This window comes from Balaenoptera musculus, chromosome 4, assembly GCF_009873245.2.
Source record: "Balaenoptera musculus isolate JJ_BM4_2016_0621 chromosome 4, mBalMus1.pri.v3, whole genome shotgun sequence".
NCBI classification, from domain to species: domain Eukaryota; kingdom Metazoa; phylum Chordata; class Mammalia; order Artiodactyla; family Balaenopteridae; genus Balaenoptera; species Balaenoptera musculus.
In genome coordinates, this window is record NC_045788.1 from 72708675 (window position 1) to 72780763 (window position 72089).

The 72089-nt window shown below is 38.2% G+C and overlaps 2 protein-coding genes across 5 annotated transcripts; one reads left to right on the forward strand and one right to left on the reverse strand.

Moving 5' to 3' along the window:
* Nucleotides 1–15617: 15617 nt before the first annotated feature.
* FBXO45 (F-box protein 45) lies at nt 15618–29385 on the reverse strand. The gene is made up of 3 exons (XM_036850616.1): nt 29029–29385; nt 23351–23707; nt 15618–18857 (listed from the first exon to the last, which is right to left on the reverse strand). Exons 1-3 carry the CDS (start codon nt 29341–29343, stop codon nt 18672–18674), a joined length of 858 nt encoding a protein of 285 aa, XP_036706511.1. The 5' UTR covers nt 29344–29385; the 3' UTR covers nt 15618–18671.
* A 307-nt stretch (nt 29386–29692) lies between these two features.
* Nucleotides 29693–41149, forward strand: WDR53 (WD repeat domain 53). Of its 4 annotated transcripts, XM_036850613.1 has the most exons (4): nt 29743–29825; nt 30953–31124; nt 34743–35238; nt 40363–40986. In XM_036850613.1, the coding sequence occupies exons 3-4, from the start codon at nt 34759–34761 to the stop codon at nt 40957–40959; spliced, it is 1077 nt and encodes a 358-aa protein (XP_036706508.1). In that variant the 5' UTR covers nt 29743–29825; nt 30953–31124; nt 34743–34758; the 3' UTR covers nt 40960–40986. The 4 variants fall into 4 exon arrangements, with proteins under 4 accessions (XP_036706507.1, XP_036706508.1, XP_036706509.1 ...); XM_036850612.1 differs by lacking the exon at nt 30953–31124 and having other exon boundaries at nt 29693–29825; nt 40363–41149; XM_036850614.1 differs by lacking the exons at nt 29743–29825; nt 30953–31124 and adding an exon at nt 31265–31302.
* The last annotated feature ends 30940 nt before the right edge of the window (nt 41150–72089 follow it).

The window sequence follows — 72089 nt, forward strand, 5'->3', positions numbered from 1 at the left end:
TTCAAGAGTGAGGGCAAAATGAAGACATTTTCTAGACATCTAAAGATTAAGAGAGTCTCAGTAAAAGATACGTGTCAAAAGCCCAGATACTGGTTTCTAAATACGATTCCCCACTAAAAGTAACCAGGCTCCTGATAGAACAATTGATTCCAGGTCTGGGGCAGGAAAAGTGCAAGATGAACCTAGGACATCTTGTTATGCTAGAAATTTATTTCATGTCATGTGTTTAAAATGACATATGTACAAGGTTACTTGTTGCAGTGTATCTGTAATAAGGAAAGACTGGAAATAAACTGAATGTTCATCAATAGGGATTGAGTAAATAAATGATGGGTCATCCATACAACGGATACTATGCGTTCATGTGAAAGAAGTTTGCATGGGGATTTAGAGTGAAAGCTCTGGAATCAGACTGCCTAGACAAGAGCCAGGCTCTACCACATCCTACGTCTGTGACCCTGAGCAAGTTACTTAAACTCTCCATTGCCTCAGTTTACCTAAAAGAGAATAATAACATTACTTATCTCATAAGGTGGTTCTTAGGTTGCTGAAAATGAGGTCATCATAGATAAATCAATAGAATTCCTATATACCCATGATAACCAATGAAAAAGTGTAATGGGAAACAAATTCCATTCTCAATTTAAAAAGACTGAAACCTAATATAAGGTATATAATATAAAGAAAGAATATTTTTTCCTACTTGAAAGATTTCTATCCATTTGAAATTCAGGCGCTCTACTGGTATGACAAACCCTCTCAGTCTCTCTGCCCCTTTACTCATTTTGCTCCTTGGAGGACAGAGTGATATTAAATAGTAAATTTAGGAAGAATAATGTGGGCATGCTAGGCTCAGTTCTGTTTTTCTTCTTCTTGGGGTGCAAACTCCTGACAGGGTCCTATATATAGTTTTATCTTTGAGATTGTTTGTATAAATCTTTTGAATGCTTACTGATATTTAGTACCAAGAACTTGACTATCTGACCCAAAGCCATATCCTCTAACCCAGTCTCTATCAGCAAAAGGTAATATTTTTGTCTCCTAAGTACTACTCCTTTATTTCTCAATTTGTTCCAAATCCAAGTGGAGAACCCTATCTAATTATCGTACCCTCAAAGATAACATTGAAAGACATAAAAGATAATGAGATATACCATGATCATGGATGAGAATACACTTTATCATAAAGAGATAAGCTCTTTAAAAAAAATCAGTTCTTCCCAAATCTATTAATTCAATATGTATATTGATTTATGTTTTCTATTTTTAATACTTATCACAACAGAATTTTCAGGTAACTTGACAAGTTAGATCTAACATTCTATGGAAGAACAAATGGCCAAGAAAAACCAAAACAATTTTTAAAAATCACAAGGTTGGGGCTTCCCTGGTGGCGCAGTGGTTGAGAATCTGCCTGCTAATGCAGGGGACACGGGTTCGTGCCCTGGTCTGGGAAGATCCCACATGCCACGGAGCAACTGGGCCCGTGAGCCACAGCTACTGAGCCTGCGCGTCTGGAGCCTGTGCTCCGCAACAAGAGAGGCCGCGATAGTGAGAGGCCCGCGCACCGCGATGAAGAGTGGCCCCCGCTTGCCGCAACTAGAGAAAGCCCTAGCACAGAAACGAAGACCCAACATAGCAATCAAGCAATCAATCAATCAATAAATTAAAACTTAAAAAAAAAAAAAAAAAAAAAACCTCTACCAGGTGATTTTAAAAAAAAGAAAAAAAAATCACAAGGTTGAGGAACTTACTTTTTCAAAAATGAAGACTGATTATAAAGTAAGAATAACTAAGAGTGTATGGTGTTAGCCTATGTGTAGAGGCTAGACCAGAGGAATAGAACAGGGAGCCCTCAAACTGACCATGTATGTATGAAAACTTGATTAGTGACAGGGGGCATTGTAAATCAATGGAATAAAGCATAAGCTGTTTAATAAATAGGACACGGATAATATGTTAATCATATTTTTTTTTAATTAATTAATTATTTATTTATTTATTTATTTTTGGCTGTGTTGGGTCTTCGTTTCTGTGCGTGGGCTTTCTCTAGTTGTGGCAAGCGGGGGCCACTCTTCATCGCGGTGCGCGGGCCTCTCACTATTGCGGCTTCTCTTGTTGCGGAGCACAGGCTCCAGACACGCAGGCTCAGTAGTTGTGGCTCACGGGCCCAGTCGCTCCGCGGCATGTGGGATCCTCCCAGACCAGGGCTCGAACCCGTGTCCCCTGCATTAGCAGGCAGATTCTCAACCACTGCGCCACCAGGGAAGCCCAATCATATTTTTTAATAATGAAATTTCTACTTTCTCCAAAACAAAAAGTTCTAAATAGATTAAAGACCTATATTAAAAAATTTAAAACACCCTTTCTCCCTTTGTATTACAGATGTGGACAAGAAGTTCCAAAATACCTTTTATGCCTTTCATAGCCCATGATGCACATTGTCACAATGTTGTCGACTAATACATTCCCTGCGTCAGAAGGCCTATGTTTAATAAGCCTCCAGGGCCAGAGGTGTAATGTAGAGAGATAAACCAGTTGTCTACTGGACGACTGTTGTGAGCCTCGTTCAGGGAGCCTATCAATGAGCTGGCTCTTCGGGGAGGGCTGCAGAACCTCCGGTCTATAAATTCTCTAAATTATTGGGCTGTTTCTGACACATTTCTCATGCCAGGAAGGCTAAAATCTTAATCACAAAGCCAGCTTGTTCAGATGATCCTGATTCCTCCATACACCTCTATAAACATGTGAGGTCACGGGAAATGTGTAGTCCTTCTCCTGTACACAATACATAGTGTGTCCAGCTGTGCCTGGCCTGAGCACACTTCCTCATGAAATGGTCAGAAACTGAGGCACCACATACATTCCCTTATACCTGCAGGTTGAAACACGCATGTACCACGTGTTATCTGTGGGGTTTGCCCTTGCCCCTTGCTCGATAAACAGAAATATTGCTAGTGAGAGTAAATTGGTCCAAATGTTTTGATAATCAATTAGGCAATACCTAACAGAGGTGAAGATGTGTATAACCTATAGAATGCCATTTCTAGTAATATATTCTAGAGAGACTAGAGTGTATGTACAGAATGTATTCCAGCTTTGTTTGTAATAATAAAAAATTGGAAATAACCTAAACATCCATCAACAGAAGAATGAATAGATTGTAGTATATTTGTAAAATGGAATGCTATATAGTAATCTAAAATGAATTAACAGCTCTATGTTCAGGTATGGATAAATCATAAGGACATAACGTTAAAGAAGGACATAAACGGTATTATGATATATATGTACATACATAAATAGTTTTTAAATATGCAAAACAATGCTAAACCTTTATGGAATCATGCATATGTAGAAAAGTATAAAAATAAACATGGGAAAGAGAAGTCTCAGATTCTGGAAAGGAAAGGAATCAAATCACAGGCAAGGGTATATAAGGGCTTCAACTGTATCTGTAATATTTTATTTGTAGTGAAAAATTATCTGAAGCAAATATTGAAAAATGTTAAGATTTGTTAAAGCTGAACAGTGGGTGTTTGTTGTTATTGTCTTTATTATTCTGCTTATTTCAAAAAAGTCAAAATTACATAGGAATAGTCATGAGATAGAGAAAGCTTCAAGCATGTGTCTGCAGAAAATTGTACCTGTGGGAATCAAGTCAGTGGAGTCGCAGAAGCCCAAGGATACAGCGAAATGAGTTTAAAGTTGGTTAGAAGAGATTCATCAGAAAAGAGAAGGTTCAAGACAGTGGTGTAGCAAGATCCTGAACTCACCTCCTCCCATGGACACAAGAGATCTACAACTATGTATGGAATAATTCCCTTGGAAGGGGACCTGAAAACTGGAGGAACAGAGCTTCCACAACGAAAGGTAAAAGGACAGCATCGACATGGGTAAGAGAAGCAGAGAGACGGGCTCCTCAAGGGAAAACTCACACCCTAGCCACAGTGATCCACACGCAGCGGGACCACAAAGGTATGAATCTTTTCCCTGAGGAACAAGGGATTTGAGCTCCACATCAGGCACCCCAACCCCTAGATCCTGCATGGGAGAGACAAGCCAGTCAAGCACCCCAAACACTTGGCTTTGAAAAACCAATGGGGAATATGCTCAGGAAAACTATAGAAATGAAGGGAATGGAAAACCCACTTTTTTTCTTTAAATTGAAGTATAGTTGATTTACAATGTTGTGTTAATTACTGCTATACAGCAAATTGATTCAGTTATACATATATATACATATATACATTATTTTTTAAAGTATTCTACTATGGTATATCATCGGATATTGAATATGTTTCTCTGTGCTATAGAGTAGGACCTTGTTGTTTATCCATTCTATCTATAAAAGCTCACATCTGTTAACCCCAACCTCCCACTCCATCCCTCCCCCAAACCCCTCCCCCTCAGCAACCACCAGTCTGGAAAACCCACTTTTAAAGGGCTCATGAGCAGACTCTACCCAAAAACCAGGGTAAAACCACCAGATTGAAAATCACATGGACCATAGGTGATGGGGATCCACTTACTAATCTGTAAATTGGTGCAGCCACTATGGAAAACTGTATGGAGAGTCCTCAAAAAATTAAGAATAAAACTACTGTATATAGCACAGGGAGATCAGCTCGGTGCTTTGTGACCACCTAGAGGGGTGGGATAGGGAGGGTGGGAGGGAGGGAGATGCAAGAGGGAAGAGATATGGGAACATATGTATATGTATAACTGATTCACTTTGTTATAAAGCAGAAACTAACACACCATTGTAAAGCAATTATACTCCAATAAAGATGTTTAAAAAAAAAAAAAAAACTACTGTATGACCCAGCTATTCCACTTCTGGGTATTTATCTGAAGAACATGAAAACACAAACTTAAAAAGATATATGCACCAAGTTCATTGCAGCATTATTTACAATAGCCAAGATATGGAAACAACTTAAGTGTTCATCAATGAATGAATGGATAAAGAAGATGTGGTGTATATATACAATGGCATGGTACTCGGCCATAAAAAAGAATGAAATTTGGCCATTTGCGACAACTTGGATGGACCTTGAAAGTATTATGCTAAGTGAACTAGTCAGGTGGAGAAAGACAAATACCATATGATTTCACCAATATGTGGAATCTAAAAAAAAAACCAAAATGGATGAACAAACAGGATGAAACCAGAACAGATTCACAGATACAGGTATACAGATACAGAGAAGAGATCGGTGGTTACCAGAGGAGAAGGGGGTTAAGGGGTAGGTAAAATGAGTGAAGCGGGTCAACTCTATGGTGATGGATGGCAGCTAGACTTGTAATGGTGATCACTTTGTAGTGAATACAAATGCCAAATTATAATGCTGTACACCTGAAACTTATACAATTTTTAGACATTAAAAAATAAAATTGGGTGGAAGAGAGAAATAAACCGTATGATATTTTTGACATTTGGGACATGACATTGCCTGAGATTTTAAAAAACAATAATAAACAATATTTGGAAGTTTTGGTAAAAAACAAATTGCTATAAAGTCTATAAATAGTTAAAAGAAACAAGGTTTTAGTGAGCTGGTCATTTGACAAATTGTAAATTGCTATTAATGAATTAGCGTTCAACAGTTTGTTATTTAGCAAAATGAGAATGTTTAAATACTATTTATCCTTTGAGGGTCTGCTCAAAAGACACCTCCTTCACGAAGGAGCTTGGATTGAAACTCTCCCTCACCTTCTTCTTCTTCTGAAGTCCCATAGCTTTCTCTCTGCACTTCCCTCAGGTGTTAATTTTCTACTGTATGTTACAGCTATTTAGGCAGGTCTTGGTTTCCTTGCTGGGCCATGAGATCCTTGAGGGCGAAGTTTTCCTCATCTCTGCCTGCCTGATAGTATGGTGTTCATGGTAGGTCCTTAGTAAATATCTGAACAGGGGAGGGGAGGAGAGGGACCAGGAGCCCTAACTGAGGAAAGAATCAAGTAACTAAAAATGTCTGCTTCTTCCAACCTGCAAAGTGAAGGGTATTTATTAACAGTCTGTGCTTTGAGTTTAGGCCACAGACTTCTACTGTTTCAACATTTTCCCCTCTTGGGCCATTTCCTTTGAGATGAAGTTCTGCCAATTTCTACCTGCATGCTCTGCGTACCGTGCCAGCCTGCCAGTGTGGTGCCAGGGAGGTGCTGTCAGGGAAAGCAAAGCAAGAGATTATGATGAAAGCTTTTCTCTGCAGCAGCAGCAGAGCCCGCTCCCATGCTGGGGCATGTAAAGCAGCAGGTGAGAGTGCTTGGGTGGAGCCCAGGAGCCCAGGGCCAGGCTGCTATCAGGATGCTACACAGAAAAGCCAAGGGCTAAGAAAGGTATGGCTGCTGACTGTGAGGACCAAACAAGAGGTCTCCGGCTGGGTTTAAAGTTGCCAGATTTAGCAAATAAAAATACAGGACACCCAGTGAAATTTGAATTTCAGATAAACAATGAATAATTCTTTTTTTCTAACATCTTTATTGGAGTAAAATTGCTTTACAATGGTGTGTTAGTTTCTGCTTTATAACAAAGTGAATCAGCTATACATATACATATATCCCCATATCCCCTCCCTCTACGTCTCCCTCCCACCCTCCCTAACCCACCCCTCTAAGTGGTCACAAAGCACCGAGCTGATCTCCCTGTGCTATGTGGCTGCTTCCCACTAGCTATCTATTTTACATTTGGTAGTGTATATATATCCATCCCACTCTCTCACTTTGTCCCAGCTTACCCTTCCCCCTCCCCGTGTCCTCAAGTCCATTCTCTACATCTGCGTCTTTATTCCTGTCCTGCCTCTAGGTTCTTCAGAACCATTTTTTTTTTAGATTCCATATATATGTATTAGCATATGGTATTTGTTTTTCTCTTTTTGACTTACTTCACTCTGTATGACAGACTCTAGATCCACCCACCTCACTACAAATAACTCAATTTTATTTCTTTTTATGGCCGAGTAATATTCCATTGTATATATGTGCCACATCTTCGTTATCCATTCATCTGTTGATGGACACTTAGGCTGCTTCCATGTCCTAGCTATTGTAAATAGTGCTGCAATGAACATTGTGGTACATGTCTCTTTTTGAATTATGTAAACGATGAATAATTCTTTAGCATAAGTACATATTATGCAACACTGGGAACATACTTATACTAAAAAAGTATTCATTTATCTGAAATTCAAATCTCATTGGCCATACTGTATTTTATCTGGCCACCCAGACAAAGGTCAGGGGTTGTGTAGTTACTGCCGATCACAATTAATAGGCAAAACAAAAGGGGACAGTTCACAGAGGTGAGAGAGGAAGAAAAGAGGAGCTAGCACAGACCCTGAATGTGGCTTGAGGGCAGGGAACACGTGTTGTGCCCATTTGTCTTCCCAGTCCTGACGAATAAAGCAACTGTCACAGCGTCTCTGCTGACCTTCCAGGCAAGTCGGCCACCACCACTACTTGTGTCTGCCTCTTCAAGAACACCCACTTTGTTATGGGTTGTTTGTCTATTGACGTGTCTGCCTCCCCCTTGAATGGAAAGTGATCAAGCTTTTGAGCCATAGATCTGGGTCCAAATCCCAACTCTGAAACTTAGCAAGTCACTTATCCTCTGAGAGCCTCAGGTCTCTCCTATAAAAAGTGAATACAAAATACTGAGTATAGTTCCCTGTGCTGTCTTACGTATAACTGAATCACTTTGCTCTGCACCTAAAACTAACACAACATTGTAAATCAACTCACATCCCCAAAAAAGTGAATACCATTAAGATGTTGTGATAAATAAATGAGATAATGTAGGTAAAGGCACACAGCAGGTGCTCAGAAATATTAAGCACGACATCTATAAAGATCAGGAGTGCAGGGACCTGGTCCTAACACAGCACCGTACATGCTATGAAGAAGGTGCTCAATAGATGTGTGAGAGATGAATGAACATCCAAGTGAGGAGAGTGAGCTCTACATTGATTCCCTACACTAGAGGCTCTTAGTATTTTATTTGTGCCGCTAGTCATGATGCTGATGGGAAAAGAGATAAGAAAGCCTCAATCATAATTTTCCACCAGCCACCTCTGATAAGGCCCTGGGTGAGAGATGCACAGAGGACAAGACCTTGTAATACCCTTGTTCTTTACTGTATCTTGTGCTTCCTCATGGGAGGGGCAGCTGCACAGAAGAAACTTCAACTCCTCATGGGGGTCCCTAGGTCAGGGACATGGGTGCAAGTGTGGCAGGCCACAACAGGTCATGAAATCAGGAGACACATACATGCTTGGGCAGGGAGGAGGGTGTGGACAGTGTAGTAGGTCCTCTTGAGCCCCCTCTGGGAGGATGCCTGGCTCCATCTTCCTATAAGAGCTCCTTTTCTACCTCAAAACCTGTAGCTCTTAAGTTTCACCCCATGCGAAGCAGGAACATTTCACTTGGTTGAAGCAGTAGAGGATTTGAACATATGATTCCTTTGCTCTTATGGACTGAATGTTTGTGTCCCCTCAAAATTTATATGTTGAAACTCCACCCCCAAAGTGATGGTATTAGGAGGTGGGGTTGGGCCTTAGGAGGTAATTAGGATAGATGAAGTCATAGGGGTAAAGCTCTCATGAATGGGATTAGTGGCCTTAAAAGAGTCACAAGAGAGCTTGCTTTTTCTGCTCTGCTGTGAGCCATGTGAGGATACAACTAGAAAGGTGTGTAACCTGGAAGAGGATTTCTCACCAGAAATCGACCACCCTGGCACCCTGATCTCGTACTTGTAGCCTCCAGAATGTGAGAAATAAATTTCTGTTGTTGATAAGCCACTCAGTTTATAATATTTCACTATAGCAGCCTGAGCTGATTGAGATCTGTCCTTTCCCTAAAATATTTCCTCAGTTCACCACATCACCAAACTCCCTTCCAGGCTGTGACCCTAAGTTCACTTCAGGACCCCCCAAAACAACCGAAATTAAACTTGGGGTCCTCCAGGAAAGGAATCCAGTGAACTATGTAAGCATGATTCCCACAAGAGAGGGAGCAACTTATTAACAATGCAATTACCCCCATTTTTCACATTCACAGGGGGCAACACATTGGCTGTTCAAAATGAGCAGCCAATGAGTAGCTGGGTGCTAATGATGCAAGATCAGCCAAACAAAAAGCAGACCATGGAGCTGGCTTTCCTTTGAATTTCAAATCTCACCATCCTTTAGGCTCTGTCTTAAAGCAGGGAACAGAAGTATGAGGCAAGAAGTGTAGTTTCTTTTTTCAAGATCCACAGGACCTGAGCTTTTTATTCTTGCCCTCTATTTAACAAACCAGCTCCTGCTAAGGTGCAGCCCCTGCTGCCCAGGCAGTGTCTGCTGCCTCTCAAGACTGAGTCTGGCATGGAGACGCTGGTCCTTTCCCTCGGGTGCTATCATGCTGTAAGCCTCCATCCCTCTATGGGGTTGTCCTGCTCTCCTCTCTGTATCCTTTTCTCCTCACCCCTTTCAGCCTCCTGTTTTTTTCCCCCCTCTCAGAGTCCCTAAACATGCTACTCTTTATATGGCCGAACTTTGAAATAAAAGCATGTTTGTTGGCCAAAAAGCACGTGAAAAGCTCAACATCACTAATTATTAGAGAAATGCAAATCAAAACTACGAGGTATCACCTCACACCAGTCAGAACGGACATCATCAAAAAGTCTACAAATAATAAATGCTGGAGAGGGTGTGGAGATAAGGGAACCCTCCTACATGTTGCTGGGCATGTAAATTGGCATAGCCACTATGGAGAACAATATGGAGGTTCCTTAAAAAACTAAAAATAGAATTACCATATGACCCAGCAATCCCACTCCTGGGCATATACCTGGAGAAAACCTTAATTCAAAAAGATACATGCACCCCAATGTTCATTGCAGCATTATTTACAATAGCCAAGACATGGAAGCAACCTAAATCTCCATCAACAGAGGAATGGATAAAGAAGATGTGGTACATATATACAATGGAATACTACTCAGCCATAAAAAAAGAACGAAATATTGCCATTTGCAGCAACGTGGATGGACTTAGAGACTGTCATACTGAGTGAAGTAAGCCAGACACAGAAAGACAAATATCATATCACATGTGGAATCTAAACAAAAGGGTACAATGAACTTATTTACAAAAGAGAAGTAGAGTCACAGATGTAGAAAACAAACTCATGGTTACCAGGGGATAAGGCGGGGAGGGATAAATTGGGAGATTGGGATTGACATATACACACTACAATATATAAAATAGATAACTAATAAGAACCTGCTGTATAGCACAGGGAACTCTGCTCAATACTCTGTAATGGCCTATATGGGAAAATAATCTAAAAAAAAAAAGAGTGGATATATGTATATGTATAACTGACTCACTTTGCTGTACACCTGAAACTAACACAACATTGTAAATCAACTATACTCCAATAAATTTTTTTTTTAAAAAGTACGTTTGTTGGTGTTTGTGTGGTATCCAGCCTCTCTTCTCTGTGACTGCCTCCCAACTACCCTCCTCTACCCTCCCAGCCATTGGGTACAGACTTGGGACCCTAGCAGCTTCGGTACTAGTGAACCTGCTCCCCACCCTGTGACATGACCACAGCTGACTGGAGTGGGAAGTGGAGTCCCTATCTTTCGAATTTGGTATTAGGACTAGGAGTCCAATCTCATCCTGGGTTGATATCTGAACGAAGAGGTATAAGGCAGCCATTTTCCACAAAGTGAACTATGTAGAAGAGAAAGAGTGAAGAGATGTCTCAGAGACGAGGAAGAAGCGATACTCCCAGGTTCCTGATGCCTTTCCCTTGCCTTGTGCAAGTCCTTTGTGAAGTCCAACTGCATTCTTGCCATGGACCTCTGTGAAATACCTCTTAATCTGTCTCTTTTGCTTAAACTACCTAAAGTTTCTGTTGCTTTGAATACTTTTTTTTAATGTTTCCTATTCCTAATTTTAGGACCAAATGCGTTTAAAGTTTTGTTTTTTACACACACACACACACACACAAAATTGCTTTTTTCTCATGGTTGGTTCTTAATGATATTTACCTGTTATAATGAGAAATGTACTGAATGCTTACTATGTTCCTGGCGCTGTTCTAAAGCAGCTCAATGTGCCTTTCATTTCAAACTCACCATATCCTATAAACGATTTAGCACTCCCCCCGCCACTCCTCTTTTACAGAGAAGAGAACTGAGGCACAGAGAAATCAAATGTCTTCTCCAAAGTTACGCAGCTATTAAGTGGTAGAACTGGGGTTGAATCCAGGAAATCTTGACTCCAGAATCCATGCCCTTAACCACTACACTACGTATTGTACTTTACAAACTCTAGGTTACCAATGCAACCTGACAAAAGACCTTCCAACAAATCTATAACACCCTTGAAAATAGTTCCTGGCCTTATTCTGGATTCAGTGAACAACACAATGCAGCATCGAAGTTGCCCCCAGAGAGAAATAGGAAAATTGTTAGAGTGAAAACTTACCAGGTATATTGGTTTCCTAGGGCTGCCATAGCAAAATACCACACACTGGGTGACTTAAAAACAGAAATTTATCTTCTCACTGTTCTGGAGGCCAGAAGTCCAAGATCAAAGTGTGGGCAGAACTGGGTCCTTCTAAGAGCTGTGAGGGAGGAACCTGTTCCATGCCTCCTCTGTCCTAGCATCTGGTAGTTTTGCTGGCAATCTTTGATATTCCGTGGCTTCTGCTGAATCACCCAATCTTTGCCTTTATCTTCAAGTGGTATTCTCCCTCTGCGCATGTCTGGGTCCAAATATACCCTTTTTATAAGGACACCAATCACACTGGATTAGAGACCCACCCTATTCCGGTATGATCTTAACTAATTACACCTGCAACAACCCTATTTCCAAATAAGGTCACATTATGAGGCAAGTGGGACTCTGACATATGAATTTGGGGGTGGGGGTGGGACACAACTCAACCCATTACACCAGCTTTTACCATTTCTCTCCTACAGCAATTTTCAATGATTATATCTCCCTTTTTTTCGAAGAGGTCAAAAGTTTGATTCTAACATGTGACAAACCACAGGTGCAGCTCCTCAGCTTTGGTTTAGCACTCAAATTTCATAACCACCCTGATTCAGGAAGGATACTAAATCCACTGTTCCTGAAAGAATCCTAATAAGGACACTGACCTCTTTTATTTTTTTTAACATCTTTATTGGAGTATAATTGCTTTACAATGGTGTGTTAGTTTCTGCTTTATAACAAAGTGAATCAGCTATACCTATACATATATCCCCTCCCTCTTGCGTCTCCCTCCCACCCTCCCTATCCCAGCCCTCTAGGTGGTCACAAAGCACCGAGCTGATCTCCCTGTGCTATGCGGTTGCTTCCCACTAGCTATCTATTTTACATTTGGGAGTGTATATATGTCCATGCTACTCACTTCGTACCAGCTTACCCTTCCCCCTCCCCGTGTCCTCAAGTCCATTCTCTTTTAAATGACTGCATATATTTAGCTCACTAAGGATGACAGAAGGACGAACAGAAGAGGTAGGTTGGATGCCTTAGCTACTAGCTCTGGCTCTGCCATTGACTTGTTCTCAGTAAAGGGCTAGAGTATTATATATGAATATATATATATATAACAAATTACATAAACATAAAATTATATATTATATAAATTATATATATACACATATATATGTATATATATATATATATATTTTTTTTTTCCTGGTCATAAAAGAGATTTTACCTCCGCTCTCAGTCTCTTCAAAAGTCAGTCCTGAATGGTGATTTCTAGTCAGGGGAGAATTACCTGGGAACTTTAAAATAAACTAGTGTTACTGATGCCTGTGTGCATCCCCCCATCCCATCTAATTTAACTTGCCTGGAAATCTTACCTTTTAAAAGCTTCCCAGGTATATATTATCTTGATTGTGATGGGTGTATACCTATGTCAAAACTTATCAAAGTGCACACTTGAAATAAGTGTAGCTTACTATATGTTGATTATATCTCAATAAAGTTGTTTAAAAAATTAAAAGCTTCCCAGGTGATTCTAGTGAGCAGCTCAAAATGAGAACCACTGAGCTGGGTCAATCTCCTCATTTAAGCACATAAGGAAACAGCCCTAAAAGAGAAGAAATCTGCTCAGGAATCATGTCATGGCTATCAGGACTGCCAGGCCTTAGAGCTTGTGACTCCTGAACTATTACTCCAGTGTTCTTGCCTTAAAACCAAAATGCTAGAACATTACTGAGCTCCTCAAAACACTTTAAAAGAGGCACCTGAAAAATCTGAAGTTCAGGGATTGTTACACAGATGTAGGCCATGAGAGTTAAAACAAAACCAAAAAACCCCACCAGCCTTTACTTGGTAGAGTCACTACTTAAAAGAGCAGTTGGTTGTCCTTTCAATGTACTCCAGGCGTACCCTCCCCTCACTCTGCCCACTGTGTTGTGGAGTCTAGTGAGGCTGGTAGAGCTCTGGGCAATTTAGTTGTGAACTATATATATCACTCTCTGGACTGTTGAAGAGGGGAGAGAAGTCATTGACCCCTGCCATTTCAACCTTAAGTATCCTTTCTTTCGAAAGTACAGGTAATCAACAAAGGGCACGGCTAAATAAAAAACCTTTTAAACATTGGTTGGAAAACATGAATACATTAGTTACATTAGAATAAAGAGATCTGGCCTACTCCCATTACAATACGCCTCTAATTAATCTAAATGGATATTAGCATTTTAATAAATCATTTCAGGAGACTTCTCAAAGGAGACAGGACCTCAAAACCATTCCCATTACTCAATTTCATCCTCCATTTCATTTATAGAGAAAAGGAGGAAGAAAGACAATACAACTTACTAAGTATCTACCGCAGAATAGACAGACAGAACTTGACTTCCCTAATCTTTCTCTTATATGTTTTCTGTTTTAAAAGAAACAGAAATTAAGGACTGTCAACAGAGTGACCTAAGGAAAACTCTCTAAATGATTCTTACTTCTTGAGTCACTCATTCATCATGAAATCCTACACACAGAAGCGGAACAATGACAATCTTAAATCTTGAGAGGCTACTTCTTTCAACAAACTATATTCTGAAAAGTAAAGAACATGTTGCTCTCAACAGTATTTTAATGAATACATTAAATGAAAAGCAAATGGCTTGGGGGAGGATTCAAAAAAGAAATTAGGACGACAGACTGGTAAAGCTGTCCCTGGTATCTCTTCCCACTAAACAAAAAGATACAGAAATTTTACACCTACTTTATTTTCCTTTAGAAAATTAAAACTCTTTGTATAAATTTTAACATATTTATACATCAAGCAACTTCCAGCAACATGATCAACTGATTCTTTTAAGCTTTTGGATCACAGGAGCCATTTGTTCAGCCATGCCTGCTTCTTATAACTCTTGGCAAACAACTGCATTATCAAACAACTGTTAGCTGGGGGTGGAGGCGATAGCGAAACAAGATCCTAGTGAATTACTATTCCCTGGCCATGGTCCATTCTAAACATGGGAAATGTGGATTCCATTATTAAAAGGCATGGAATTTATAGGTAATTCCATCAACACATTTGGCTACTAAGGTATTACCATTTTTCTTTCTGACCAACATACAAAAAAATTCCTTGTTTTAAATGTAAGCAATCACAGGTGATTAATGTTTGTTTTAACTTTTTATTAAGAAACTAAAGCAAAAAAGAATTTCAAAAAATTAATATACAGAATTCTAATTCTAATTCTAAACAAATAAGAAATCTATACCAAGAACTAAGTATCAGAGTTTACCAATATTTAAGAATAAAGGGGAATGGCTAAAATGCATTCACAGTCACTATTTCTTCCTTACAAGCCTCAGGTTTGCTTCACTCGGACAGGATACAAAAAGAATTTTTCTCATCTATCTTTTGTTACTATCGTCTGTAAATTCAGAGCTTTTTTTCTTCCTACATTGGGTTTGATAACATGAGCATAAAGATGAGTCCATCAGAGATTCTTTCTTAAGATGTTTAGGGGAGCTAAGACATAAACAAATAATAAATATAAATAAATTTATACAAGGTATAAAGTAATACAGCATGAGCTAAGTATAGATAAATATAAAGACAAGGAAATTTCAAGGAAGGAGAGATTACATTCAGCTAGAGAAACTGAGGAATGCTTTATTAGAATAGCATTTGGGTTAGGTATGAACTGTTCCTTTCAGGAAGGCTTTAAAGTGGTGGTCCTGATTTCTAGAATGTAATCTCAATACCCATCTTTTAATTTCAAGTTTCTATCTTATCAAACCGTTCATTTTTTTAGACGATCAAAAATATAAATATTACAGTCTATATAAACAGCAGTTTGGAGACATAAATGAAAAGTTAACTGTAATACCTACTATGTGGGTTAGGGCTCTGTTCTTTTCAAAACTCTCTCTCCCAGGTCAAATCATATCTAAAAGACAGAAGATGCCTAATCACGGAACTGTGACTTGAAGTATTCAACTGAGCAACACCTACTTGCTTTAGGTGCCTTATCAAATCTATATCCAAACTTACAGGAATAAGAATGAAGCAGATGAAATAAATGGTTCAATATTCAAAAGTCAGATGATGAAAAAATAACGGCAACTAAGAAATGACATATATTAACCACAGAATTCTTCGTATGAAAAGTTTTAATGAACTGTGAGCCATTGACCATTACAGACTTTAAACCTTAATATTTCTTCTTTCCTGTGTAAAACCAGATAATTAAACCAGCCTATCTCAAGTATGACAGAAGACCATAGAATGAATAAGAGTAATAGTAATGTTTTCTTACCCATCTGCACGCTTTGCTAAAGTTAAGAACCAAAGAGAGTGCTCCTGGTTTCCCAAGTCAACAGAGCAAATTCAACTACACATCTCTTCCTGATCAGAGTTTCAGCTGAAATACAACAAATATAACTTTGCCTTTCAATAGCACTTTTTATCCATAGCACAAGCACTTTCCCATTATTTTCTTCTTTACCCCCAATATCCTTATGAGGTAGTGAAGGGAGGGAGCAAGGATTTTTTTTTTTTTTTTTTTTTTTGCAGATAAGAAAACTTAAGGTGAATTTAGATCAGTGGTTCTCAACCTTGGCAACATATTGAAATCACCTAAGAAGTTTTAAAAATCCTTACGATCATGTCATAGCCCAGACCGACATCAGAATCTTAGGGTATGGGACCCAAGCATCAATATTTTTCAAAATGCCTGTGACTCCAAACTATAGCCAAGGTTGAGAACCACTGGTTTAGATGATTTATATTCAGTATTCAGAGGCAACTGGCTTCTACCTAAGTGCTCTCTCAGCACCAATGAAAAAGAGATTCCATTTCCTCAAACATTGTAACAGTTTGTCTTATTATTCTGTACAACTACTATTGGTCTCTAGTAACAAATTAATTTACCAGGTTATAAATGAAGGCTCTTCATTCCCCTGATGCTCATGCTAAATATGAACCTCCATTTTATAAAATTTGCAAATTGGATATTAAGGAATTTAAGTCTTTGAGACAAGAATGGCTTGTTATTAAATATTTAGGCAATTATTTGATTCTAGGTTCAATATGCAATAACCATGTGTTTCTGTTTTCCATTCAGCACCTTCAAAACTTTGTTACAAATGAATGTTTACTAATAAGACAAAACAGAAGATATAAACAAAACTCTGAGCAAAAGCTCTTGGAATCGACCATATCACAATCTGAAAAAGAAACAAGTGCTTGAAAGACCTTACAGCTTTCTAACTAGTTCGATCTTTATCCTGAACCAGATCTCTTCTTTAATTAAATTTTAAACTTTGCCAAATTGAGTTGTTCCACACCAAGAAAAATCAATTTCTGTAGCAGCTATGTTCTCTAATACATTTAACATATAATTTCACTCTGTAGTATTAAATATGGTTTCTAGGAGGTTTCTTCCTTGATGTGGGTATCAAAAAGGATCTTTAACAGATTACACCTTTAAGCAACACACCAAATATACAACAAATACTTGTAAACCTTTCAGGTGGCAAAAATGAAATCTTTGTCCATGACTGAAATCCCTTGTTTCACAGGAGTACTGATAATATTAACTCGCAAGGAGCAACCCAAGAACCCCAGCCAGATGCTTGCTGTCCCTAATTTTATCAGATTCAAAACAAAATATGCATACAGCAAAACCTAAAAATTACAAAGATTCCACTTGCCTTAGTCAATTCTTATCACAAAGATGTATCTGAAACCATACAATTTATACTTTCATACAGAAAGATGTTTGTTTCTTTTCTAACAAAAGAAAATCTCAGCTCATGTACGTTGAATTATTAATTTGAAAGAGTATTAGTGAAATCAGATTTCTTAGTCAAAAATTCTGAATAGGAATTAACGTTAAACTCTTCTACAATAAAACCTTCAAAATATCACCAACCTGAAGTTTCCAGCATAAGGTGTTTTATTTCAAGTCCCATGGGGGCAATTATTTATAATGAGATAAAGAACATTCTTAAGCTGGGTTCAGGTTGGCACTGTTTTAGATGGATGAGTAAACATTTTCTTGACAACCCCAATGAAGAGTTTGAGGCTTAGATTGTTGCATGATGTAAACAATATGAAATTAAAAAATTATAATATCTACAGCATTATAAAGTTACAAAATAAAAGGACCATTGATCAATTATTTTCTTAAGGTCTGTGACTAACAGCTTTCATATTTGAGGCCTATAAGAACAAATGGCAATGTTCTCTGTTCTTATGAGACACTTTCTTGGAAGGTCAAAAAATAAAACCAGATTCTATAAGATGCACATTATTATTATTATTGATATATGAATGATTAGAAATAGATTTGCCTTCCCTCAATCTTAGCCTGGAGATTTGAAGGATCTGTTTAATAATTTTGATGGTTAAAAAAATAAATCAGACTGTAATAGGCATGGAAACTGTAAGCCAAATATAATACAAAATGAGCCAATACAACACATCTCCTCTTAAAATTTTCTTCTTTGTAGTTACCAAACTGTCCCTAAATGTTACTCTAATTTTGTACCATGTAGTGGTTTTTAAGAAATTGAGCTAGAACAAAGCAACTCCTTTGTCCTGTTTTGTTTTTTTTTTACAGTTTTTTTTTTTTACACACATATTGTATATACAACTTTTAAAATAGCTGCACAATTTTATATCTCACCGTTAGAGAAGTGCAGTCTAGGCAGACCATGCTTCTCAATATATTAAAAATATTAAATAAAATCCAACCAGTTTCATACTTTTCTAATAGTCAAGCTGGCTGGAAAAAAGGGTCTGGAGAAAAAACAGGCAGTTGTAAAACAGGATCAGTCTTTCTTCACAAACACACTACTTAAAACTCTTGCTAGTTCCTTATCTTATCCCTTTTACACCATCTCTAAGATCTCACCTTAAAAGTTGGAAATATCACATCACTAACTTAGAGACAAAATCTGTTGAAACATGCATATGTCAACTGCCCACTCAACCAACTGCAACCCTGAGGATTTTTCTGGCCCAGTAGAAAAGAGGAAACACTAAGATAATCTCTGCTGTAGAGTTGCTTCTCCAGTTAACAATATCATGTGTTTTTTCAGGATGTTTCTTGGGCATGCATGTATGACACTGTCACTTCATGATTCTACTTTCCACAAGCAGGTATCTCCTCCACTCTGTCTTTCATCCCAAGAAAGCCACTGTCATCCATCCAAAGGTTTTCCAAGGTAAACCAAAGTCACTTCTGTGTTACCATATACAGCAGAAACTGCTGGATATAAGCAGACCTTTGGAAGTCCTCTAAAGGCAACCCCCAGGAATTCATATCCACGTTCAAAAGCTAAAGTCTTATCTTCCATGTCCAAGATGACTCGAATTCTTTCTCCTATCTGCAAACAGACATCAAAAAAAGAAGGTAAGAAGAAAACCCATCAAAGGCACAGCTAGATGTAATCAAGTTGAAAATATTATTAAGACTATGTATCTCCACTACCAAATGTAAAATAGATAGCTAGTGGGAAGCAACCACGTAGCACAGGGAGATCAGCTCTGTGCTTTGTGACCACCTAGAGGGGTGGGATAGGGAGGGCGGGAGGGAGGGAGATGCAAGAGGAAAGAGATATGGGAACATATGTATATGTATAACTGATTCACTTTGTTATAAAGCAGAAACTAACACACCATTGTAAAGCAATTATACTTCAATAAAGATGTTTAAAAAAAACAAAAAACAAAAAAAACTTAAGACTTGTGTGGGATTTATATTTAATACTGAAAATTTAAATATTCTTCCTGAACAGTCCCCAGATTTTATTTATTCTTTTTAAAGACTTTTCTTAAGAAGGTTACCACTAAAATCTATAACTTGGCATATTTTACCAAAAAAGGCTACCTAAATTTTCTCAAATTACTATAGTACATACATACAATGGAATGTTATTCAACCTTAAAAAGAAATGAAATTTTAATATGTGCTATGACATGAATGGACCTTGAAAACATTATGTTAAGAGAAATAAGCCAGACACAAAAATACAAATATTATATGATTCCACTTGTATCAAGCACCTGGAATATTCAAATTCATATAGATAGAAAATTGAATAGAGGTTACCAGAGGCTTGGGGGAGGAAGAAATGTGGCGTTATCGTTCAGTGGGCACAGAGTTTATGCTGGGGATGATGAAAAAGTTTTGGGTATATATAGTGATGATGGTTACACAACATTGTGAATGCATTTAATGCCACTGAATTATACACTTACAAATAGTTAAAAGAATAAAGATTGCTGTGTATATTTTACCACAATAAAAAAAAATTACTATAATAAAACACTTCCACAACCTTTAAAATTTACAAAGCAGTTCTACATACAATGTGGAACTTACATAATCATGAAGAGCCAAATCTGACTATAGGTTCTAAAGATGCAGAATAGGCTTATTAAACAATCACTTTGTGGTCCACTACTCTGAAACACCCATTTGTTATAAAAATAGCAGTACTGATTGTTAAACTAAACTGGAAGCACAATTACCCAGTTCTTTTCCCATTTGGAAAAGTAAACAAAGAAAGAGCATGTTTATCCTTATAATTTGCATGTATTAAAGGCTGTTGCATCTATATACTTGGAGGCAGAAAGTCCTAACATTTGCAATCAAAAATCATAATTTAATACTTCCCAATTATGATATTCCCTGCTGCTATCATTACTTTCCCTCATTGTATTTCCTATCACAAATAACTACCAACATCTACTTTTTCTCTCCCTCTGCCCAACTCACAGATTAACCCCATTTTATGGACCTAAGAACCTCCAAATCACCATCATCACTACTGTTACAAACAAAACACGAACAACAGCAAAAATCAGAAATAAAAGCTAATATTCTGATGAGTATTGTTGAGTGATTTTATATTATCTCATTTAATTCTCATATTAATCCTAGGAGTTATCCCTATTTTACAGAAGATGAAAATAAGAAAATAGAACCACTCCAAGTGAAATTTGCAAGTTTGCTTTACCTTTGACTAAGCATACAACATACATACACATAGCACAGAGAGCAGAAAGAAAGTCTTACAGTTTTAGGTGTCAGAGGACAATATTTGGAGACAGCAGAGCAACTGGAAACTTAGAGGAACTCCGCAAGCAAAAAACCACAAAGAGGATGAGCTCCAAAATCTGAAAATAAACTCTGCCCAAATCCTCATGTGATGACTGTATTACACAAACACAGGGGAAACCCCCAGGGAACCAGGCAGAAAAAGTAGCAGCTAGAGGCCAAAAAAACTGAACAAAGACACAAGCTGCTGTATAGTTTCAGTGCAGGCAAGTTAACTGCCTACTAGAACAAGAAAACCTACAGTTTTCAGAAGAACAAAGCAGCTTCTAAAGAAACAAAACATTCCAGAGTTACTACTATATATTATCTACCATGTCCAGTTTTCAATTAAAAAATGACTGGATACGAAAAGAAACAGGAAAGTGTAACTCATACTCATGGAGAAAAAAGTAGTCAGTAGAAACAGACTCCAAGTGGGCCTTAGATGCTGGATTTGGCAAAGACTTAAAGTAGTTATTATAAAATATACCCAAAGAATTAAAGAAAAATATAGTATTAATAAATGAACAAATAGAGATCTCAGTAGAGAAATGGAAACTATAAAAATGAAAATTTTAGAACTGAGGGGCACAATAACCAAAATTCACTAGCCTGGCTCAATAGCAGAGTTCAAATGACAAGAAGAAAAAAATCTATGAACTTGAAGATAGAACAACTGAAAGTAACGAATCCAAAAAACAGAGAGAAAAAAGAACACAACTTCAGAGGCACAGAGACAAGGATGATATCAAGCAGTCCAACAATTACATTAAATATAAATGGACTAACTACTCAAATCAAGAGACTGGGTTAGATAAAAAGCAAGGTCCAATTACATGTTGTGTGGGGGACCCACTTTAAATACAAAGACAGACTAAAAGTAAAAGGATGAGGGAAAAGAGGTACTTTGCAATAGTAAGCATAAGAAAGTTGGATTGGCTTTATTGATATCAGACAAAATAGATGTAAAGACAAGGAATATTACTAGAGTCAAAGAAGGTCATTTCATAATGATAAAAGAGTTAACCAGGTAGGTAGACATAACAATTTTAAATGTATATGCATCTAATAACAGTTCCAAAACCCATGAAGCAAAAACTGACAAAACTGGAAGAAGAGATAGATAAATCTGCAACTATAGTTGGAGATTTTAATACTCCTTAGTAAACGAAAGAACAGGTAGAAAGAAAATACAGAAAGCAGATAGAAGACTTAAACACTACCAACCAATTTGACCTAGTTGTCCTTAATAGATTATTCCATCCAACAGAATATATATTCAAGCATACAAGACATTTATCAAGGTAAACCATATGCTGGGAATAAAACATGCTGCAATAAATTTAAAGGGACTGAAATCATACAGAGTATGTTCTCTGAAAAACAAAGAATAAAGGACTTCCACTACAAAATCACAAGGCTAGTCATAGGTCTTTATCTTCAATGATGATTAAGTCCAATTCTCCTTAGGGCATTTGCAGAGCCTGAAAGGACAGTAAGGAAAGGATTCTATGAAAGAAAATCCTTCCAGGCTTTTATACGTCAGGAAATGGGATATATTTTAGTTCTTCTACTTTATTATGCCTGACTTGAGGTCATTACTGAGGCTAGAGCTTTCAAACCACATGTTCCTCTGAAATGTACAATCTATAATTCCTTAAAATTTCCAATTTCTTATCAGATTATTATTTTTTAAACTCTGCTGAATCTATGGTAATCATATAGCTTTTACAAATAGGAACTATAATTATGACCCTAGAATCAAGTGAGTATGGCTTAAGGTTAAGAATTTTTAGGGACTTTGCTGGTGGTCCAGTGGTTAAGAATCTGCCTTCCGATGCAGGGGACCCAGGTTCGATCCCTGGTCAGGGAACTAAGATCTCACATGCCGTGGGGCCACAAAGCCCGCACACCACGATGAAAACCCCGCGTGCCGCAACTAAGACCCGACGCAGCCAAATAAATAAATAAATAAATAAATAAATTTTTTTAAAAAAAGAATTTTTAAATGTAGTAGTTTGAGACTTCCCTGGCAGACCAGTGGTAAGACTCCATGCTTCCACTGCAGGGGGCACAGGTTCAATCCCTGATCAGAGACCTAAGATCCCACATGCCGCACGGGGCGGCCAAATAAATAAATAAATAAATATGCAGTAGTTTGCCTGAACTCACCTATGTTTATGGAAATTGCTGACACCTCCAGACGCTTTAAATACAATCCAGATTAATAAGTAGCAGAGGGTAAGTATGTATGCACATGCACACAGGTGCATTTGTGGGGGTGAGGGGGTGAGGTATCCAGAAAAAGTAGATTTGGATGTGCATGATATAAGAAAGATTCCAATCCAAAGCACAAGTTGGCAAACTATGGCCCCTGGGCCAAATCCGGCTTGCAGTCTATAGATAAGGTTTTACTGGAATACAGCTACGCTCATCATTTACATAATCCATGGTTGCTTTCGTGCTATAACAACATAGTTGAACAGTTGTGAGAGACAGTATGGACAACAAAGCCTAAAATATTTACTATCTGGCCCTGTATAGAAAAAGTTTGCCAACCTGATTTAGAGTAAAGACAGATTGCTCAGATTGAATATGTATTAGGAAACAAATATTGAGATACTAAAGATTATTGTCAGAGTAGCCAAAAAAGGCCAGTTACACTATTTATTTAAAAGTTACCAAAAAGACAAATAATGCTGCTATATAAAATTTTGTAAATTTAAAACAAATTAAGCCATGACTTAACAAAGGCTCAGAAGATACTCAGTTCCTCACCTGATATTTTGGTGCATTGTTGCATTGTGGAAAACTGCCATTGACTTCTCCATTATGTAGTAGATTATTGTCCACTAGATTCCAGCCCCAGCTCTGGTCATCACTGCCCAGCAATGCCACATAACCTTGGCACTGCATGGGGGCTCGTTTTGTGGCAATTCCGATCACTGCCACAGTGCCCAGAGGGCCCTCCCACCACACTTCCCATGCATGGCGGCCCTCACTGAAACCAATCTTGGTCCTTGCACCATCAGTGCTCTGAGCGATGGGGTTTCGATGTAAAGTAAACCCATTCTTCTTAATGTAGACATTCCTGGAGCAGTCGTTAGTGCTGAAAGCATGTTGGAAAGCACGTATCTGAAAAGATGAAAAGCAGACAAAAGAAATTGAAATTTAATTTTTCTTAAACATTAAAAAGTACCCAAACTTTAGGCTACATGTTTTTAAACAATAAAGTTACATATTTTAAGTAATACAATAAGTATTTCTCAAAAATGGCTCATGTTTCAGCAGGGGATCCTAACATAATAAATTATGCAACATTAAAAATAAAACTGCCAGCTGTTTCATTATTGACTAAAATTCTAAACCACAGTATAATTTCTCCAAATAGACTTCTTAACACATCAAAAGATATACACAAGAATCCTTATATTTTAGAGATAGTACTGAAATGTTTATGGGTGACATATCTGGGAGTTGCTTTGAAATATCCAGGAATGGAATGGGAGAGTGGGCAGGGTAGACATGAAACAAGACTGCCCATGAATTAATCATTGGTAAGCTTGGTGATGGGTATAGGGAGGTTATTTTCTATACTCTTGTTTATATTCGATATTTTTACATTAAAAAGTTAAGATATGCAGTTTTCGTGTTGGCAATGCTGCCACCAAAAAGAACTGTATTTTAAGTAAAATGGAGAACTTAGTCATATCAGCTCTAGAGTTTATGAAAAATTTTTATAACCACAAACTATCTTAGATACTCAGCCTCCTTGCTAGGTATTACTCATACACTGAGACATCACCACTCTCATTTTACCAAATCAAATAATCCCCTAGATAGCATAAATTCAATCACTAAAATTTATGAAGAGATAGTCATTAACAGCAGCTACCACTGACAGGACAGGATAGTTGACCTTCAGTAATCACCAGTTTTTTAAGCTTCCAAAATAAAGACAATATGAAAATTGTTACTCTGTACAAATAATAACATTCTCTCATGTTTTAATAATTTATAGGTTTTGGTTTGTACGTTTTTTAGAAAATCCCTTCTTTATTCAAACTACCCAAAAGCAGCTGAAGGCTGGGACCTATTGCTTTAGTTAACCTGAGAAATCAACTCCAGAATCACAGAATTTCAGCATTAGGAAAGACGTTAAAGTTCACCTACTTCAACTCAGGGATGCGGACACAGGCGTAAAGTCAACAGGTAGTTAGCACAAGAGCCCCAAAGAGAAGTCAAGCATCCAGTCCCCTCATCCAGTTCTTATTTACCATTAGCAAGTACTTCACTGTTTAATTGTTGTACTCCAGAGCACAGATTAAAACAAAAACAAAAAACCTCCTTGGTTCAGGTATCCCATATTTTCATAAACGGGATGTAAACCTGAAGTATACCTAAATTTTTTCCGATCTGTTCTTATTATAACACACTTTTAAGCATCTAAAAGTGCTGTACACACCTCAACCATTTGATTCTAGTAAAACATATCTTGAAAAAAAATCTAATCTAACCAAAACTGATCAAACTTCTATAGGAAATACAGAGGACAGAAAGCATGTTAAGCAACACCATGGGAATGAAATCAGCAAAATCCAGATTGAGGGAACCTCTCTACAGGGTAAACAACCTGGTTTCTTCAACAAATAAACTGCAGGGGTAAGAGGTGAGAGAGATGGAGGGTGTATCTGTAGACTAAAATAGCCTTAAGAGACATATCAACTGTTTGTCATGGGAACTTTATATAGATCTTGCTTAAGTAAACTGAAAATTAAAGATATAACATTTGACATTTATGAGACAATTGGAAATTTGAACACCAAACTTTTTATATTAAGGAATTATCATTAATTTCTTTATACTTTAGATGTAATAATGGTATTGTGATTAAGTGTCCTTATCTTTTAGAGATAGATAATGTGAAAAATCAGATAAAATGGAAAAAAAAGACACAAATAAATAAAAACAATCTATAGTTCTTGCTACACAGTCTCATGCATAACCTGGATTTTCCATTATAGCAAACAGCTTTAAGACCTAGTTTAGGATGTAAGTCTGAAATTTAGACAATTATAGCTAGATGCCAAGCATAACTGGAATAACTGATGTTACTTGGTAATATGTAAAACATGAACTTTTAAAAAGACAAATCCTAATTAGATTGACAACTCCAAATACTTTCCAGTTTTATGCTATCCCAAGCCTGTTCTCATCATTTTCTCAGTTACCCAGGCTCCCTGGAAATCCTATTTGACCCTTTCTTCTTCCTCATCCCACCTCACCCAGTCAGCTGTCCACCTATGTGGACTTGTCTTCTTGCAATTCCTCTCCCAGCCATCCCCTTCTCTGCTCTATACACTTGCTCTGGTCTTAAGTACCTCTGGTATAGGCACCAACCCCTGCCTTCCTGAATTCACCTTATGGACTGGTTTTTCTAAAGCACAGCTCTTACTTCATCCCTCCTTTGTTCAAATTTCTGTGTTTTCCAGCTGTAAGACAAAGTCCAAACTACAGACTGAAGGCTGTATGTCAAGGACCTCCATGATATATCTAGTTTCAGCTTACCTTTACAATCATATTTCCTATCACAATTCAATCTAACTAAACTATTTTATATCTTTAGCCTTTCCTCTAAGCTACAAATTGTAACAGATGCCTATCTGAAAACTCTTGGGATGTCCTAAAAACACTGTAAACTCTGTGCTACCAAAACTGAACTCATTGTTTTTCTTCCAAAATCTAGCCCAGGTAATCCCTATATCATGTAAGCCAGATACCTAGGAGTCATCCTGAGCACCTCCCTCTTCCTCACCCCTATTTCAAATCTATTGTCAAGTCCTGTAGATTTTATTTCCTAAATTTATTCTAAATTTCTCCCCATCTCTTTTACTACATACTTCCTAATACTCATATTTCTAAGGTCCGCCTCCAACCTGTTCTCCATTCTTAAGTTTGAATAACCTCTAAAGAATGGAAAAATATCACATCACCAATCCCCACACTCCTAATCCCCTTTTGCTTACAATTTAAAATGGCTTCGTTTTGTTTGGCGCCAGTCCACCTCTTCCATCTTTCTCAAACTTGCCTCACTTTTGCTCTCTATGCTCCAGCCACATTGATTATTTTCTGTCCGTCATACTCATTAGGTTCCCTCCTGGAAGGCTCTTCTCTCTCTCTGGCCTATTTATCCTTATCATTCAGGTCTCAGTTCATGCATTATTTCCTCAGAGAAAGCCTTCCCTGACCTCCCTTCTTAGTTCAAATTCTCCATTACTGACATTCAGAGCATCATGTATCCATCCTTCGTAGGACTTACCACAAATGCAATTTTACAACTGTGTGACTATTTGATTAATACCCACTTCCCCCCACTAGACTGTAAATGCCATATGGCAAGGCATCCATAAGAGTCTGTATTTGTTTTTATTCACCATTGCATCTGCAAAACTGAGCACAGTGCCTAGCATTCATATTTTTTTAAATAAAAATATATGCTGTACAAACCCTCTGCTTTCCATTGCCTTGCTTTTATTCAGGATACTTCCCCTTAGTAAAATGTTCACATTCTCCCCATCTTTAAAACTCAGCTCAAATACAATCTCAACCTCAAACCTTCTACAATCATCCACTCAACTTGTAAATCTCTTTCAGTAAACTTCTAGTATATATATATTTTTATATCTCTAACAGTTAGCAACAATTTCTACCATTCCTATCTAATAACCACTAGTTATTTCTATACATTTTTTTCTCCTCTACTAGACTGAGGACTTCCTTACTAGGCTATATGACTCCTTCTGAATTAATCTTTTATCTTCAAGATATTCAAGAAAAGTCCTGCAACATCTGAATGTACATGTGATTAGTACAGGTCTATAATACCTACAGTACTAGTAGTACAAAGGCACACAAAGTATTAAAAACTTATGAAACCTAAAATATCTCTGGAAGGATACAGAAGAAATAGGTAACATAGGTTGCCTCCAACCTGGATGGCGGTGGTGTAAGGACAAAAGGAAGACATTTTGCTTTACATCACTTTGCTTCTTTTGAATCATGTATTCTTCACATGAATACATTATCTATTACATATTATTATATGAATCTTGAATCGTGAACATGACTATTACAGACCAATTACAAAAATGTCTTAATTTAAAATAAAAACAATAAACTTTATGGAAAAGTAAAAACTAAATAAGACTCATGAAATCTACACGTTTATCAGGCACAGTAAGACAAAACTGCAATCTTCTGCACTCTACTATATGAATTACAACTAGTATCCATTGAGAATCTGCCATGTACAAATACTGTCCTCGCAAATTAACATTATTTCATTTAATAGAAAAACAACTTGACAGTTGACATATTAAAAAGCGATATTCCTTATTAAACTAAAACCTGTTTTATTACAGAAGAATACATTTTACATCTATTTCACATGGAAAAAAAATTTACTCCTTATTCTGGCCCCACTGGCAGTCTAGCATTAAAAAGGTATGTTTTCCCTTTTTAGTTGTTAATGTATTTTTATGTTTACCATATTCTAGGTCAGACTTTATCCTGTCTCATATATGCTCTTGGTGACTGCTATTCTGAATAGCTGTTTCCATCCAAACTGAACCCAAGTTTAAGGCCTTTTATTTATATTGCTTGAAGAATCCTCTCAGTCCTACCATTATCTCCTACTTGACATTTTCACTTGCATATGAAGGCAAGACTAATCATAAGAATCTGGCAGGGGAAAAAAGGCAGCAAAAATGGAATCAGCATGTTAGATGACAAATAGAACATAAGGGACACAACATCAAGGTGGAACTACGAAAAAGTTGGCAAGGAAGTAGCTAATAATAGTGGGACATGGCAGTATTATGACTGTTAAGTGGTGCCGATGGGAGGATGTTCTATTAAAGCCTCTATCTTGAAAGTCAGCAGGATGCCTTGGACCACACTCATTTGTAATATAGTGGAGGGAATTAAAGAGTGCTTGGGCAAAAATAAAGAACATATGGTTATAAATCAGAGCTTGGAAAAGGTGCGGTGAAAGCACAGATCTGAGAAACTAAGCCGATGTTAAGGCAGCCGAGGTGATTTAATAAAGGGCAGGGAGAAAAATAGGATGAGAGTATTGAAACCTACAACAATGAGGTGGTCTGTTTTTAAGGGTAAAGACTGTGGAAAGTAGAATGAGTGACGGAAACCAGGGATGGGAAACCACCTGGCCCTTCAAAAAGTGTATCGCGGAAGTAGGGTGGGTTAAGGAGCAGAACTTCAACCCAAAGAGAAGAGGATCTTCATGGCGCGGGGAGGTAAGGTAAGGTATTGACTGGAGCGGTGGAAAGGCGGGATGGTGAGGCGAGGCTTCCGACTCAGAAGCTTAGCTGAGAAGCACTGAGAGTGGCCCGGACAAGCGGGACTGGGGGCAGCGGCGGGGCGCGGGGCTCCCTCACCTTGGCCTTGTAGCTGGGCAGGTTGCAGAGGATGTCCGTGCGCAGAGCCTCCTCTGCCAAGCTGCGGGCGCACAGGCTCCGCCACACCTCGCTGTTCTCATCGCCGTGCAGGCAGCGGTACCAGTGCTTGCACACCAGGGCGCAGCTCCGCAGCTCGGACAGCTCCAGGTAGGAGAACACCAACTCCAGCACCCGGCTGGGCAGCCGGCCCCCGGCCCCCGCGGCCCCGGAGCCGGCGCCGGCGCCCGCGCCGCCGCCACCGCTACAGCCAGCGCCTCCCGAGGCTGCCCCAGCCCCCGGGGCCGGCGCCGCCATCACCTCACCAGCCGGCCCGAGGGCCGCCGCCGCCGCCGCCGCTTCCCCCCGTCTCTGCTCCGGAGGCCAAGCCTCGCCTTGAGACCGGAGCAGTTACTCACCGCCCCTTTCACAGACTACCGCCCGGCCCCTCCACCACTCCCGCCCGGCCCCTCCACCACTCCCGCCCCTGCCCGGGGGCGTCCGCCACGCGCCCCGCCTCACTGAGGGCAGACGCACCGGCCGCACGGGCGTCCCCCGCCCCTCCCCCGCGGCTCAGCGCGGGCGCCGGAACGGCCCGACTCGCACGGCCTCCCTGTGGCGCGCCCGTGGCTCCGCCATGCGGGTTGAGGGCACGAAGCAAGGGCGCACGCCCAGCTCACGCGGTTCCTCTCGGCCCCGGATGTGACTGGCTGAGGCGCCTCCCCGCCTACGCTAGATGGGATTGGGCGCCCACGGGTGAGGTCATTACCAGGCGCCTAGGAGGGAAGCTGGAAGCGCAGGTATGAGGCTAGTGCCGGTGGGTTCCAGGCTATCCTCCGGTGCCTTTTCCCCTTTTTAGTCTAGTGGTTTCGCGTCGGCTTTTCTGGACCCCTTTTCCTATAAGTTTTCGCTGAGTCATTTGGGTCCCTGCTTCACTTTTCCAATCTAACGCATGAAACTTCCCTCTTCTTATTAGCCAATCCTTCGGCAGGTGAGGTCGTGTTTTTCTGGTCAGGCCCTCTTGTTCTCCCTTAGTACCAGTGCTTATCAGAACGTGTGCCCTACCGTGTATACAGCATGCGAGGTCGCCACATTTGAACACCTTCCCCCCCCCCCACAACCCCCAGTGTTTGGATAACCTTAAAGTGCCGTTTAAGTGCTTATTAAGTGCTACATTCTTTTGGACAAAACGTGGCTTTTCCTAGTCTTTCCTACTAACCCACGATTGGTAGGCGAATTAAAGCAGTGTGTTTTTAACTGAGAAATTCCAATAGGGAGAATGACATGGAGGCTACAATTATAGAAGGCTTCTTGGAAGGGAAAGAGTTTCAGCATTATTTAGTCATATTGCGTTTTCCTAGGTGGCCAGAACGTTTTCTGACAGCCTTTAAAGAATGCTTGGTACGAGAAAATAATATCTATCATGTGAGCCAGGCACCCTACTGAGGCCCTTTACAGGGGTGTTTATATAACTCTTAGAACAACTCTGTGAGATAATTATTATAATAATAGGTTTCACAGATTCCCTTAGTAGTCAATTCCACTGTCTTGCCTTTATGTAGTAAGGAATCTTTCCAAAAGCTCCCTTACTGTGTATAATCCATTTTTTGTTCTCCAGTAAAAACAAAAGAACGGCACCTACCATCTCTACTCTCTGATAGGTGGTGTTTGGTTATTACTTGGCAGTCCCTTCTTCCCAGATGTTTTTTCCTCCAAGCTTAGTAACCTAGATTCTTTTCATTCTTACTAGTGCCAGTGCCACAGCCCTTCAGCCACTTCTGTTGCTATCTAGCTTCTCCACATCGAGGCCAGCTTTGAAAAACTCAAACATGTCAAGAAAAGTTGACCTATACTTATTACAATGATAGTGACTACCACATTATTTAGATCTCAGTCTATGGAGTTTTATTTATTATTCATTTTTCAGCTTTCAGCCATCCAAGGAAGACGGTCCAAGTTTTGTCTGGAAAGGCACTGAAGTTTCTTTTACAGCTTCAAGGATAAGTAGAGTCAGTCCATCCAAGAAGGGGACAAAGAACAGACAGAATGAACAGCTTTAAAGGCATAGACACTTGAAAAGGACAAGTGGATACATGGAGGTATGACAGGAGTAAGTGTTTAGAGTAGAGAGCATTCAGTTATTAAAGACATTGCCCTCTATCCTGTCTGCCATGGTGTGAGGTAGAGCCTTTGAAGGATCTGATGAAATAATTCTGGCAAATCTTGTCCGGTCAGTGAGGTGACTTTTTGTGGCAACGTACCCCCCAAGTGGCCCAGGTAGGATTTCAAAGTAGGAAAAGATTTCCTTTATCACTACCTCCTTTTCTTTCTTGCCTGCTCAGCACCCTCCTGACCATGTCCCCTCCCCCATGTTCAGTACCCTCTTTCTGCCCTCTCACTGTTTAGAACTTCCATCTTTGCACTGCACCCTTTATAAAAATGTTCTCATAGTACCCCACCTTCCTCGCCCCCTCTCACTCCATGATCTCATTAGGTGTTAGAAGGAAGGAATCCGTTATCTAATTAAACTGATTCACAATGGGATATGATTAATTGCCATGCTTGACCCTTTAGGCATCTACCTAGGAGAAAAGCTAGTTGACTTGATACCTGAGTGTGGGGATAGTGGTACTTAGCTATTTCCAGGTAGGCTTTCCAGTCCCAGTAAAAGAAAAACAAGAAACAACTCATTTCTGAAAGATTATTTTGATTTAACCCATATGTAGTTAATTTTTCCCACTACTTCGTACCACAGCAGTCCGATTGTTTAACACTTTTTGATGGTGATCTTCGAATGTGTTTCAAATAATAACAAATAATTTTAATTTTGTAGACTAAGTAAACAGGTGATGTGGGGGGCTCTCGTTGAATCCCTGATCAATACTCTGCATGGTAAAATTAAAAGCCTCAAATGTATGGATTTCTGGGGCTTTCCCAACTGTTTTTCCTAACATTCCCCATAATAGGTCTCTATTTTAATTTTTCTGACTAGCTAGGTGATCAGTGAATATTATCCATGTGGTGTAGAGATTAGAAGTTTAACTTGTTCTTTACTCTGGTGCATAGAGGTTAAGGTAGAGCTGACCTTGGACTTGTAATAGTCCAAGAGTTACTACTGCTTCCATTATGGAAAAATTTACAGGAACTGTGTTGTTGTCTATAATAGTCTCTTTAAGTACAAAATTCATTTATTGCCTAACTTCTCACACTTTGGGGTGGAGTTTAACCAAATGTATCTTTAAAATTGAGTTAATCTTCTCTGGAAAAGAGTTATATTAGGAAGAAAACCTGCTAAAACTTTTGTCTGCTAGTCAGCATTTACTTAGGTCCTTTGTGAGTAGATCTGTGATGGAGAAATAGAAGTACTAGAAACCCTGCCTCATTCTTGTCTTAGCAAAAACCTAATATATCCCAACAGTGATCCAAAACCTATATAGACACAAAATCCTAAAGCTGTAGGGGGCAGACTTCTGGACTTTAAAGTTAATTCATTGTAGAAAAATTAAAACTCTGACTTAGGAAATAAGTGGTCAATACCCTAAAGATTCATGACAGAGTTAAATAAAACTATTTGTAACTTTTCAGTGATTAATTCAAATTTCATATTTTAAGGTAGGATATTGTATTTATCATGTAAGTCAATAGTCACCACAAATGACAGTTCCTAAGCCTAAATAATATTAATACCTTTCATTTTAAGTTGTGTTAAGTGTCCTTTTTCCTTGGTTTATCTGGAACATTTGGCAAGTCTTTGTTATGGTAGAAAATTATTTAACTACTATTTCAGTACTTGTCGGCAAAAATCAAACCACCAGAGTTCCCTGTCTTTATCTCCCTTTGAGTCATTTCCTCTCCAAACCTCTCCTTTAAAACTTATTTGTTTCAGTCTCTATTTAGTTTCCTCTGTTTACTAATTGAGTGCTTCTGCTGAAATTTAAAAATGTATCTTTTTGTCTTTTTCCCATTTTGTTACCTATATGAAAATTGCTATATCTGATTTTGTGGTCTTGTTTCTGTTACTTCGATTATTATTAGATTGGTGATTTTTTGCAGTCTAGTTAGTGATTTTGTTTGTGTGTGTGGCTAAAAGTGGAGGAAATAACCTTTGTGTTGGGAATAGAAGTTTTAGGCAGATCGCCAGATTATTTTAAATTATTTTTCAAAACAATTTTAGGAAATTTATCTCTGTACAATTGAACTAAATTCAGGTATCGTATCTGAAAATAGTAAAGCAACTATGGCAGTTTCTTAGTAGATAAATTCTCCCTTGTCTTGTGGAATGAAAAATTAAATTTATCCAGATAGATTTCTTTGCTTCCTTTTGACCATTTAGAGTTGTATAAATTGCCCCAATTTCCTTTTTTGCTTTGCACAGGAGGTAGTTACGACAGGGGGTAGTATTATGTGGCAGCTACAATTATAGATACAGGCTGCCTAGTGTATCAGGAAACTAAATTTTGCACATAAGTACTACTGTTATATAAGTTCAAGTAGGTGATAATGTGATTAAAAATATGTGAGTATATTTAGAAGCAGTAATGAATTATTAGCAGCTTTCAGTCGTTTTCTGCACTTTCAAAGAATACTAACAAGTTAAACCTGTTGTCAAGTAGAATTGTTAGAAAAAGGTCTTCATTGTTTAGAAGTTTAGGATCCCTTTGTATTAGATCCCAAGTACAAATCCTAAGAGCCAGGTGACTTTGGGAAAATTATTTAACATTTCTGAGACTCAGTTTTACTATCTGTAAAATGGAATAATATTTACCAATCAGAAGTGTTGTTTTGAGAATAAAATTAAATAATGTACTGAATTAGTCTCCGATGGTAAGACCCAAGGGTTTGCATTTTTAACCAGTTCCCCCGATGATTATTGGTATAGTACAGGTTCTCAAATTCTAGCATACATCAGAATCACCTGGAGGGCTTGTTAAAACACATTGCTGGGTACCAACCCCAGAGTTTCTGATTCAGTGTGTCTAGAGTGGGGTCCAACAGTTTATATTTCTAACAAGTTCCTAAGTGATGCTAATGCTCCTGGAGACCATACTTTGAGGACCATTTGTGTAGTATATATGATGCCACTTTGACTAGCCTAATAAAAGTAAGAGAAGTGACAGTGGTAATATTTGTTGAGCCCTCATTACGTACCAGGCACTATTATATGTGCTTGACATTTATTATGTCATTTAATCCAATCTGATCCTGTGAAATGGATGTTATTATTACCCCCATTTTATCGAGAATGAAAGTGAATTATAGAGAGATTCAGTAATGTGCCCCAAAGTTGCCCAGCTGATAGGTAATAGAGCTATTCAAACCCAGAGAGTCTAGTTCCAGGGCTCATTCTCTATAAACATTATTCATATAAAGGATATAACCTGATGATTGTGCAGCCCTTTCTTAAAAAGGATTTTTCTTAATTTAAAATAAATATATTTATTGTTTATTCTTATGTGAACCTCACATCAAGGGCTGGAGGACCAGGCTTACCTGTGCCCCTGATGGCAAGGAAAGCCCATATAGGCATGTGCCAGCCAGGTGCACCACAATCTTGTGTTCAACTAGGCTTTGTAGGCTTGATCTTCAAATGTCTTTTTTTATTGATTGAGTTTTTTAGATGTCTTTTAATAATTAAATGAAATATTGCTTATTGAATTTGTCTTTCGTGAAGTTCTTATATAAAACGTGAGATTATAATTTTTCCCCCCTCTTCACAGAGTCATCTGGACCATTATGGCAGTCAAGTGGACCGGTGGACATTCTTCTCCTGTTCTCTGCCTGAATGCAAGTCAAGAAGGGCTAGTGGCTTCTGGAGCAGAAGGTGGAGATCTCATGGTTTGGGGTGAAGATGGGACTCCATTAGGACACACACGCTTCCAAGGGGCAGACGATGTTACCAGTGTCTTATTCGCTCCCTCCTGCCCCACCAAGCTCTATGCCTCACATGGAGAAACCATTAGCATACTGGATGTCAGGTCTCTCAAAGGATCCTTGGACGATTTTCATGCGAATGAAGAAGAAATCAACTGTGTTTCATTGAATGAAACTGAAAACCTTCTGGCTTCTGCTGATGACTCCGGAACAATCAAAATCCTAGACTTGGAAAATAAGAAAGTTAGCAGATCACTGAAGAGACATTCCAATATCTGTTCTTCTGTAGCTTTTCGGCCTCAAAGACCTCAGAGCCTGGTGTCATGTGGACTGGATATGCAGGTGATGTCTTGCAGAGAGTACTTGGGTAATTTCTAGATGGGATTTGGTAACAGAATAAAATTATTAATTGGGCTAAATATATCTTTCCATTTTCTGTTCTCCACTGACATGTCTTATGTATTTATGAAGCATAAGCTTTACTTCTACTGCATGTTTAATGCTAACTTGACAAAGTCTAGTAGATTTTATTCACAGAGTGATTATTAATCTTTTACTCTTCCTTTCTCTATGCTTTAAGACATTCCTAAAACATGAGAATTCAAATATTTGATTCTAAACATCCGTTTAAATAAAGTCATGCTAAAGTCAGAGTTTATCACCCACTCTCTACAAAGTCTGTTGTTTAAAAAAAAAAAAGTTGGAGGGCCTGGATCTATTATTGTTTTTACTCTAAAAATCACTGGAGTGAGAATAGTCATGGCTTCTCTTTGGTGAGCATTTACTACTTCCCACTGCTTTACATACGTTAGTTTCATTTTAATCATACCCTGATCATTACTATTTCTTTTTTAGAAATGAGGAAACTGAGATTCAAGTTAAGTTTCCCCACAGCTGTCTGAATTGGGATTCAAACCTCAATCTCTCTGGCTTAAAAGTCTATATTTTTTCTCTGTGATACCAGAGATATTTAAACAGAGTATCATCGATAATGTGGTAGAAACAGTTCTTGGTATGGGAACAGATGACTTCTAGAAAAAGAACCATTGTTTATTAATGACGTGTGCCCAGCACTGTTCTAGGCATTTAATCTACATTCCCAACTATATATTAGTATCTTCTAAGACTTGTGGCCACTTCTTGGCCAGTGGTCTTTACCATTCCCTCCTCTACCCTCCACACCTCCTTATAATTCAGAAATAATGAGGCTAATTTTAGTTGTTGTCACTATGACTGCCACCCCTCCCCCCAAACTACTGGCATTTAGTAGGAAGAATCGGTGGTTGTCCTGCAGTGCTGGGGCAGCCCCTAAACAATAAAGAATTGTCCGACCAAAAATTTGTAGTGCCTCTATTGAGAATCATTTTACACCTTCAAGGCACAGTGACCCCATAATCTCTAAACTCCTTTTCTACTCCTAGGTCTTGTCCAGAACTTTTATAAACCTCCTACGTTTTCTATCCTAGTGGAGATAATCTGCTTACTTGGTTGGGCAGAAAGACCTACACAACCAGTCAGATATCTGTTTTAAGTAGGCAGATTGTACAGTGTCTGTTTGACTAGTCTTTCTTTCATCCTTAAGCTATACCAGTTTTCAATCACTGGTTCATTAATTAACTACTAGGCATGGCAATAAACAATTAGGTGTGCAGCAATCACAGATTAGATAAGAAGTAGGCACCCAGAATTTACCATTTTACCTCCAGTTCTAGATGAGAATGTTTAGTGGCAGGCAGCTGCTAGGGAACAGTATAGGAAATAAATGTTTTGTGAGAAGAAGGCTTAGGTAATTGCTTTTTTTTTTTTTTTTGGTAATTGCTTTTTTTTTAAAAAATTATTTTATTTATTTATTTGTTTATTGGCTGTGTTGGGTCTTCGTTTCTGTGCGAGGGCTTTCTCTAGTTGGGGCAAGCGGGGGCCACTCTTCATCGCGGTGCATGGGCCTCTCACTATCACGGCCTCTCTTGTTGCGGAGCACAGGCTCCAGACGCACAGGCTCAGTAGTTGTGGCACACAGGCTTAGTTGCTCCGCGGCATGTGGGATCTTCCCAGACCAGGGCTTGAACCTGTGTCCCCTGCATTGGCAGGCAGATTCTCAACCACTGCGCCACCAGGGAAGCCCTTGGTAATTGCTTTTTGATTTGACTGTCAAGAATTGCTAAAAATTCACTGTAGATTAACTTCTGCATTGGGTTGTGATATAACAACAGTGGCCAGGATAATACAGCCACACTTTAAAAAAATTACTTCTTTAACTGACATTGAAACTATAATTTCTTCCAATTTATCAGTATTTCTTAAAACCTGATTATCTGGTATTTTTCTAAACCTTAAGAATAGCCAGTCTATGGGGGAGTCCAAGAATGTAGGCATAATAGCGGAAGGGAGTTCTTATCAGGTTAATGATGAGTTATTTCTCTCTGAACAAGTGTGTTTTATCTCAAGGCAGGAATTGAATTATTGCCACATATAATAGATGTGTTCAACACACCTATCTTTATTATTATACAAATTATAAAAATTATACCCTTTGATTTAGATCGGTTTAAATAGGCAGTGCAGGCTTCCTTGGTGGTACAGTGGTTAAGAATCTGCCTGCCAATGCAGGGGACATGGGTTTGAGCCCTGGTCTGGAAAGATCCCACATGCCGCGGAACAACTAAGCCCGTGTGCCACAACTACTGAGCCTGCGCTCTAGAGCCCGAGAGCCACGACTACTGAGCCCATGTGCCTAGAGCCCATGTTCTGCAAGAAGAGAAGCCACTGCAATGAGAAGCCTGCACACTGCAACGGAGCAGCCTCTGCTCACTGCAACTGGAGAAAGCCTGTGTGCAGCAACAAAGACCCAATGCAGCCATAAATAAATAAATAAAATTTTAAAAATAAATAAATAAAATTAAATAGGCAGTGCTTACTCAAAGAGGCAGGGACCTTAAGAATGAAGTATGATTTATTAATACACTTGAGACTGCTTAATCTTTTATTAAATAGGCCCAAAATAATATTCATAATATATGTATAAGGTATAAAAAATAACATTAAATAAATACATGTGTACCACCACTCAAATATAGTTTTATCTTGTAAGGACCTTTGGAAATTTGAAGCCATCACGGATTTCTGTAGCATACACATTGGTTTTCTTTCTCTTTCACTTCCACATTTGAAAATAAATGGTTCAAAGGTTTGTTCTTTCTGGAGTTTGAAAGATCTCTAGTACAGAACTTAAGGATTGGGACAGTGGAGGAGCCTTTTTTTTTCCCCCCTTGAAAATGAATCTTTTATGTGGAAATAAATGTTTTTGTAGGAGAAATTTTTGAGCAGGGTCAATTTGATATGCTTGCATTCACTTCTTAACATTTGCCAGTTGTCCACTTTTTCTCCCTTTGACGTTTTATTGGACCTTAAGCCCTCAACTCTTGTATACTTTTCCTTCAAATCAATTTTCTTTAATATTCTTTTCCTTTAATACCTTACCTCTCTTGCTTAGGGTGATACTGCTTGATGAGGTGGTTGAGAAATTGTGAGATACCTTGGACTCTTGGGCAGTTAGAAAGAGTAAAGAAGTACAAAGGGAATGTCCAGGCAGGAACAATCTGGGAATCTTCAACACTTGGAAATGACTGCTGGGTTGGTAGAATCTGAAATGGCTATTAACACGTTTAGATGATTTAAGTAAATACAAAAATGTTTAAGCTGCTGAAAACACTTCGGGTGTAGTTCATGTTTGGATGTCTTGGGGCAGAAAATATAATCCAGGCATTATGGGGCTATGTGAAAAAGAACTTGGGGATACCTGCCATACAGTTAAGCTAGTAGATTTTAGAATGTCCATTTTCCTTGTGTTCAGGTTTTTTATAGAGATTATTGCCATGTCAAGTTTTTTTTTTTTGGCTGCGTTGGGGCTTCGTTGCTGCACACGGGCTTTCCCTAGCTGCGGTGAGTAGGGGCTACTGTTGGTTGCAGTGTGCGGGCTTCTTGTTGCGGAGCACGGGCTCTAGGCACGCGGGCTGCAGTAGTTGTGGCATGCGGACTCTAGAGTGCAGGCTCAGTAGTTGTGGTGCACGGGCTTAGTTGCTCCGCAGCATGTGGGATCTTCCTGGATCAGGGATCAAACCCACGTCCCCTGCATTGGCAGGTGGATTCTTAACCACTGCGCCACTAGGGAATTCCTTCAAGTTTTATTACTCATTCATTTTTGTTACATTTTCTGATTTTTAAAATTTTACTTTATTTCAATTTATTAGTATTTTGGCTTCACCCATACGTATAACAATTGCTGGCCTCTTGGTATAATGTTATAAATCCAATCCAAAGAGATTTTCAGTGTCTTCCCTAGTATAAGCAGAATATAAGTGTTACTAGATGTCGCTTCTTTTGAAAGTAGGCTGAGTTAAAGGAAGTTACCTTGAATAGAAAACCAGATCCTTAATAATCAACAGTAGTAATCTTGTCAATTCAGATCTGTGCTTTTGACTAAAGAAGGTTATGCTTATCCTAGTGTCCATTTTAAATTGTGAGTCATAATTCAGGGATAGTACTAGATGGTAAAATACAGCTGTCTATTCTCTCTGAAAGTATGAAGAATATTTTCTTTTTCAAATTGGTTGCTATGGGAAGAAAATTGCTAGATAATAGAGTAAAATCAGTTCACAGAGTCTATTGTTTTGTTTTAAACAGTTTCTAATTAGCATTTAATTTAAATTCGCTTAGTAGGTCCAAGATCATGGTAGGGAACAACAACAAAAAGCTAAGTATACCAGGATGTCAAATTAATCAACAGACTTGTTTCGAATTTCTGCTCTTTTCTCCAGGTACTATGCTAGACATTAGCAAAGATGAATTAAATCTCAAGAAACTGAAAAGCTAGTAGTATATGTCAATTAATAGAACAGGAATTAAATATGGGAAAGAGAGAAGGGGCTGGAATAGTTAGGAAAGCCTTCCTAGAGGGACACAATTTGAGCTATGCCCCTAGGATGAGTAATTTGGGTAATGTGAAAGGAAAGGAAAAGCATTCCAGATAAAAATGATTTCAGTGGTATTCTAGTTTAGTTTATTTAGTTGATAGGTATTTTTACTTGTAACAAGCATAGACGAAAATTAATAAATTTCATAATCTTCAATTTTACCTGCAGAGATCAGGGTAGAATGACTCAAAGAAACTGGCATCTGCTTAAGAATTTGGATTACACTTTAATGGGTTTGTTAATCGAAAATTACTCAGGATCTTGTTTTCTAAATTCTATCTTCCTTACTGCCCATTGGCATTCTAGTTTTGGCCCCAGGGTTGCATCCCACTGGCATGTCGTGGTGCCATCTGAATTTTTTTTTTTTAATATTGCAGGAAATGTATCCTACTAATCATTCTCAGACTACTTTGATGATTTTGTTAGAAGTGGAATAAACATGTTAGTTAAACAAACTGACTAGAACCGTAACTATGTAACTTCCTCTTATTTAAAGGTGATGCTGTGGAACCTTCAGAAAGCCCGGCCACTCTGGATTACAAATTTGCAGGAGGATGAAACAGAAGAAATGGAAGACCCACAATCACCTGGTCAGCTTTTAAACCCCGCCCTAGCCCACTCTGTGTCTGTGGCATCATGTGGCAATATTTTTAGTTGCGGTGCAGAAGATGGTAAGATTCGAATCTTTAGGGTGATGGGAGTCAAGTGTGAACAGGAACTGGGATTTAAGGGCCACACCTTAGGGGTATCCCATGTCTGCTTTCTGCCAGAATCCTATTTGCTGCTTACTGGAGGGAATGATGGGAAGATAATGTTGTGGGATGTAAGCAGTGAAGTTGAGAAAAAACAGAAGAGTCCTACAAAACATACCCACAAGAAGAAAACCAAAAGGGCAGCTTATACCAAGCAGGGTGGAAACACTCATGCTTCAGTAGCAGGTGAAGATGAACATGGCAAAATTTTACCAAAGTTAAGTATTGAACATGGAGAAAAAGTGAACTGGCTCTTGAGTACAAAAATAAAGGGATACCAAAATATATTGGTAGCTGATCAAACTAATTGTATATCTGTATATCCCTTAAAAGAATTTTAAATCCAATAAAACATTTGAAAAACTGCAGAACTTTTTATGGGTTAAAAAAAATCCTGATTCTTCGTTTGAACTATTTGTCATATGTGGAAATAATACCATTCCATCATATACATTTTAAAACATTTGAGCAAAAGGAGATAATTGGGTAACACTTCTTATAGTAAATGACATATTAAAATTTGGAGAAAGAGAACTAATATTCACTGAGTACTGATTGTGTACCAGCCATTTTACATGTTTCCTTTCTTATTCCAAATCAATGAAGTGGGTTATTTCCTTCATTTTTTGCCACAGGAATCAAGACTCAGAGATGTTAAGTAACTTGAGGATCCAAGAAAATTGCAGGCACGATTACTTACCTGCAAAGGATCTTCATTGTCTTGTCAAGCCTCCTGCCATAGGGAAGCCCACATCCTGATCCAAATATGGTCACCGCATTAGTTATAACATTAGTAATTTCTGATCCTAGGATGTTATGAGGAACTTTACCAAGTTGAAAGAGGAAACCTGTTCTTGCTTGTTCTGTGTAAAGCCCGGAAGGCTTTGCTGACAGTCACCTTTTGCCGTTTCTTTTTTTTTTTTTTTTTTAATTTATGGCTGTGTTGGGTCTTCGTTTCTGTGCTAGGGCTTTCCCTAATTGTGGCAAGCGGGGGCCACTCCTCATCACGGTGTGCGGGCCTCTCACTATCGTGGCCTCTCTTGTAGTGGAGCACAGGCTCCAGGCGCGCAGGCTCAGCAATTGTGGCTCACGGGCCCAGCCGCCCCGCGGCATGTGGGATCCTCCCAGACCAGGGCTCGAACCCGTGTCCCCTGCATTGGCAGGCAGACTCTCAACCACTGCGCCACCAGGGAAGCCCCCTTTTGCCGTTTCTAAGAAAAGTGTTCCAGGTCAAATCAGTTTAGGATATTACGAAGCAATCCAGGCTGTGATGCTGATAGGACCAAGAATAAGCTGAAGTTATGAATAAGCAGAAACTCTGACTAAGCAGAAGATGTAAGGTAGATAGAAGAGGTAGAGAATAGAAGCCAAGACAGTATGTTGAGAGTAAGTTTTCTTTTCATCATGCCCTGGACTGCTGATTTCTCTGCATGTTCTTTCAGCTTCTGCTTAAATTGCCTACTCTTATATTCAAAGGTTTAAAGAGAGATTCTGATTGGTTACCATTATCCTTGTTTGTGGAGAACTCTTTGATAAGCTCAATTTTAGTCAGAATGTTTGCTACACATGACAGAAACCAAATTCAAATTGACTTAAGGGAATAAAAAGGAATTTATTGGCTCACGTAACTGAGAAGTCCAAGGATAATCAGGCTTGTACTGCTGAGGTAGCTAAGCTGAAAGGATGTGAGTCTTATAGGTGCCTCACCTGTGAAAAGTCTTTCCTAGGGATGGAGAGAGAGAATCCTCACAGTAATGTTGAGCCTGGAACCAGCCATGCCTGAAACAAGTTATTTCTGGAGCTTTTTTTTTTTTTTTTAACTTGTGACTAAAAGGGTCCTGACCAATTAAGTGGGCGGTCAGTAAATATTGTTTAGTGATCTCACTTAAAATTTAAAGCAAGGAGAATACCATCTTGGCCCTAAAAAAATTCATTGACAAGGACCTTGGCCTGAGTATTGACAGAAACAAGTTTCTAATCCCAGCAATGGGCAAAGTTCTTGGCCATTCTGGGCCTTGATTTCCTTTCTTGAAAGCGAAGGGTTGAATTAGACATCCCCTAAGGTCCTTTCCATGCCACTATTTTATGAAATGAAAACAACATTATCATAACACTGTGTTTATCCAGTGATTCTAATATTTATTAAAATGTCAGTAAAAACTAATTATCATGGGCAATCGCTGGAGATTTAGAGGAATCTTTTGAAAAATTACCCAAGTACAGCATCATTTTAGCTATTGAGCCTGAATAATGTTATGGGAACAAGGTAGGAAGTATTAAACCAGGATTGATTGATTTTTTTTAATTGAAGTATAGTTGATTTACAATGTTGTGCCAGTTTCTGCTGTACAGCAAAGTGACTCAGTTATACACATACATACATTCTTTTTTTATATTCTTTTCCATTATGGTTTATCACAGGATATTGAGTATAGTTTCCTGTGCTACACAGTAGGACCTTATTGTTTATCCATTCTAAATGTAATAGTTTGCAACCCTAAACTCCCAGTCCATCCCTCTCCCTTCCCCTAACCAGGATTGAAACATTAGTTTTAAACTTCTTTTTGTTGCTAATAACAGATACCCACTCAGACTGCCTAAGCAAAAAGGGAAATTTACTATGGGGAGTGGAGGAGCAGAATTCTCTCAACCCAGAACAGAAATGTAGCTTGGCTCTACGTTTCTAACCAGGGAAATCTCTAACCAGGGAAGCCACCAACAACCAAAGCAGCTACCCTTTCTGTCTCTCAGAGTTCCTGTGGTCGCTTGTCTCTGCTTCTTTCTGCATAGTGGCTTTCACCTGACAAAAGATGGCCTTCCAGGGCTACATCAGCAACCCATTTCAATTCCAGAAACTGAGTAGTGTCTAAGTTCCAAGGCCCTGAAGAGAATCTGATTGGTCTAACTTCGTCAAAGTGCCTAGCTCTGATCCAATCAGCTCTGATCAGGGGGGTGTTGTCATTTAGTATCAACATTGCCAATGGGGCCTGCATAGGTGGGGAGGTAGTTCTCAGGGAAGGGGAGTATGGGCTGAACAATAAGATACACCCAGATTACTTTAGTTAATGATAGTTTGAGGAATGGTAAAGTAAGCAAAATAAAGTGCCTCAGCCTGGGCTTACAGAGAATCAGGGTACCATTTTGGTTTTGCGTTTTTTTGGGGGGTTTTTTGTTTGTTTTTTACCACACCATGCAGCATGCAGGATCTTAGTTCCCTGACCAGGGATTGAACCTCCACCCCCTGCAGTGTAAGGTGAGATTGTTTATTTGAGATGTGTATGTGTATGGCACCACAAAAAACCCCAAATAGCTAAAGCAATCCTGAGAAAGAAAAACAAAGCCACCACACATCCTGATTTGAGACTACACTACAAAGCTATAGTAATTAAACGAGTATGGTACTGGCATAAAAATGGACACACAGACCAATGGAAGAAAATAGCGCAGAATTAAACTCCCACATATATGGTCAGCTATTACTTGATAAGTGAGCCAGGAACATCCAGTGGGGAAAGGATAATTTCTTCAGCAAATGGTGTTGGGAAAACTGGATAACCACATGCAGAAAAATGAAATTTCACCCCTATCTATCTTACACTACTCACAAAAACCAACTTAAAATTAACTCGAAAGACTTAAACATAAGACCTGAAACCATAAAGACTTAAACATAAGACCTCCTCAACAGGAGGGAAGAAGCTATTCAATATCAGTATTCACAATGGTTTTTTGGACGAAAACCACAAACAACAAAAGAAAAGACAAGTGGGACTCCATCCAATTTAAAAGCTTCCACACAGAGGGCAGACAGCAGAATAAGAACTACAATCCTGCAGCCTGTGGAACAAAAACCACATTCACAGAAACATAGGCAAGATGAAAAGGCAGAGGGCTATATACCAGATGAAGGAACAAGATAAAACCCCAGATAAACAACTAAATGAAGTGGAGATAGGCAACCTTCCAGAAAAAGAATTCAGAATAATGATAGTGAAGATGATCCAGGACCTCAGAAAAAGAATGGAGGCAAAGATGGAGAAGATGCAAGAAATGTTTAACAAAGAGCTAGAAGAATTAAAGAACAAACAGATGAGCAATACAATAACTGAAATGAAAACTACACTAGAAGGAATCAATAGCAGAATAACTGAGGCAGAAGAACAGATAAGTGACCTGGAAGACAGAATGGTGGAATTCACTGCTGCAGAACAGAATAAAGAAAAAAGACTGAAAAGAAATGAAGACAGCCTAAGAGACCTCTGGGACAACACTAAACGCGACGACATTCGCATTATAGGGGTCCCAGAAGGAGGAGAGAAAGGACCCGAGAAAATATTTGAAGAGATTATAGTCGAAAACTTCCCTAACATGGGAAAGGAAATAGCCACCCAAGTCCAGGAAGCGCAGAGAGTCCCAGGCAGGATAAACCCAAGGAGAAACACACCGAGACACATACTAATCAAAGTGGCGAAAATTAAAGAAAAATTATTGAAAGCAGCAAGGGAAAAACGACAACATACAAGGGAATTCCCATAAGGTTAACAGCTGATTTCTCAGCAGAAACTCTACAAGCCAGAAGGGAGTGGCATGACATATTTAAAGTGATGAAAGGGAAGAACCTACAACCAAGATTACTCTACCCGGCAAGGACCTCATTCAGATTCGATGGAGAAATCAAAAGCTTTACAGACAAGCAAAAGCTAAGAGAATTCAGCACCACCAAACCAGCTCTACAACAAATGCTAAAGGAACTTCTCTAAGTGGGAAACACAAGAAAAGGACCTACAAAAACAAACCCAAAACAATTAAGAAAATGGTAATAGGAACATACATATCGATAATTACCTTAAAGATGAATGGATTAAATGCTCCAACCAAAAGACACAGTCTTGCTAAATGGATACAAAAACAAGACCCATATATATGCTGTCTTCAAGAGACCCACTTCAGACCTAGGGACACATACAGACTGAAAGTGAGGGCATGGAAAAAGATATTCCATGCAAATGGAAATCAAAAGAAAGCTGCAGTAGCAGTACTCATAACAGATAAAATAGACTTTAAAATAAAGAATGTTACAAGAGACAAGGAAGGACACTACATAATGATCAAGGGATCAATCCAAGAAGAAGATATAACAATTATAAATATATATGCACCCAACATAGGAGCACCTCAATACATAAGGCAACTGCTAATAGCTATAAAAGAGGAAATCGACAGTAACACAATAATAGTGTTTAACACCTAATACTAATACAGTAACACTAATAATAGTGTTTAACACCTCACTAACACCTCACTTTAACACCTCACTAACAGCAATGGACAGATCATCCAAAATGAAAATAAATAAGGAAACAGAAGCTTTAAATGACACAATAGACCAGATAGATTTAATTGATATTTATAGGGCATTCCATCCAAAAACAGCAGATTACACTTTCTTCTCAAGTGTGCACAGAACATTCTCCAAGATAGATCACATCTTGGGTCACAAATCAAGCGGCAGTAAATTAAGAAAATTGAAATCATATCAAGCATGTTTCCTGATCACAACACTATGAGATGAGAAATCAATTACAGGGGAAATAAACATAAAAAACACAAACACATGGAGGCTACGCGATACGTTACTAAATAACCAAGAGATCACTGAAGAAATCAAAGAGGAAATCAAAAAATACCTAGAGACAAATGACAGTGAAAACACGACAATCCAAAACCTATGGGATGCAGCAAAAGCAGTTCTAAGAAGGAAGTTTATAGCAATACAAGCCTACATCAAGAAACAAGAAAAATCTCAAATAAACAATCTAACCTTACACCTAAAGGAACTAGAGAAAGAAGAACAAACAAAACCCAAAGTTAGCAGAAGGAAAGAAATCATAAAGATCAGAGCAGAAATAAACACAAACAAAGAAAACAATAGCAAAGATCAATAAAACTAAAAGCTGCTTCTTTGAGAAGATAAACAAAATTGATAAACCATTAGCAGACTCCTCAAGAAAAAGAGGGAGAGGGCTCAAATCAATAAAATTAGAAATGAAAAAGGAGAAGTTATAACAGACACCACAGAAATACAAAGCATCCTAAATGAAAAAGGAGAAGTTATAACAGACACCACAGAAATACAAAGCATCCTAAGAGATTACTACAAGCAACTCTATGCCAATAAAATGGACAACCTGGAAGAAATGGACAAATTCTTAGAAAGGTATAATCTTCCAAGGCTGAACCAGGAAGAAATAGAAAATATGAACAGACCAATCACAAGTAATGAAATTGAATCTGTGATTAAAAATCTTCCAGCAAACAAAAGTCCAGGACCAGATGGCTTCACAGGTGAATTCTATCAAACATTTAGAGAAGAGCTAACACCCATCCTTCTCAAACTGTTCCAAAAAATTGCAGAGGAAGGAACACTCCCAAACTCATTCTATGAGGCCACCATCACCCTGATACCAGAACCAAAGATACTACAAAAAAAGAAAATTACAGACCAATATCACTGATGAATATAGATGCAAACATCCTCAACAAAATACTAGCAAACAGAATCCAACAACACATTAAAAGGATCATACACCATGATCAAGTAGGATTTACCTCAGGGATGCAAGGATTCTTCAATATACGCAAATCAATCCATGTGATACACCCTATTAACAAATTGAAGAATAAAAACCGTATGATTATCTCAATAGATGCAGAAAAAGCTTTTGACAAAATTCAACACCCATTTAGGATGAAAACTCTCCAGAAAGTGGGCATAGAGGGAAACTACCTCAACATAATAAAGGCCATATATGACAAACCCACAGCAAACATCATTCTCAATGGTGAAAAACTGAAAGCATTTCCTCTAAGATCAGGAACAAGACAAGGATGTCCACTCTCACCACTATTATTCAACATAGTCTTGGAAGTCCTAGCCACAGCAATCAGAGAAGAAAAAGAAATAAAAGGAATACAAATTGGAAAAGAAGAAGTAAAACTGTCACTGTTTGCAGATGACATGTTACTATACATAGAGAATCCTAAAGATGCCACCAGAAAACTACTAGAGCTAATCAATGAATTTGGTAAAGGTGCAGGATACAAAATTAATGCACAGAAATCTCCTGCATTCCTATACACTAATGATGAAAAATCTGAAAGAGAAATTAAGGAAACACTCCCATTTACCATTGCAACAAAAAGAAAAAATACCAAGGAATAAACCTACCTAGGGAGACAAAAGACCTGTATGCAGAAAACTATAAGACACTGATGAAAGAAATTAAAGATGATACTAACAGATGGAGAGATATACCATGTTCTTGCATTGGAAGATTCAATATTGTGAAAATGACTATACTACCCAAAGCAATCTACAGATTCAATGCAATCCCTATCAAATTACCAGTGGCATTTTTTACAGAACTAGAACAAAAAATCTTAAAATTTGTATGGAGACACAAAAGACCCCGAATAGCCAAAGCAGTCTTGCGGGAAAAAAAGGGAGCTGGAGGAATCAGGCTCCTGGACTTCAGACTATACTACAAAGCTACAGTAATCAAGACAGGATGGTACTGGCACAAAAACAGAAATATAGATCAATGGAACAGGATAGAAAGCCCAGAGATAAAGCCACACACCTATGGTCAGCTAATCTATGACAAAGGAGGCAAGGATATACAATGGAGAAAAGACAGTCTCTTCAACAAGTGATGCTGGGAGAACTGGACAGCTACATATAAAAGAATGAAATTAGAACACTCCCTAACACCATACACAAAAATAAACTCAAAATGGATTAGAGACCTAAATGTAAGACCGGACACTATAAAACTCTGAGAGGAAAACATAGGAAGAACAGTCTTTGACATAAATCACAGCAAGATCTTTTTTGATTCACCTCCTAGAGTAATGGAAATAAAAACAAAAATAAACAAATGGGACCTAAGGAAACTTAAAAGCTTTTGCAAAGCAAAGGAAACTACAAACAAGACGAAAAGACAACCCTCAGAATGGGAGAAAATATTTGCAAACGAATCAACAGACAAAGGATTAATCTCCAAAATATATAAACAGCTCATGCAGCTCAACATTAAAAAAACAAACAACCCAATCTAAAAATGAGCAGAAGACCTAAATAGACATTTCTCCAAAGAAGACATACAGATGGCCAAGAAGCACATGAAAAGCTGCTCATCATCACTAATTATTAGAGAAATGCAAATCAAAACTACAATGAGGTATCACCTCACACCAGTCAGAATGGCCATCATCAAAAAATCTACAAAAAATAAATGCTGGAGAGAGTGCGGAGTAAAGGGAACCCTCTTGCACTGTTGGTGGGAATATAAATTGATACAGTCACTGTGGAGAACAGTATGAAGTTTCCTTAGAAAACTAAAAATAGAACTACCATTTGACCCAACAATCCCACTACTGGGCATATACCTTGAGAAAACCATAATTCAAAAAGTCACATGTACCCCAATGTTCATCGAAGCACTATTTGCAATAGCCAGGACATGGAAATAAACTAAATGTCCATCAACAGATGAATGGATAAAGAAGATGTGGTATGTATATATAATGGAATATTACTCAGCCATAAAAAGAAATGAAAATGGGTCATTTGTAGAGATGTGGATGGACCTAGCATCTGTCATACAGAGTGAAGTAAGAAAGAGAAAAACAAATATCGTATATTAATGCATATATGTGGAATCTAGAAAAATGGTACAGATTAACCTATTTGCAGGGCAGGAATAGAAATGCAGACATAGAGAACGGATGTGTGGTCACGGGGTGGGAGGGGAGGGTGGGATGAACTGGGATATTAGGTTTGCCAAATACACTACCATGTATAATATAGCTAGCTAGTGGGAAGCTGCTGTATAGCACAGGGAGCTCAGCTTGGTGCTCTGTGATGACCTAAATGTGTGGGATGGGGCGGGGGAGGTCCAAGAGGGAGGGGATATATGTATACATATAGTTGATTCATTTCATTGTACAGCAGAAATGAACACAACATTGTAAAGCAATTATACTCCAATAACAAAAATAAATTTTAAGAAAAGATAGAATATCATTATGCCAGATACAGGGGGTTATATAACCATGGACTGATGAGCAGAGCCTTTTTTCTGTAGCTTAGTGTAGTGTACTCATGAAAGAAGGAAAGTTGAATAAATTGGTATTTGAACGGAACATATTTGTCTGAAGGACTAAAGTAAACATGTGTGACACAGGATCCTGGCTTCATCTTGCCATCTGATGAGGCTTCTCTGTAATTCTGTCCCTCCCTCTGAAAACAGAAAGTAATAGATGGCACCCCCACCTGCCCAGCATCTTTCTTGTAGCTTGTAGTCCTTTCTCAGCCAAGCTCTGAGGCTGGCCCAAGTGTTCACAGGCATTCCAACTCTACGTCTCAGGTTCAGGAGCTAAAGCATCAGCTGCAAACAGTGTAGCACATGCCGACAAATGCTGACATTGTGAATTATAAAGACACAGGTGATGGCAATTTCCTCCCTTCTTGACTATTTCTTGATTCCTTTACATGCGCTTGTTTGGAAGGAGGAATTAAACCTATGGAAAAATTTTGTTTCTAATATAAAAAATACAGGTTGATATGCGAGGAGAATTTGGAAGGTCACGAGGTTGAAGTCCTCCTATACCATGAAGGGTTTGGGGAAGCGGCAGTCCTCCATCTTCTCACTAGTCAGGTGGTAACCACGTAGCAGGAGGAAAACAAGAGAGTGAAACTGAGGTCTGAGTTTGTATCGCCAGTGGTCTGCAAGTTCTCCATTATACTTTCTGTTTACTTTAGCTTGCTGTTTCTTATGTAATTGACACATCAGTGAAACTAAACTTTTTTTTTAATCTTAGTGTGCCTATGTGAGTTTTGTGACTAGAAGAAATTTTATTTTAACAGTGTAAGAGAGGAGACAGCTGCTGTTTCAAACACTGGAAATAACAATTGTTTTATGGTACTGGTAGAAACAAGAATATAGCTTTAGAGAACAAAAAATTTAAATCAATAATTTTGAGGGGGATTTTTAAAGCAACATTATTAAGGTATAATTCAATACCATATAATTCACCCAATTAAAGTGTACAATGCAATGGGTTTTAATAAATGAACAGGGTTGTACCACCATCACAACCTAATTTTAGAAAATTTCTCTCCCCCACAAAAGGAAACCCTGTACTCATTAGCAGTTACTCCCCATTTCCCCTATACCACCACTTGCACCATTAATCTACTTTCTATTTCTGTAGATTTGCCAATTCTGGACATTTCATATAAATGTAATCATATACTATGTGGTCTTTGTGACTGGCTTCTTTCACTTAGCCTAATGTTTCCAAGATTCATCTATGTTATAGCATGTATCAGTACCTCATTACTTTTTATGGCCAAATAATATTCCATTGTATGTGTATGTATATATATACATACACACACATATGTGTGTATGTATATATATGTGTGTGTGTATGTATATATATATCCCATTTTGTTTATTCATCAGCTGATCGATGTTTAAGGTAGTTTCCACTTTGGGGCTACTATGATTAATGCTGCTGAGAACAAGTATATACCTAGGAGTGGAATTGCTATGTCATATGGTAACTATGTGTTTAATATTTTGAAGAACTGCCAGATTGTTTTCCAAAGTTACTGCAACATTTTATATTCTGAGCAGCAAATTATGAGGATTCCCATTTCTCCACATCCTCACCAACATTTGTTTTTTCTTTTTTATTGTAGCCATCGGAGTGGATGTGAATTGGTATTTCACAGTAGTTTTTTTTTGCATTTCCCTAATGACTAATGATCTTAAGCATCCTTTCATGCATTTATTGTCTTGCACGTTTATGGCAAACAAATTTTCAGCAGAGTTACCAAGTAATTCAATGTGGTCTTTCCAACATGGACCACAATCCAGTTAGGGTCTTTCCAACAAATATTGCTGGAACAGTTGGATATCATATGCCAGAAAATGAACCTCAACCCTTACATCATACCATAAATAATGGATCATAAGAGCTAACACTGTAAAAGGTAGGAAACAGAGAAAAAGATCTTTGCGGCCTTGAGTTAGACAAAGCTTTCTTAGGACACAAAAAGCATGAACCATAAAAGAAAAAAGATTGACAAGTTGGACCTCACCAAAATGGAAAACTTCTCTTCAAAAAAAAAAAAAAAAAAAATCTATTAAGAAAATGAAAAGGCAAGCCATAGACTGGGAGAAAATATTTGTAGAACACATATCTGTTAGAGGACTTACCAACATATAGTATACTCTTACAAATTAATGAAAAGACAAACAGTCCAATTAAAAAATGAGCAAATGATTTGAAGAGACACCTCACCAAAGTGGATATACAAATAGCTAATAAGTACATGAAAAGGTACCTGACATCAATAGTCACTAGGTAAACACAAATTAATACCACAATGTTATATCTATACACATCCATTAGAATGGCTAAAATTAAAAATACTGACAGTGTTAGAGAGGGTGCAGAGCAACTGGAACTCTCTTACATTGTTAAGAATGAAAAATGGAACAGCCACTTTGGAAAAAAAGTTTGGCAGTTTTTATCAAGTCAAACATATTTACATATGACCCACCAAATCCATTCCTAGATATTTACCCAAGAGAAATAAAAACTTAGGTCCACACAAAGATCTCTACCCAAATGCTTATAGCTACTTTATTCATAATAGACAAATTGAAAACAAACCAAATGCCCATCATCTGGTGACTATTTAAACAAGTTGTAATATGTCCATACCATAGAATATTACTGAGAAGAGGAACAAACTATTGATACATGCAACAAAACTTCAAAAGCATTATGATATGTGAAAGAAGCCAGACACAAAATACTGTATTATTCTACTTATATGAAGTTCTAGAAGAGGCAAAGCAGAAGGCAGATCAGAGGTTACCAGAGGTCAGAGGTGGGTATAGGATTGATTTCAAAGAAGTACTAGAGAACTTTTGGGGGTGATAGCGGTGATGTTCTGTGATGTTATCATGATTGTGGTGGGGGTCACATGACTATAAGCATTTGTCAAAACTCAACAAATTGTACTTTTTAAAATTATTGAGGACTTCCCTGGCAGTCCAGTGGTTAAGACTCCACACTCCCAATGCAGGGGGTATGGGTTCAATCCCTGGTCCATCCCTGGTCGGGGAAGATCCCACATGCCACGTGGTGTGGCCAATAAATAAATAAATAAAATTATTGAACTTTATTGTATGTAAATTATATCTCAAAACAGATTTTTGTAAAAAGATTGCTTGCTATAAAAAGTACATTTTCAAGACAAGTTTCTTAGTATTCTTTCCAAACCTATTACCACCCATTGTCCTTGTACATAGAAAGTTTGAAGCTTTCATGACTTTAAGGTTTGTCTTGCTTTGAGTTATCACTAATTTTTCACTTAAAATTAGGACTTTTTCCCCTTAGATTTCACATACTTTTTCCATGCTTTCTTTTTTAGTTTGAAAGTTGTGTTAGAAATAATAGTACAAAAAAGAGTTTAAACTGAGCATGTGTTCAACAGAAACACTTTGATTAGTTGTTCAGCAGGCACAGGTCCCCCCAGAGCCAAAAGAGTCACTCAGTATGTGTCAATAAACACTCTCCCAATGTTCCACCATCAGTACTCCACTCACCAACAGCAGTAGCAGAAGTAACGGAAAGAATGTATCTTCTAAATCATGTTGTTAACTAAAAATTCAAAGAATGGAGACCTGGTTGAGGCAAAACAAAACAAAAAGCTTTTATTTGGGATTTGTTAGGACTGCAGCCTGGGAAGCACAAATCCAAAAAAGTACTTGAATTGTGTTCCGCCAAACTACAAAATGGAGGAAGTTTTTCATAAATTGTTTGTCAAGAATTAGGATTGGAGCTGGCAAGAAGTAAGGGTGCTTGTTAAGCAAGGATTGTTTGGGGTTCAAAATGATTACATAGTTGCTAAGTAGGGGTGGGGAGCTTTGAAACTACAAGGTTGCATCTAGCAGCTGCTAGTAGATATTGTTTTGAAAATGGCTGGTGGTGTCTTTGAGTTTTATACAGTTCAGAAAGTTCAGGTTCTCAGTGATGCAGGAACGTGTCTGAAACCACATCCACAATGGCCACCCAGCTCCATTTTGGACGCCTGAACCATAGTTACTCCATTTTGATTTTTAAATGATCTTAAATATGTCATCAATGTCATAGAGTATCTTTGCCTTGAAAAAAACTCATAAAATCTAAAAATGTTTCATATACATGGCAGGTGTAAATATTCAGGGTGTTGTGTTTCTTTTAATCTAAAATCTACAAATTAAGAATGCATACACCAAGTGATGGATGTAATTCAATTACAGGAATGTTTTGTAATTGTCATTACTCTGCCCAAGGTAGTATCAACTTGCCAAATGCAAAAGAATCTCCTCTAAAGCAGGTAGTACCAAATCCATGATGTTACAGGTGATTTAGTTTCAGCAAAACAGCATCAGCCATCATAATAAATTAATATTGACAATTTAATTAGTTGTAATTTGGTTTGTATTCAATATGTAGATTTGTTTTGATTTTATAGTTATGTAAGAGTTATAAGTATAAGAAGTTTATACCTAATGCTGGATTTGGACAAATAATCTTGGTATAATAAATAATAATCAGTCATAGAAGTCTAATAATTTTTTCTTTTAAAAGTGGACAGTATTCAAGCTTGAATGCATGGGCTTGTACAGAGTCTTGAAGATCCTCTTGAGTGACTTTTAGCATTTCTAGGTGAGACTACAACTAAGTCAATGATGTTGCTGGGGAATGTGGGGAAGTAGCAAGGTTAGAACCCATAGTTTGTTCTGAAGAGGGTGTTCTGAAGGAGCACAGATAACTTTTCAGCATAAATTCTAAGGTAGCCAGGTAGGAAAACTAGTCACATTATCAGTATGAGGTATTGGAGTCAAGAAGGAAGCCCAGGTTTCTGGTTTCAGTGACTGGGTGGATCCTGAGGCCATAAATCCAGGTAGGGAGCACAAGAGGGTGAACAGGTTTGACTACTTAGACCTGATCTGCCCTGACTTGCCCTGGCTAGCATTTCTGGTGTCATTACCATCAGTTCTCCAAAATGACACACAGCTGCTGTTATTAGTCAGTACTCTTTGGTTGCACAAGACAGAATCCCACTGGAGAGGCAGGGGTGGTTCAGAGTCCGTTACCAAAGCCAGAGGGAGGACTAAGCAGACACTTCTGTTTCTCTTTGTTTCCCTTAAATCTCTTACTCTTAGTCTTGCTCCCTTTTTAATAACATATTCTAATTTTCTAATTGATGCTAATTCATGAGGCATTACTTTTCTGGTTCTTAGAATTTTCAATATTTTCCCTTCCTGCATTGCTCTGTAGAGATTCAGCTCCCCCTAGAGACACAATCCACAACTTTTTCTGGGTCCTCAGAGATTTTGATAGCCTCAAATTGGTCAATTAATTTATTAGTCATACCTGAGTTTCTTATTTTTTTTTCTTTTCTGAGTGGGACAATTGTACATCTCCTTATCAACTAACTTATTTTTCTTTTCTTTCTTTCTCTCTCTCTTTCTTTCTTGTTAATAAGGAATTCTTCATGGCTCTAAGTAACCGTTTATTATTTTGATATTCAAATAAAAAAATTTTTTTTGGTCTAAGTAGACCCCTTAAAAATTAATCCAGTTTTGTAATAACCTATAAGGGAAAAGAATCTGAAAAAAATAGATATATATGCATGTATAACTGAATCACTTTGCTGTACACCTGAAACTAACACAATATTGTAATTCAACTATACTTCAACAAAAAAATTTTTTTAATTAAATTCAATTAATCTAGTTTGAATCTTCAAAAGCTTAAAAAATTATTTTCCAAAATATGTTAATTTTCAGGGTCATAGAATCCTTGTTAATATTTCTGAAACCTCATTTAGCTCTACTATCCTACCACATATTTTCATTGTCTATGACATTCCCATCATTTAATATGGCTGTTTCTTTTTTCTTTTTTTTCTTTTTGAGCAAAGACTTCTTTATTATAGGCATTTAAATGTCTTTCAGATCCAGACTATATATATATTTTTTTTTTTTTTTTAATTTTTACACTTTTATTTATTTATTTATTTATTTTTGGCTGTGTTGGGTCTTCGCTTCTGTGCGTGGGCTTTCTCTAGCTGCGGTGAGTGGGGGCCACTCTTCATCGCGGTGCACGGGCCTCTCACCGTTGCAGCCTCTCTTGCTGCGGAGCACAGGCTCCAAACGCGCAGGCTCAGTACTTGTGGCTCACGGGCCCAGCCGCTCCGCAGCATGTGGGATCCTCCCAGACCAGGGCTCGAACCCGTGTCCCCTGCATTGGCAGGCAGACTCTCAACCACTGCGCCACCAGGGAAGCCCCAGACTATATATTTTTAAAATGAGCTTTCAATACTGGATATTGTGAGTGCTGCTCTTGTCTGACTTGATGTAATGTTTGCTTAGGCAAAGCAGTTTTTCTGCTCTTCTCCTTTCTGGGTCAACCTAGTTGCAGCAAATCAAACTGTTCTCCCTCTTTCTTTCTTTCATACACCATCATTTAAGATCACCAAGAATTCAAGTTCCAGAACCTGCCCTTGTCTCCTTTTACAATATCTGTCTTTTTCTGAACAGCATTCATAAAGGAGAACACTTTTCGCAAGTTAATCAGGGAAATTGCACAGGCTGACAGCAACAGCAAACTTATCGATTGCAATGAAAGTCTCAGGAATGTGTGTGCCATTGGCTTCTGCGTGGAATTATTTGCAAAATCGTAGAGCTCGGATTCAGCTTGTTTGTAAAGCTTGAAACAACTGGAAATAGCTATTTGATGTTTTCCTTGAAGAGACTTCCAGTGCTGGCTTTCTGTTTCTCAGGGGCCTAATGTTTCAATCCTCTTGGTGTCTGTGATGTTTCTACTGCCATCAAAGGTCAAACAAGAGGTGAACAGACGTTTTAGTGGGTTTACTGCTATTTTGTCTCTTTTTTTGTTGCCCACAGCACTTTCATAAAAATCCTATGTTTGGGGAAAAAAAAAAAAAAAGAAGGGAGGGAAGAAGGGAGGGAGGGAGGGAGAGGGAGGGAGGAAGGGAGGAAGGAAGGAAGGAAGGAAAGGAAGGAAGGGAGGGAGGAAGGAAGGAAGGGAGGGAGGAAGGAAGGGAGGGCTGTTTCTTTATAGGGCTTTTCCGTCAAAGCTTGTGTCTTCTGAGACCAAGGTGTCATCATAATCTTGGCTGCAAATCAGATTCACCAATTAAGATTTTTAAAATATCTAGATGCCTGTGTCCTATCCCTCAAATACCTGATTCAGTACCAATTACAGAGATTTTACATGTTGCAGATCAACTCACCCTTCAAAAATACTAGATAATCTGAATGACATTTTTTAATTGATTTACACACCAGTCAGAATGGCTAAAATAAAAAATAGTAAAAGAACAAAAAAGTGAAAACACCAAATGCTGGTAAGGATATGGAGAAACTGAATCTCTCCTCCACTGCTGGTGGGAATGTAGAATGCTATAGCCACTCTAGAAAACAGTTTGGCTGTTTCTTACAAAACTAAAAATGCCACTACCGTATGATCCAGCAGTGCATTCCTGGGCCTTTATCCAAGAAAATTGTAAATATGTGTTCACATAAAAACCTGTACACAAATGTTTATAGCAACTTTGTGATAGCCCCAAACTGGAATCAGCTGAGATTCCTTTAACAGGTAAATGGTTAAACAAGCTGAGATATATTCACACCAGGGAATACTACTCAGAATAAAAAAGAACAAACTTGATACATGAAGCAACCTGGATGTTCATATAGATTTTCAAATTTATTGTCAAGAATTTGTTTATAATATCCTCTTCACTTTTTGATATTTGGTTACATGTGTAGTGATGTTCCCTTCTTCAATCCTGTTATTTGCTTATCTGGCTTCTCTCTTATTAGTCCTGTCAGGAGATTTTCAATATTAATAGCCTTTTCAAAGGACCAAAATTTGCCTTTGATAATTCTATTAATTTGTTTTCTATCAATATTTCATTAGTTCCTACTCCAGTCTTTATTATTTCCTTCATTCTACTATCTTTAGGTTTAATTTGCTTTTTCTAACATCTTGAGATGGATACTCAGAACTCACTGATTTTTTTTCTAAGTATAGCGTTAGCTGCATCCTTCCAGTTTCATGTGCTGCACTTTCATTATTGTTCCAATAGAACATTTTAAATTTCCATTGTGATTTCTTCTTTGAGATATGGATTATTTAGAAACATAGTAAAATATTACCACTTTTCCCCCTGATATTGGGAACAAGAGAAGAGAAAGATATCTCCTTCATTATTTCTATTTGATGTCCTCTGGGAGGTCCTAGATAGTACGGGGCAAGAAAAAGAAATAAAAGGCATAAGAATTAGAAAGTAAGGAGTAAAACTGTCATTCACAGACAACATGATTGTGTACCCAGAAAATCAAAAGAATCTACAGATGAATTATTAAAATTAAAAATAAATTGAGGTTGCTGAATAAAAAGATAAATTTACAAAAATTGCTGATATTCCTATATAACAGCAACAATAGGGGAAAAATTTTAAACGTCATTTACAACAGTATCAAAAAACATCAAATACTTAGTAATAAATCTAATGAAAGACATGCAAAAACCTACAGAGAAAACTGCAAGACATGATTGAGAAAAATTAAAGAAAATTTAAAAGAAGTTTTTCTCATATTCATGAATTAGAAGACTAAATATTATAAAGATGTCAATGTAATCTAATTAACATCCCAGCTAGCACTACTATAAAATTAGTTTGTTGTAAATTTTATATGAAAATGCAAATGGTTCAGAATAGCCCAGATAATCTTGAAGAACAGAGGTGGAAGCCTCACTATATGATATTAAGGGTTATTATATAAAGCTACAATAACTAAGACTGTGGTATGGGCACAAGAATAGATAAATAGAGAAATGGGACAGAATAGAGGACAGAAATAGATGCTTACAAATATGGAAACTTGACTGCTGACAAAGGTGCACTGCAGAGCAGTGAGAAAAGGGCAGTCTTTGTGATAAATGGGATTTGGTCAATTGTATATCTATATGAAGAAGAAATGAATCTTGATCCCTTCTTCAGACTTATCAAAAAAACTATTTCTAGGTGTATTGCAGATCTAAATGTGATAGATAATGTAATAAAGCTCCTAAAGAGAAAAAACATTTTCATTACCCTGGGAGAAGGAAAGATTTCATATATTAGATGAAATGAAAACATTGATAAATTGGACTACATTAAAATTAAGAACTTCTGTTCATCAAAACATAATTAAGAGGGTAAAAAGGCAAGACACAGCATGGAATAAGATATGTGCAATGTGTATAACTGACAAAGGACTCAAATCCAGAGTGAGTAAATAACTCAATCAATTAACTGATCAATCAATAAGAGAAAAAAGTCAGATAATCCAACAGAAAAATGGGCAAAAGATATGAATAGGCCAATAGATATCCAAAAGAGCAATAATCATATGAAAAGGTGATCAATTTTATTGGAAACTAGAAATTACAAACTAAAACACACCCACCAGAATGGCTAACATTTTAAAAACTGACAATATAAGGTGTTGATGAAGTGTGGAACAACTGAGACTCTCATCCTCTGCACATGAGAATAAAAACTGGTACAACCATTTTGCAAAACTAATCGGCAGTATGTGTAAACTTGAGTATCAGCACAGCCTATGACCCAGCAATTCCATTTCTAGATATATATGCAACAGGAATTCTATACCAAAAGACATGTACAAGAATGTTCATAGCAGCATTATCTATAATAGCTCTCAAGTGGAAACTACTCAAATGTCTAACAACAATAGAATATATAAGTAAATTGTGTGATATATTCATACAACAGAATACCATACAGAAGTAAAAGAAAACTTTCACTCACCAGCAAAGATGAATCTTACATAATGCTAAGCAAAAGGAACCACTCAAAAAATTATACACACATCTAGCCATGACAGAGTAACTAGTACCAGACTAAACCTCCTGTCATAAGCAATTAGACAACTGTACAATATGTATGAAATAACTGTCTTCAGTCATTGGACCATAGGCAGCCCAAGACAGTGATTTCTGAGAGAAAGGAAGAAGTGAAGTGAGCCCTACAATTTCCCTAGCTTTCTGCCTGGTGGCATTTACCAAATATCAGCATAGGAATGGGGGTCCCAAGTAAAGCATGACAGACTTGCTGAGCTCAGGAGAAAAGAGTCAGAGCTTGTAGAGACTGAGGCAGCTAAAATTTGTGGAGCAGACTACCAGAGAGATGGGAGCATATATATGCAAAGGAGATCCAGAAATCTGCACAGGAGTTCCCTTGTGTCTTTGGCCAAATAGAAAGCCAAGCAAAGAAACCTGTAGGGGAGAATCTTTCCTTGCCTATTCCTAGCTTCTGGTGGGTTTCCATCAATCCTTGGTGTTCCTTGGCTTGTAGCTGTAGGACTACTATCTGCCTTTATCCTCACATGGCAGCCTGCCTTTGTGTGTCTGTGTCTCTGTGTCTCTTCTCCTCTTCTTACAAAGACACTTGCTATGGTCTGAATGTGTTCTCCCAAAATTCATATGTTGAAACATAACCCCAAAGATATTAGGAGGTGGGGACTTTGGAATGTGCTTAGGTCATGAGGATGGAGGCCCCATGAATGGGATTAGTAAGTTTTATATTAGTGAGCTTTATAAAAGAGGCTCCAGAGAGATCCCTAGCCCCTTCCACCATGTGAGGACACAGCAAGTAGATGCTAGCTAGGAAACAGAAAGTGGGTCCTCATCAGAAGGCAACCACGCTGGTGCCTTGATCTTATACTTCCCAGCCTCCAGAAGAGTGAGAAATAAGTGTCTGTTGTTTATAAGCTACCCAGTCTGTGGTATTTTGCTGTAGCAGCCTGTAGGGACTAAGACAACACTAGTCGTACTGGATTAACCGCCCACCCTACTCCAGTCTGATCTTTTTTGTTTGCAAATATCTTTTTATTTCACCTTCATGTTGAAAGATATTATTACCTATTGTGGGTTGGTAGTTTTTTTACCCCTTGTTTTTATTTGGTTTCATCAGTTTCAAGATGATAGTTCAATTTCCCCTGGCTTGTATTGTTTCTGATGAGAACTCATCAGTAATGTTTATCTTGGTTTCTCTGTACTTAATGCATCATTTATTCTTTGGTGCTTTTTTAAAAATAAATTTATTTATTTATTTATTATTTATTTTTGGCTGTGTTGGGTCTTCGTTGCTGCGCGTGGGCTTTCTCTAGTTGCTGCGAGCAGGGGCTACTCTTTGTTGCAGTGCACGAGCTTCTCATTGTGGTGGCTTCTCTTGTTGCAGAGCACGGGCTCTAGGCGCTCGGGCTTCAGTAGTTGTGGCACACAGGCTCAGTAGTTGTGGCACACAGGCTTAGTTGCTCCACAGCATGTGGGATCTTCCCAGACCTTGAACCCGTGTCCCCCGCATTGGCGGGCGGATTCTTAACCACTGCGCCACCAGGGAAGTCCCTCCTTGGTGCTTTTAAGATGTTCCCTTCATCACTGTTTTTCAACAATTTGATTTTGTTGTGCTTTGGTATGGTTGGGTTTTTTTTCAGCATTATTGGCAAATAAAATTGTAAGATATTTAAAGTGTACAACATGATGATTTGATATAGGTATACATTGTGAAAGGATTCCCCCATCCAGTTAATTATCACAACCATTACCTCTCTCTTTCCCTTTCTCTCTTTCTCTCTCTCCTTCTCTCTCTTTCTCTCTTTCTTTATTGATGAGAACATTTAAGTTCTACTCTCTTAGCAAATTTCACTTATACAATACAGTGTAGTGTAACCAACTGTAGTCACATTGGTATGCTTTTCCTTATGTATATTCTGCTTGGACTTCTTTGAACTTCTTGGAATTTAATATGTCATCAAATTTGGCAATATTTCTGACATCAAATGTTTTTTGCTGCTTCCCTCTCTTGCTGGAACTCCAATACACATATGTCAGAACTCTTGATATTGTCTCACAGATAACTGAGGCTCTGTTAATTACTTTTCAGCCTTACTCCTCTGTGTTTCCTTTTAAAGAGTTTCCATTGCCTTGTCTTCAGATTCATTGCTCTTTTCATCTCCAGGGCCTAATTTACTCAGTAAATTTTTAATTTCAGTTGTTGCGTATTTCAGCTCTAGAATTTCCATTTGATTCATGCATTAGTCTACTGGGGTTGCCATAACAGAATACCACAGACTGGATGGCTTAAACAGCAGAAAATTATTTGTCACATTTCTGGAGGCTATCCAGTAACAAGGTGTTGGTATGTTTGGTTTCTCCTGGGACCTCTCTCCTTTGCTTGCAGATGGCTGCCTTCTCGCTGTGTCCTCACATGGCCTTTTCTCTTGTTCATGTACCTCCTTGGTGACTCTTCTTCTTCCTGTAATGACAGTAGTCATATTGGATTAGGGCTCTATCCATATGACCTCATGTAATCTTAATTACCTCTTTAAAGTTCCTATTTCCAAATCACATTGGGGGTTAAGGCTTCAACATATGAATTTGGGGTGGGGGTGGGGGACACAATTCAGTCCGTAACACCACATAATGGAATATTATTTGGCAATAAAAAGGAATGAAATACAGATACATGCTATAATATGGATGAACCTTGGAAATATTATGTGAAGTACATAAAACGAGTCACAAAAGACTACATATTGTATGATTCCATTTATATGAAATGTCCAGAATAAGCAAATCTATAAGCAGGGGGAGGAGGGATTAGGAAGGAACAGGGAATGACTGCTGATAGGTATAGGGTTTCTTTTTGTGGTGATGTAAATGTTCAAAAATTGCTGTGGTAATGGTTGTACAACTCTGTGAATATGCTAAAAACTCTTGACTTGTACACTTAAAATGAGTCACTTGTATGATATATGAATTATATCTCAGTAAAGCTGTTATAAATATATACTGTATGATTCCATTTGTTAAAATTTCAAAAATAAGCAAAATTAATGTATAATGAGAGATAGTGGTTATCTTTTAGGAGGAGAAGGAAAGCAGTAATTGGGAGGGGCCACAAAGGCCATGACAAATCTGGCATGTTAGCAATATTCTATTTTTTAAATTTGGGTTAAGTTTACATGAACGTGTTCATTTTGTGATAAATCATTAAAAGGAAAAACACCATTTCCTCCCTATACACAATACTTCTGACACCAGATGTGTGGGGTTTTCCACACCAAACAATTCTCCAGTTCTTGGCATACACCTGCTGGATGTCCTACAATTTAACTCAGTTCTAAAACTAACTGCCTGGAGTTGGCACAGACCCACAGGTTAAGGGCTCAGTCACCCAAGATGGCCCCACTTCAGGGGCCAATCAAAAGTCCCAAATTGTCACTTGTACCTCTGAATGACTGGCTATAAATCAAGGGTTCCTGCGACCCCCTCCTCAAGTTTGATGGTTTGCTAGAATGGCTCACAGAACCCAGGAACACAGCTTACTATTACCAATTGATTAAGAAGCATATATTAAAGAATACAAATGAATAGCCAGTTAAATAGATACATAAGGTGAGGTCCAGAAGGGTTCCAAGCATAGGAGATTTTGTCCCTGTAGAGTTTGGGGTGCAACACCCTATTGGCATATGGATGTGTTCTTGCTCACCAAACTGGAAGCTCTCCAAACCCCTTTGGTTAGGATTTTTATGGAGGCTTCATTACAACAGGTATAATGGATTAAGTCATTGGCATTAGTGGTTAACTTAACCTTTAGCCACTCTTCCTTCCCCAGAGGTTGAGGAGTACAGCTGAAAATTCCAACCCTCTAATCACATGGTTGATTCTCCTGGCAACCAGCCCCACATCTTTAGGGGCTTTCTAAAAACTGGCTCACTGTTGGGATAGGGAGGGTGGCAGGGGGGGAAGCAAGAGGGAGGAGATATGGGGATATATGTATAGGTATAGCTGATTCACTTTGTTATACAGCAGAAACTAACACACCATTGTAAAGCAATTATACTACAATAAAGATGTTTTAAAAAATGAATAAAAATTCCTGGTAACAAAATAAATAAAAAATTAAAAATAGACCCACCACCAGTCCCTCCCATCAGGAAACTTGCACAAGCCTCTTAGATAGCCTGAACCACCAGAAGCCAGACAGCTGAAGCAAGAAGAACGACAATCCTGCAGCCTGTGGAACAAAAAACACATTCACAGAAAGATAGACAAGATGAAAAGGCAGAGGGCTATGTACCAGATGAAGGAACAAGATAAAACCCCAGAAAAACAACTAAATGAAGTGGAGATAGGCAACCTTCCAGAAAAAGAATTCAGAAAAATGATAATGAAGATGATCCAGGACCTCGGAAAAAGAATGGAGGCAAAGATTGAGAAGATGCAAGAAATGTTTAACAAAGAGCTAGAAGAATTAAAGAACAAACAGATGAGCAATACAATAACTGAAATGAAAACTACACTAGAAGGAATCAATAGCAGAATAACTGAGGCAGAAGAACAGATAAGTGACCTGGAAGACAGAATGGTGGAATTCACTGCTGCTTAACAGAATAAAGAAAAAAGAATGAAAAGAAATGAAGACAGCCTAAGAGACCTCTGGGACAACATTAAACACAACAACATTTGCATTATACCGGTCCCAGAAGGAGGAGAGAGAGAAAGGACCCGAGAAAATATTTGAAGAGATTACAGTCAAATTCCCTAACATGGGAAAGGAAATAGCCACCCAAATTGAGGAAGTGCAGAGAGTCCCATACAGGATAAACCCAAGGAGAAACACATCGAGACACATAATAATCAAATTGGCAAAAATTAAAGACAAAGAAAAATTATTGAAAGCAGCAAGGGAAAAATGACACATAACAAACAAGGGAACACCCATAAGGTTAACAGCTGATTTCTCAGCAGAAACTCTACAAGCCAGAAAGGAGTGGCATGATATACTTAAAGTGATGAAAGGGAAGAACCTACAACCAAGATTACTCTACCCAGCAAGGATCTCATTCAGATTCAATGGGGAAATCAAAAGCTTTACAGACAAGCAAAAGCTAAGAGAATTCAGCAGCACCAAACCAGCTCTACAACAAATGCTAAAAGAACTTCTCTAAGTGGGAAACACAAGAAAAGAAAAGGACCTACAAAAACAAACCCAAAACAATTAAGAAAATGGTCATAGGAACATACATATCGATAATTACCTTAAACGTGAATGGATTAAATGCCCCAACCAAAAGACACAGGCTTGCTGAATGGATACAAAATCAAGACCCATATATATGCTGTCTACAAGAGACCCACTTCAGACCTAGGGACACATACAGACTGAAAGTGAGGGAAAAAGATATTCCATGCAAATGGAAATCAAAAGAAAGCTGCAGTAGCAATACTCAAATCAGGTAAAATAGACTTTAAAATAAAGAATGTTACAAGAGACAAGGAAGGACACTACATAATGATCAAGGGATCAATCCAAGAAGAAGATATAACAGTTATAAATGTATATACACCCAACATAGGAGCACCTCAATACCTAAGGCAACTGCTAACAGCTATAAAAGAGGAAATCGACAGTAACACAATAATAGTGGGGGACTTTAACACCTCACTTACACCAATGGACAGATCATCCAAAATGAAAATAAATAAGAAAACAGAAGCTTTAAATGACACAATAGACCAGATAGATTTAATTGATATTTATAGGACATTCCATCCAAAAACAGCAGATTACACTTTCTTCTCAAGTGCGCACGGAACGTTCTCCAGGATAGATCACATCTTGGGTCACAAATCAAGCCTCAGTAAATTTAAGAAAACTGAAGTCATATCAAACATCTTTTCTGACCACAATGCTCTGAGATTAGAAATGAATTACCGGGAAAAAAATGTAAAAAAAAACCACATGGAGGCTAAACAATACGTTACTAAATAACCAAGAGATCACTGAAGAAATCAAAGAGGAAATCAAAAAATACAGAGACAACTGACAATGAAAACACGACAATCCAAAACCTATGGGATGCAGCAAAAGCAGTTCTAAGAGGGAAGTTTATAGCTATACAAGCCTACCTCAAGAAACAAGAAAAATCTCAAATAAACAATCTAACCTTACACCTAAAGGAACTAGAGAAAGAAGAACAAACAAAACCCAAAGTTAGCAGAAGGAAAGAAATCATACAGATCAGAGCAGAAATAAATGAAATAGAAACAAAGAAAACAATAGCAAAGATCAGTAAAACTAAACGCTGGTTCTTTGAGAAGATAAACAAAATTGATAAACCATTAGCCAGACTCATCACAAAAAAGAGGGAGACGACTCAAGTCAATAAAATTAAAAATGAAAAAGGAGAAGTTACAACAGACACCGCAGAAATACAAAGCATCCTAAGAGATTACTACAAGCAACTCTATGCCAATAAAATGGACATCCTGGAAGAAATGGACAAATTCTTAGAAAGGTATTACCTTCCAAAACTGAACCAGGAAGAAATAGAAAATATGAACAGACCAATCACAAGTAATGAAATGGAAACTGTGATTAAAAATCTTCCAACAAACAAAAGTCCAGCACCAGATGGCTTCACAGGTGAATTCTATCAAACATTTAGAGAAGAGCTAACACCCATCCTTCTCAAACTGTTCCAAAAAATTGCAGAGGAAGGAACACTCCCAAACTCATTCTATGAGGCCACCATCACCCTGATACCAAAACCAGACAAAGATACTACAAAGAAAGAAAATTACAGACCAATATCACTGATGAATATAGATGCAAACATCCTCAACAAAATACTAGCAAACAGAATCCAACAACACATTAAAAGGATCATACACCATGATCAAGTGGGATTTATCCCAGGGATGCAAGGATTCTTAAATATATGCAAATCAATCAATGTGATACACCCTATTAACAAATTGAAGAATAAAAACCATATGATTATCTCAATAGATGCAGAAAAAGCTTTTGACAAAATTCAAAACACATTTATGATAAAAACTCTCCAGAAAGTGGGCATAGAGGGAACCTACCTCAACATAATAAAGGCCATATACGACAAACCCACAGCAAACATCATTCTCAATGGTGAAAAACTGAAAGCATTTCCTCTAAGATCAGGAACAAGACAAGGATGTCCACTCTCACCACTATTATTCAACATAGTCTTGGAAGTCCTAGCCGCAGCAATCAGAGAAGAAAAAGAAATAAAAGGAATACAAATTGGAAAAGAAGAAGTAAAACTGTCACTGTTTGCAGATGACATGTTACTATACATAGAGAATCCTAAAGATGCCACCAGAAAACTACTAGAGCTAATCAATGAATTTGGTAAAGGTGCAGGATACAAAATTAATGCACAGAAATCTGTTGCATTCCTATACACTAATGATTAAAAATCTGACAGAGAAATTCAGGAAACACTCCCATTTACCATTGCAACAAAAAGAATACCTAGGAATAAACCTACCTAGGGAGACAAAATACCTATATGCAGAAAACTATAAGACACTGATGAAAGAAATTAAAGATGATACTAACAGATGGAGAGATATACCATGTTCTTGGAAGAATCAATATTGTGAAAATGACTATACTACCCAAAGCAATCTACAGATTCAATGCAATCCCTATCAAATTACCAATGGCATTTTTTACAGAACTACAACAAAAAATCTTAAAATTTGTATGGAGACACAAAAGACTCTGAATAGCTAAAGCAGTCTTGAGGGAAAAAAGCGGAGCTGGAGAAGTCAGACTCCCTGACTTCAGACTGTACTACAAAGGTACAGTAATCAAGACAATATGGTACTGTCACAAAAACAGAAACATAGATCAATGGAACAAGATAGAAAGCCCAGAGATAAAGCCACACACCTATGGTCAACTAATCTATGACAAAGGAGGCAAGGATATATAATGGAGAAAAGACAGTCTCTTCAATAAGTGGTGCTGGGAAAACTGGACAGCTACATGTAAAAGAATGAAATTAGAACACTCCCTAACACCATATACAAAAATAAAATGAAAATGGATTAGAGACCTAAACTTAAGACTGGACACTATAAAACTCTTAGAGGAAAACATAGGAAGAACAGTCTTTGACATAAATCACAGCAAGATCTTTTTTGATCCACCTCCTAAAGTAATAGAAATAAAAACAAAAACAAATGGGACTTAATGAAACTTAGAAGCTTTTGCAAAGCAAATTACAAACAAGACGAAAAGACAACCCTCAGAATGGGAGAAAATATTTGCAAATGAATCAATGGACAGAGGATTAATCTCCAAAATGTATAAACAGTTCAAGCAGCTCAATATTAAAAAAACAAACAGCCCAATCCAAAAATGGGTAGAAGAGCTAAATAGACATTTCTCCAAGGAAGACATACAGATGGCCAAGAAGCACATGAAAAGCTGCTCAACATCACTAATTATTAGAGAAATGCAAATCAAAACTACAATGAGGTATCATCACCTCACACCAGTTAGAATGGGCATCATCAGAAAATCTACAAACAACAAATGCTGGAGAGGGTGTGGAGAAAAGGGAACCCTCTTGCACTGTTGGTGGGAATGTAAATTGATACAGCCACTATGGAGAACAGGATGGAGGTTCTTTAAAAAACTAAAAATAGAATTACTATATGATCCAGCAACTCCACTACTGGGCATATACCCAGAGAAAACCATAATTCAAAAAGACACATGCACCCCAATGTTCATTGCAGCACTACTTACAATAGCCAAGACATGGAAGCAACCTAAATGCCCATCGACAGACAAATGGATAAAGAAGATGTGGTACATATATACAATGGAATATTACTCAGGCATAAAAAGAAACGGAAGTTGAGTTATTTGTAGTGAGGTGGATGGACCTAGAGTCTGTCATACAGAGTGAAGTAAGTCAGCACGAGAAAAACAAATATCATATATTAACGCATATATGTGGAAGCTAGAAAAATGGTACAGATGAACCGGTTTGCAGGGCAGAAACTGAGACACAGATGTAGAGAACAAATGTATGGACAACAAGGGGGAAAGCGGCAGGGGGGTGGGGGTGGGGGTGTGATGAATTGGGCGATTGAGATTGACATGTATACACTGATGTGTATAAAATTTATGACTAATAAGAACCTGCTGTATAAAAAAATAAAATAAAATTCAAAAATTCAAAAAAAAAGAAACATTGTACATATTGTCATGGATATGTAATCTAATGGATTAAAGGATACCAAATTTTATTGCTTTGAATTTGCAAAAAAAGAAAACAAAGAGAAATTAAAAATAAATAAAAAATAAAAATTGCCTCACTAACATAAACTCAGGTGGTGTTGAAAGTGGCTTGTTATGAATAACAAAGGACACTCCTTTCACCTTTATCACTCTGGAGCTATTTCAGTAACTGGGGATAAAACCAAATTTTATAATAAAAGATGCTTCTTTCACCTGTTTTAGGACCCAGGGACAAAAAACAATTATAACAAGAGATGCTCCTATTACTCTTATCACTTAGGAAGTGATAAGAGTTTTAGAAGCTCTGTGCCAAGAACCAGGACAAATGCCAAATACGTATTTTTTTTTAATAAATTTATTTATTTATTTATTTTTGGCTGCGTTGGGCCTTTGTTGCTGCACGCGGGCTTTCTTCAGTTGCGTTGACCGGGGACTACTCTTTGTTGCGGTGTGTGGGCTTCTCATTGCAGTGGCTTCTCTTGTTGTGGAGCACGGGCTCTAGGCACGTGGGCTTCAGTAGCTGTGGCATGCGGGCTCAGGAGTTGTGGCACATGGGCTCTAGAGCGCAGGCTCAGTAGTTGTGGCGCACAGGCTTAGTTGCTCCACGGCATGTGGGCTCTTCCTGGACCAGGGCTCGAACCCATGTCCCCTGCATTGGCAGGCGGATTCTTAACCACTGCGCCACCAGGGAAGCCCCCGACACTTTGATATTTTTAAAATCCTTATTAATTTAAAAAAATTCAGGGGGACTTCCCTGGCAGTCCAGTGGTTAAGACTCCGCACTTCCACTGCAGGGGGCACAGGTTTGATCCCTGGTCGGGGAGCTGAGATCCCACACGCCATGTGGTGTGGCCAAAAAAAGAGAAATCAGTAGATTTGAAGTAGCTAAACCATTTTTATGTTTTTCACCAGTTCATTAATGGAAGTTGCCGTAAGAACCTCACTGTCTATGAACATGCCTATCACACAGACACAGTGGGGGTCAATAGCCAATCTAGCGAGTAGGGCCTGCTAAGATTCTTTGAGATTAATGTTTGAACAAGAAATTTCATACAGATATAGGGGTGTAGTCTTAATTTGGTTTACCCCAGAGCAGGACCTGAGATGAGAATTGCATGTAGTTTGTAAGATGATTCTGTTCCCTAACTCAGGTTCAGCTGCTTATCACTCAAGAATCCAATACTGAGAGACAAGTGTTGGGTAAAAGGAAAGATAGCTTTATTGAGGAAGCTGGCAATCCTGGGGAAGAGGTGGACTCATGTCCCAAAGAACAAACTCCTGACTCCCCAGGTTTTACTCAAAAATTATATTGGAAAAGAAGAAGGGGATATATCCTGAGGAGAGGGTTGTGGGGTATGTTATCAGCTCATGGACATTCTTCTGATTGGTTGGTGGTGAGGCACTCAGGAGTCAACAGCATGAACCTTCTGGTTCCAACTAGTCTGGAGTCTACGTGCTTGTAGGCGGGATATGATTAACTTCTTCCATCTGGCAAGTGTTTCAGTATCTGCAAAATAGCTCAAAGAATATGGCTTAGAATATTATCTATAGTCTTTGAGGAGGAACTAAAGGTCCTTGACTTTGTTTAGTGGCTAAACTATTATTATCCATCTTATTTGACTGTTTTCCTTTGTCTCCGCATTTTTTCACTTCTCTGATTAAATTTATTCATTGGAACTCAGGGAAGGCCTAGGAGGCTAAAGTTTTTCTACAGATAATAGGCAGGCAGAGGAAATGTGTGTGTTGGGGGGGGGGGGGTTCTGTCCCAGGAAGGCCCCATAGGGTCCTGCTCAGTTACAATTTCAGGAAGCACCATAGTACAGAAGTAGGAAAGTGAGACAGAGAAGGGAAGAAAGCCAACACAGAGTACAGGTTCCCTCTGTGGATAGTTGAGGCTCAATCCCTCTAAAGTCCTTTTGATGATGGCCCCCATTTTAAAATATAGAAATGGGGGATGAGAGATATTAAGTAACCTGCACAAGCTCACAGAGTTAAGAACTGGTAGGACAAGAATCTGTACCAATCTGATCAGAGACCAAGGACAGTTTAGCCTGAAGGACACCAAGCCAGGTTTTAGAAACTGGAATCTAGAAATGAGGGAAAAGGAAACCAATGCAAGCAGGTTGCAAGCAAATAGAGTGATTGCCTGGAATTGGCACTGTGTCTGAATCTTGCTTCTATATGATGACTGGGTCAGGTGAAAGGTTGAGTCTGGTGATGGAGCTAATAAAATGTATGGAATTCTCTTTCAAGAATATGAGCTCAGACATTCTCAATGAATCCTTTTGTAGTCTTTATAAATTCACAAGTTAAAGAACCCCTTCCTCTGATGTACTGGTGTAGGTAAGTATCTGGACTGAACTCATTTTCCTGAAGGTTGCACTGTGAGCAATCTAAAAAAGTGGGAAAAACCAGGTTGGCAACCCCCCTGACAAAGTATCATTTTAACAACCCCTATTTCCATCCACATGTGCTACTCTTACAAGAACTCTTAGGGCAAGGTGGCCATTAGTAAACTTACTATTGGTAACTTCATCTCTGGCAAAAACTCCTGGATCTTTTCCCTGGGTCAGAAATAACATTACTCTCTTAGTGTCTGTACTTCGAGTTCAGCACTCAAAAGACAGTACTCAAAGTATTCAATTGTTAGTACTTGATTCAGCTCTAGGATAAACAACGAAAACCTGCTGCTGCTTTAGATGCTTGTTTCTCAGATGCTTGTTTTAGCAGACCAAAGTACTATTTAGTTCTTGGCACTGCTGTTTAGGTCTTGAGTTCCTCGTTCTTTCAAAGATCTGTACCCTGCAACAGAAAGCAGGCAGAAATCTAGGTTGCAGCTTTGCTACGAAAAAGGTTTGTGGAAGAAAATATTTTTAAAAGATACAACTGATAAAGTACCATTATTCAAAATATACAAAGAGCTCCTAAAACTCAACAATAAGAAAACAACCTGATTTTTAAAAGGGCAAAACACTTGAACGGAGATTTCATGGAAGAAGATACACAGATGGTAAGTAAGCATGTGAAAGATATTTGACATCATTTGTCATTAGGGAATTACAAATAAAAATAATGAGATACCACTACACACTTATTAGAATGGCCAAAATCCAAAACAATGACAACACCAAATGCTGGCAAGAATGCAGAGCAAAA

Excerpts from the sequence above, each read along its gene's own strand:
- FBXO45 (XM_036850616.1), bottom strand. The coding sequence starts at position 29,343 with ATGGCGGCGCCGGCCCCGGGGGCTGGGGCAGCCTCGGGAGGCGCTGGC. Across the intron at positions 23,708-29,028 it reads TGCCCAGCTACAAGGCCAAG|ATACGTGCTTTCCAACATGC; the intron begins GTGAGGGAGCCC and ends TCATCTTTTCAG. Across the intron at positions 18,858-23,350 it reads ACAATGCACCAAAATATCAG|ATAGGAGAAAGAATTCGAGT; the intron begins GTGAGGAACTGA and ends GTCTGTTTGCAG.
- WDR53 (XM_036850612.1), top strand. The coding sequence starts at position 34,759 with ATGGCAGTCAAGTGGACCGGTGGACATTCTTCTCCTGTTCTCTGCCTG. Across the intron at positions 35,239-40,362 it reads CATGTGGACTGGATATGCAG|GTGATGCTGTGGAACCTTCA; the intron begins GTGATGTCTTGC and ends TCTTATTTAAAG.